The sequence below is a fragment of the Cannabis sativa genome, chromosome 6, assembly GCF_029168945.1.
Source record: "Cannabis sativa cultivar Pink pepper isolate KNU-18-1 chromosome 6, ASM2916894v1, whole genome shotgun sequence".
NCBI lineage: Eukaryota > Viridiplantae > Streptophyta > Magnoliopsida > Rosales > Cannabaceae > Cannabis > Cannabis sativa.
In genome coordinates, this window is record NC_083606.1 from 18,404,899 (window position 1) to 18,476,987 (window position 72,089).

Genomic DNA, 72,089 nt, shown 5'->3' on the forward strand with positions numbered 1-72,089 from the left:
GAGTATGACTAGAAGCTGGAGTATGACCAGTGAACCGAGTATAGGCTGATACTGTAACACATCAGTTAGGCTAGAGTATGACTAGCAGCTGGAGTATGACCAGTGAACCGAGTATAGGCTATTACTTTGTCAATAGTACCGTCGTACGAACGTTCGGGACTCAGTATCGTGTGGGACACGGCAGTTAGGGTTATGGTCAGGGGTATGGGCGTCTGATGATAACCCGGGATTTATGTATGATTATGATTTATGCTTTTCTTACTGAGTCTGTTGACTCACAGTGCTACGTTCATGTGTAGGTAAGGGCAAGGCCAAGGCTGAGGAACCGTGAGAGCGAGCCGATGAGGATTGTACATGTCGGGGCGGTTAGGCCTGGAGCGTACGATCCTCGGGACAACAGTGCTTTTTGTAATTAGTTGTTAGGCGACAAGTATTTTGTATTAGACAATAAACTTTTGTAATGTGTTTTGTAATCGGGATCCCGAGTATTTTTGTATAAAATATTTTATAAGTTTAATTAAAAAACAAAAATTTTAATTAATCACGATTTCCATAAACCTCGGTGATTAGCATCGAGCTGCACAGCACGTTTAAAAATCACGTAATACGCCTATGCTAGTTAGAGTGTTACATATAGGTAGCTAAGTGTTTTAAGGATAAAATATATTGAAGGGTAACTGTAAATTTGTCCCTACTCAATGTAGATTATTTATAGAGGATCATTGATTATTAGGATTATAACAATGGATAATTTCATAGCGTATCTATATCATGGAACATATAGAGCACTCTATATAATTGAGAGTGCAATTCTAAATCTATAGTAGTCCAAGAAAGAATTAATAAGTTAGAGAATTTACTTGGTAGACTCTAGATCTACTTGTTGGAAGCTCAGTTATATAGGCCCATGGTCCCCATACTAGTTGAGACAATACTACTTGTAAGACTCAGTTAATTGATTTTGATTAATCAATTATAATTCTAAAATTAAATTATGTCTTATTTATGAATTTTCACTAAGTTATGGCTTAATTGTGAAAAAAAAGAGATTTTAGAATTTATTTGTTAATTAAGAAACTTTGCGGAGTCTAATTAATAAATAATATAAATGATGATTTTATTTGATAATTAATTATAATTATTAAATAAATAGTTTTGGCATTTATAGGATTGAAATTAGAAAATATGACATTTGTGAAATAATAGATAAATGATTAAAAAAATAGCAAAAATATAATTAGTGGGGCACACATATGGCCGACCACTTAACCCTTATTTTTGCTATTATTGTATCATTTTTTATTCCATATAATTCAATCATAAACCTAAGTGAATTAGATAAAAAGAAAAGGATGGTCTCATAATCCAATTAATGACTTTTAACCTAATTTACAACTTGTTAGACAACTAGAGAGTTCTTGAGACTTCTTCCTCTTCTTTCTTCTAATTTTTGAAATTCTTATAGTGTTCTTCATAAAATTTTCGAGCCTTAGTGAGTGAGTACATGCCCACCCATAGCAAGTCTAGTACTCAATCATAGTGTGTAAGACTATGAAGAATCCAAACACCTGAAGGAGAATCGGGCTCAGATCTTGATAATACTCTACGATAGAAAGGAACAAGGGTTAGAGATCTGAGTGGGAGTAGGAGTCATTATATTCCGCTGCAATCAATGTAATGTTACTCAAACTTTATATTTATTTAAACTCCATTGTTTTAGAAATTCATATTTAGGATGTTAATAGACATACTTGTTAGTAAAGCTAGATCTGTTGGAATTATTTTACCACGATCTAGATTTACTAACAAGTATGTTATTAACATCCTAAATATGAACTTCTAAAACGATATGAAATAAACACATATAAAGTATCAGGAACCTTACAGTCGTTGCAGCAAAATATAATGTCTCCTTCCACTCAGATCTCTAACTCTTGTATCTTTTATGTAGCAGAGTATCACCAAGATCTGAATCCGAATCTCCTTCTCTTGAAACTGGATTCTTCATAGCCTTACACACCATGATTGAGTACCACTTGATGTGTGTGGGCACTCACTCTTTCACTATAGGCTTCGGTTTTGAAGAGAGGAAGAGAGAGAGAGGTTTCGGCTAGGTATAGGAAGAGAGGCTCAAAATTTATACTGAAGGAATGAGATGCATCATCTTTTCCCTTTAGCCATCACTGCCTATTTATAGGAAACCACTTAGGGTTAGGTTAGATTTATTTGGCATTAAAATAATGAAAAAATTAAATGGTAAATTGCTATAGAGTGGCCGACCATGGATAGTGGGGCCCACTTTGCAATTTTGCCATTTTTCTCATTTTTCATCTTATTTTCTCAAAAATGCCATTTTTCTAATTTAACCACTTAAATGCCACTTCTAATAATTTAATAACTAAAAATTAATTATTAAATAATATTGTCATTTAATATATTTATTAATTAGACTTAACAAAGTCTCTTAATTAACAAATAAACCCTAGAATCTCTTTTCTTCACAATTAAGCCCTTGCTTAGTGAAAATTCATAAACTAGACATAGTCTAATTTTAGAATTATAATTGATTAATTAAAATCAATTAACTGAGTCTTACAAGTAGTATTGTCTCAACTAGTATGGGGACCATGGGCCTATATATCTGAGCTTCCAATAAGCAGATCTAGAATTTACCAAGTAAATTCACTAACTTATTAATTCCTCGTTGCATCCACCATAGAACTTGGAATTGCACTATCAGTTATATAGAACGCTCTCTATGTTCCACGATATAGATACGCTATTAGTTATCCATTGTTATAATCCCAATAATCAATGATCCTCTATAGATGATTTACATTGTATAGGAGTTAATTTACCGTTACACCCTTCAATGTATTTTATCCTTAAAACACTTAGCCACCTATAAATGATATTTCAGTGAACTAACATAATCACTGAAATGAGTACTCAACTATTTATCTCTATTTAGCCAAGCTCGAAGGAAACCATCATTTCACTTCTATGTCTTGATAGAAGCTATAGATTCTATATCTATGACTAGCGCTCCCACTCAATTGTACTACCATGTTCTCAAAATGTACGTATCACCCTGACTAAAAAGTAGGCTTAACTAACAAATCAATGAGCATGTATAATACTCTTGAGATCGAACCTAACCATGTCAGGATTAAGATCATTTGATCTAGGATCAACTAGGTGATATTGAATTGAATAGATATTACGGTAAATTTATCATATTCCAAGATGATATAGAGAAATGAAAATCAAGCAAGGGAGGCCCTCTATATATAATGGGCACATCCTCAAAAAACGTGAAAAGGATAAGGCTCGCACTTCAACAAGGCAAGAGCCCAATTTATTCAACTGACAAGAACACTTAAAAGAATTCTTGTAAGCTGGGGGGCAAGTGTTAACTCCAAAAATTGGCGCTCACAAATATTGGGGATTATTTGAAACACTATAAAGATTGACCCCATGATGTTGCCTAAATAGGGGACGATAGTAGAGAAGGTAGCAGGTTAATGGTGTGGGAGTGGCTCAAGTGCGAGCCTAAAGAGAGTGAGGGGCTCACATGCGAGCCTATAGAGAGTGAGGGGCTCACATGCGAGCCCGTGAGTATGTGTGTGTGTGTGCGAATGGCTCGCATGCAAGCTTGTTGTGAGTTAGGGGCTTGTATGCAAGCCCGTGACTGTGTGTGAGTGGCTCGCGTGAGAGCCTGTGGAGAATGAGGGGCTCGCATGCGAGCCCGTGATTGTGTGTGTGAGTGGCTCGCGTGCGAGCCCGTGCTGAGTGAGGGGCTCGCATGCGAGCCCGTGAGTGTGTGTGAGTGGCTCGTGTGCAAGCACATGAAGAGCGAGGGGCTCGCTTGTGAGCCCGTGAGTGTGTGTGGCTCGCATGCGAGCTAGTGGTGAGTGAGGCGCTCGCATGCGTGCCCGTGAGTGTGTGGGAGTGGCTTGCGTGCGAACCTGTGGTGAGTGAGGGGCTTGCATGAGAGCCTGTGAATGTGTGTGAGTGGCTCGCATGCGAGTCCATGGAGAGTGAGGGGCTCACATGTGAGCCCATGTGTGTGTATATGGTGTGAGCAATGTGAAGTGAGGGAAAAATTTGAATACATGTTGAAAAGAATGCCATTGGGATAGAAATCAAAGGACAAGGCGTGCATGGGAAAAACATGCGACCACACCTCCTGCAAGCTCTAAAGCAAGGAGGTACGAGTAGTGGAGGCATGACATCTACAAGGTCTAAGGACTTGATCCAGTGTACACTACAACCACTACCCCTGCGACCCGGGACCACCTGACACCAAACAAGGGAACAAGGCGCAAGACCACCTCCTGCACCTGCGGTTTTCCACCCGAAAGCGACACCTTGTCTTTTTGGGATCACCATGTATATCAGGCCATTAGAGCTTATAAATACCCTATTCTCAAGTGTGAAAGGGGGTTAGAAAATTAATCTTGTAATCCATATACTGAATGCAATAGAAAGAAACTTCTCTTATTGCATTTTCTGAGTTTTAAGTTTAGATTTCCATTTGCTGGCCACAATATTAATTGACGAATTCTTACCGTTAATATACACGTAGCTTATTATATATTCAAAGAAACTTATATAAAAAATTAGTAAGGTTAGAATTTGATACAATTTTATTATTTAGTTATTATTATTAAAAAATATTATTTAATATATATAAATTTAAAAATTTTAAACATCGGTCGTGTGAGTTATTTTATTTTCATTTTTTTTATATGGGGGAGAGAGAGATTCCAACTTAAGACCTCTTGTGAGAAGTGTATAACCTCTAAACTATACCTATGGCCCGAAGCGTGAGTTATGTACTAATTGTAATATATCCCCCCCAAATGTAATATAGTGTGTTTTATAGGCACAGTAATTATTAGAGTTAGTCTCACATTGTTAATGTGTGGAAATAATTTGTTATATATACAATGAATGTGCTACTCCTCCCATTGCTAATTGATTTTGAGATGAAACTCCATTCATTTTATCCCTAAATTTTAACATGGTATCAGAGCCACTTGTGATCTGTTGTGAGCCCAAAGTGCTACCGGTCCAAAAAACCGTTTGTGAGGCCCAAATATGAAGAGAGTGTATTGGAGTTAGTCTTACATTACTAATGTATAAAAATAAGATGGAAACCTATTCATTTTATCCCCAATTTCTAACCGTAACACCGGAAATTAAAATAAATGAATCACAAGAAGATTAGTAATTCGTAAAGCAAGCAAAGCATAATGAAAATGGAACGATAGTTATACTAATGATAATCAAGCAATTAAACAGCACGGCCATTCCTCTGTTGGATCTAATTTTAGGTTTCTTTCTCTCAGATCTCTCTCTCTTTTTTTTTTTTTTATCAAAACATCTGTGTTTTGGAGCAAAAGCTCCCTCGATAAGACAAGAACATGGCGGCGATCGCGGTCCACCAGTTCGCTCAGAGCATCACTTGCCATGCTTGGAGTCCCGAACAGTCCAGTAATACTTCTATCACTTGCTACAATTTTAATTCTAATTTATACTGCTCTCTTTAATTGTTGTTTTTTTTTTCTTAATCTTGGAAAAATTGACTATTATAATGCTGATTATTCATCCATAGACATTCGGAAAACAATTTGGGAAGCTCCATTGTGGCCAAATTATATGTTGAGTTTTGGGTTTCATCAGCAGAGTCATAGGATGTATAGTTTACATCTTTATTCAATGTTTTTCTTTTCTGCACCAGAATTAGCATTGCAATTTGAGTTCATCTTATTAAGTCTTCGATTTTTCATTTTTTTTGGGGTTATAATCTTAGCGTTATTATCAGCGCTCCATTATAACTTTACCGTTTTATTTTGTTTATTTATTTTAGAATTGAACTACGTGGATGTGTTCTAGTATTTTTTAAGGGCTTTTTCATTTTTACACTTCAAATCAATTTTTTTTTTTTTTTTTTTTGTATTTTTACGGAATTCTAAGTAGAAACTCCTATTGCAACTAGTGCTGTAACCTAAATTGCAACAAAAAAATCGTATAGAAACCCTATTGCAACTAACGTTGCAACCACTTTAGAAACTCAAATCGTAAATTTGAAAAAAAAGTTAAAAAAAAAGTATATGGGTAATTCCCCTATCTTTTATTTATCTGCTGCTCACACAGTTAGGCGAATTTTGAAGTTTCCACCCGTATAAGGTATTCATGTTTATGAGACATTAGGGGAATTGTATTCTATTTTGAAGCATAGCTTTATGTTTTTTTGTAACCTACTAGTTTAATCATTTTCTTACTTAAGGTGTTTCTTTGTAGTCTATTAGTTTTATCATTTTCTTATTTAAGTCATATTTAAGTTATTTATATTATTCTAACTGTCATTTCTTTTCCCTACCATTTTGATGGCCTTAGCTGCAACAATGTATGTCTTATTAAAAACTTGCATTATGTTTGAGCTGTTGTTAAATTGTTTTTTTTTTCTTTCTTATGCAGTGATTGCTTTATGTCCCAACAATAATGAAGTGCATATCTATAGACTGGTGGACGATAAATGGGAGAGGTTGCATGTCCTTCAGAAGGTATTTAGTTTGGATTAGTTTCTCAAAAGTAAAAAAAAAAAATCTTTGATCTTCTAATTATTGAGGAAAGTTGTTGGATTCTGACCCTTTTATATACTGTTTTATTTCTTCGATATGGACTCAATGGGAAGAAAGTTAATAATTGGTCCACAAGTTTAATTTTCTGAAATGACATTTTCTTTTCCAATTTATTTGTAAGTTTTTTATTCAGCTAATGTTGAAGAGAGGAAGAAATTGTTGAAGCATGTCATGTCACCGCTATGCAATAGCTTGGAATTATTTAAAAAATGTTTATTGTTTTGGCTTAAAATTATATGACTAGGAATGTAGACCTCTGTAGTTTTTTATTGCATTATAGACATTCATAGCATTTTATGGTAATAAGAAATTTGGAATATATACCATTCATAACTTTCTATCTAAAGAAACATAATTAAACGCTAATAAATCTTTATAAGAAATAGATTTTGTTTGAAAAAAAAAAAGAACAATAACGAGAGGATAATGTATCCTCCGGATTCTGTAAACAAAAGCTAACAAAGAATAAACAAAAGAAGATTAGCTGGAATCAGGCCTTCCATCTAATAACCAAATGATAATTTTGAAACTTTTTAGCCAGCGAAACCTTCATAATTATGATGATAAAACTTTTTTTTTTCTCTTAAAACATAGTAAAACTAAGATGCACTTAATCTCAATGGAAGGTACTTCGTATTTTGTTTGTGTGCAACCAGTATTCTGATAGTTTTTACTTTCATAGCCCAAACGAATTTTATTCTGAACATATCATGTGGCAAGGATAACGTTAAAAAAAAAGACACTGAGAAATAATGTTAGCAGTTTTTCCCTTGATTTGTCACAGCATGATCAAATTGTTTCTGGGATAGACTGGAGTGCAAGGTCAAACAGAATTGTTACTGCATCTCATGATCGAAATTCGTAAGTACCTAGCGATTTGATATATTAAAGTGACCTGGAAAATACCTTCACTTTACTCATTGAACAGAATTACATATTGCTTCAATGTTGGAATTACTTGGGTTTTCTCTCATTATATATAAATCTTATTCAATACATATGTATATATCTATATTAGGAAAGCGCATAGATGTTACACCTCTTATATTTTTTAATGTGTGTTAATTTTGCTTTTTTTTTTTTCTTACACTTTTCTTTGCTAGGTATGTATGGAATTTTGAAGGAGCAGAGTGGGTACCCACCCTTGTTATTCTTAGGCTAAATCGTGCTGCACTTTGTGTTCGGTGGAGTCCAAGAGGTAATTAATATTTTTCTTTTTGATGTGATGTAGATGCATCTTCTGTTTTTTTTTTTTAATCTTTCTGATTTCCCAATCTTTTGAACTGGGTCTGTAGTGCCTAGTACTGAAAATTTGCTGTGAAATGTTGCAATGTCATGCAACTTTAACAAATTCAATATTTTTGTACTTCAGAAAACAAGTTTGCTGTTGGAAGTGGGGCTAAAACTGTCTGTATATGCTATTATGAGCAAGAGAACAATTGGTAAGTACTTGCAGCTTATACTTGTAGGAAAAAGGCATGTTTCTTTTCATCTGCTTTAGTATTTGAGTAAATAATTTTAATTTGTTTTTTTTTTATTCTGTATGTTTCTACAGGTGGGTTAGTAAACTTATCAGGAAAAAACATGATTCTTCTGTGACAGGCATTGCTTGGCATCCAAATAATGTTAGTATCTTCCTATTCGGTTGCTTATTCTGTGTTTTCCTATGTTTATAGTGTAGTTACACGGACCTGTGCATTTTATATTTTGTGACTTACCAAATATAATGTGTCTGTTTTGTTTTGTACATGCACTCAATGTCTTTGAACTGACCATTACTGTGTAATTGATTGTATGATTACCAGATACTTCTTGCAACGACATCTACGGATGGAAAATGCAGAGTATTTTCCACTTTCATTAAAGGTGTTGATGCAAAGTATGTTTAAAGCATTATATTATTAATATTTTCAGCTAAGTACTTTCTTCATTTTAGACCTCTCTTCTTTATGCTATTTGTCCCATATCTTAAGATTGCTCAATGTAATTGTGCCAGGGATTCAAGAACGGGCCCTTCTTCAGATTCGAAATTTGGAGAGGTTCATTATCTTTCCTTGATTATTGGTAGCAAGCATACTTTTACTTTCCTGTCATATCAATATTTTATGGGAGCGGGTGACACATTTTTCTTTCATCTTCACATTTTACTGGTTGAGTTTATATGATCTCATGTTTCTCTCTTTTCATGAGACAGCAAATCATTCAGCTTGATCTCTCAATTTCTTGGGCTTTCGGTGTGAAATGGTCACCAAGTGGCAATACTTTAGCGTACGCAGGTCAGAAATATGTCCTTTGCATGTCATATACCGTGCTTTTTCATATTATTTCCTCTGCATGCCATGATTTCCCCATCTACCGTAGTTGATTATTCTTCATTTAGTGGAGAACTTCTCATTTTTTTTAATTTGCGCACAAGTATTTTGCTGTCTGGCTTAATGTTTTAATTGACACTTGATCCAGGTGGTGTTAGTCACACTCACTATGTTTTCCGCTAATGTGAACTTTGAGAGGATGCACGTTTTGACCATTCATTTATTAGAATTGATCAATTTAATTTCTTATGTATGTATGTTTTCTGCTAATGTGCAGGCCATAATTCCATGATTTACTTCGTTGATGATGTTGGACCATCTCCATCGGCCCAAAATGTTGCATTTCGTGATTTGCCTCTCCGTGATGTGGGTCAGCATCCACTCTTGCTTACATTTAGACTCTTAATATTTTTCACATGTTCAACTGATTTGTTTTTCTGTTACAATTGGTGAACATGTATTTTCAGGTTATATTTGTATCTGAAAGATTGGTTATAGGGGTTGGATTTGACTGTAATCCAATGGTATTTGCAGCTGATGATAGTGGATTTTGGTGTGTAAATGTTACTCTCTTGTTTCTTTTTCGTTCTCTGTTTTTATATGGTGGGGATGGGGACGGGACCAAAAGACTACTCTCTAGTGATTTGCTTAAATACTTAGTTTCACACTTTTGTTTTTTGTTAATACCAAAACACTCGCCTGTTTTACTAATCAACATAAAATTATCCATTAATTCTCGATTTTGACCAAAACACTTTCCTAATTGGTAAGGGATCAGTTTATACTAAGCTGTAGACCATAAGGGTGTTCTGATATTAATTAAAACACACAGGTGTAACTATGTATTTACGCAAATCAGAGTAAAATGATATATTCCGTTTTTTTTTCTAATACCAAAATTGTTGTGTATTAGAAGTTGATGTGTACACAAATATTGATTTCTTTTATCCCATCATCTTTTGCCCCCACTCCATCCCCAACTGTACAAAATATTTTTATATATTTTGGCTCCTATTCTTCCAAAGGAAACAATTATATAATTGTCTGTTCTTTTCTTTGTAGGAGTTTTGTCAGATTCTTGGGTGAAAGGAAAGCATCTTCAGGTCCAAAATATGGTTCTCAGGTAAATAAATGGTTATTTCAGTAATAGCAGTATTTATTTGTATTAAATCTTGTTGCAGCATTGCTCGTTTATATGATCAGGATGAAACCTTTTACCTATTTATAATATAGGATCATCATTCACTTCTGTAGAAAATAGTGATTCGAATTGTGTGTTGATTTCATAGAATAATACATATTTATATACAGAGTTAGGAGACTAAATATCTACTAAATATCTACTAAATATCTAACTCTCTTACAGCTAATATACACCTAATATCTAACACTCCCCCTCAAGCTGGAGCATAGATGTTAATCATGCCCAGCTTGTTACAAAGATAATCAACCCGCACCCCATTCAAAGCCTTTGTAAAAATATCTCCTAGTTGTTCTCCGGTCTTCACATATCCTGTGGAGATCAGACCTTGTTGAATTTTCTCACGAACAAAATGACAATTAATCTCAATGTGCTTAGTTCGCTCGTGGAATACGGGATTCGAGGCAATATGAAGAGCAGCTTGATTATCACACCATAATTTTGCTGGAATAGAAGTCTTAAACCCAAATTCAGTCAAAAGCTGATAAATCCATATTACCTCACACACAGACTGGGCCATAGCTCTATATTCTGATTCAGCACTGGATCTAGATACAACATTTTGTTTCTTACTCTTCCAAGAGACCAGATTGCCCCCAACAAATACACAATATCCTGAAGTGGATCGTCTATCTACCTTGGAGCACACTTGATACGCATCGAAAAACACTCAATCTGGGTATGTCCATGATCCTTGTAAACTATACCTCGTCCTGGTGCTCCTTTTAAATAACATAAAATTTGTTCTAATGCTGCCCAATGATGAATTGTTGGAGAAGACATGAACTGACTGATAACACTAACCGGGAATGCAATATCTGGACGAGTCACAGTTAAATAATTCAACTTTCCAACTAACCTGCGATATTTCTCAGGATCTTCAAATGGTTTCCCATCACGTGTAAGATGCACAGCTGGATTCATTGGAGCATTGCAGGGTTTTGATCCCAATTTCCCTGTCTCAGTTAGCAAATCAAGTACATACTTTCTTTGAGACAGAAAAATACCTTGTTTACTCCGAGTAACTTCAATCCCCAAGAAATACTTGAGCTCCCCTAAATCTTTCGTGTTAAACTGGGTGTGAATGAAAGACTTAAGGGATGAGATGCCTTCAGTATCACTTCCAGTAATAACGATGTCATCAACATACACCACTAACAAAATGATACCAACAGTTGATCTTTTATAAAACACAGAATGATCTGACTTACTTTTCAACAAACCAAACTTCTCAACAGCCTGACTAAATTTACCAAACCAAGCACGAGGGCTTTGTTTCAATCCATATAAAGATTTGCGAAGATGACAAACTCGCCCTAACTCCCCCGAGCAACAAACCCGTGAGGTTGCTCCATATATACTTCTTCCTCAAGATCTCCATGAAGAAAAGCATTTTTAATATCAAGCCGATGCAAAGGCCAATGATGAGTACCGCCATGGAAATGAACGGTCGAACGTATGTGAGTTTAGCAACAGGAGAAAAAGTATCACAATAGTCCACTCCATAGGTTCGAGCATAACCCTTGGCAACAAGACGGGCCCGTAAGCGAGCAACCGTGCCGTCCGGATTGAATTTAACCGTGAACACCCATTTACACCCGATGGCCTCGTTTTCCGAAGGTAAATCAACCAAGACCCAAGTACCATTCGCAACCAAAGCATTCATCTCTTCTATCATTGCGGCAAGCCAACCAGATGAGACATCGCTTCTCGAACGTTTTAGGAATAGTGATAGAATCAAGAGAAGCAATAAAAGAACAAGAAGAAGATGAGAGATGATTATAAGACACAAAAGAAGTAATAGGAAAAGTACATTGGCGTTTACCTTTACGTAGTGCAATGGGAAGATCATCTGAGATTTCCGGATCTGATGACGAAGATGCAGTGCGGGACATGAAACAGAGGTGGAGGAGGGGGCGCCTGGTGTACACTATAGGAGGCCGAGGGAGTGGTGGAGGTGGTAGAGGTGGTGGAGGTGGTGGAGGTGTAGACACTGTGGGGGTGACGACCGAGGCAGGTGAAGGAACTAGAGACCCGCCAGAACATGTAGCAGGCGCATAGGATGTGACGAATAAACCAACAAATCATCATCCTCCCCCGACTAGTAGAAGTAGTGGAAGATGAAAAATAAGGTGTATTTTCTACAAAAGTAACATCAATAGAAACAAGATATTTGTTGAGATCGGGACAATAACACCTATACCCTTTCTGAAGACGAGAATAACCAAGAAAGACACACTTTAGTGCCTTAGGGTCTAATTTGGTGACAGATGGACGGACATCGCGAGCAAAACAAACACTACCAAACACTCGCGGAGCAACTGGAAATAATGACTTATGAGGAAAAAGAGTTTTAAATGGAATTGCACCATTAAGAACAGAGGATGGCATGCGATTAATAAGAAAGCATGCCGTGGAAACTGCATCGGCCCAAAAAGGTTTAGGGACTTTCATTTGAAACAAGAGAGCACGTGCAGTTTCAAGAAGATGTCTGTTTTTACGTTCTGCAACACCATTCTGAGGTGCCGTATCAACACAAGAAGTTTCATGAAGCATGCCATTAGAGGTCATATAAGATTGAAATTGAGCGGACATGTACTCTTTGGCATTATCACTTCTCAAAGTACGAATAGATACATTAAATTGAGTTTGAATCTCAAAGACAAAAAGCACGAATGTAGAAAACAACTCAGAACGATTTTTCATTAAATATAACCAAGTTACACGAGAATAATCATCCACAAAAGTAACAAAATACCTGAATCCAGGTTGAGACAAAATAGGAGAAGGACCCCAAACATCAGAATGAACTAACTCAAAAGGAACACTAGCACGTTTATTGACACGTGGACTCAAACTAACACGATGATGTTTGGCAAACTGACATGACTCACAATCTAACGAAGATAAACTACTATATTGGGGACACGGCTTGAGCAAAGGAAGGGATGGATGACCTAAACGACAATGAGCCTCAAAAGCGGAAGCAACACTCGAACAAGCAATAGAGGTTGGCGGAAGTGGGTCAAGAACATACAAGCCACCAGATTCATGTCCTTTACCAATAATCTTCTTCGTCACAAGATCCTGAAACAAACAATGATCAGGAAAGAATGAGATGCAACAATTTAGATTACGAGTGAGTTGACTAACGTAAAGCAAATTAAAGGACAAATCGTGTAAATGTAAGATCGATGACAAAGATAGCATAGGTGTAGGAACAATAGTGCCGGATCCAAGAACGTAAGCCGTTGACCCATCGGCTAAGGTGACAACGAAGTGGGACTATGAGACCGAAAAGTGGAAAAGAGACGGGAATTACTCGTCATATGATCCGTGGCACCGTAATCAATGACCCATTTTGAGGATTTGGAAAGAAGGCATGCATTAGAGTTACCTCGATTCGGCAATCGCAATGATGTAAGAAGATGAAGACTTAAGTGTTTCCCGATACCTTGAGAACTTGGCAAATTCATCGGCGAAATAAGGACCGATTTGTCGGATGCATCACTAGTGCTTGCAATATTGCGCAGTGTTGTTGTCGATTCTTAAATTGTAACTTCCTACACTCAAACTTGGTGTGGCTCGGTTTCTTACAATAATTGCACATGATGCTCCCGTAATTTGGTGTGCGGTTATCGTGTCCTCGTGAATTACCTCCTTTAAATCCACTTGGAGTAGAGTTTCTTTCCTGCGGTAATTATTACGACTCACCAAGTGCGCTATTCGGAGGAGTTGAAGAGGTAGTCTCGTGCGAAGAACACGAGTAAACACATCTTGTAAAGAGGAGACATCGTAACCAGTAGAGAACTTGTGACTTTGCGAGTCAAATTCGGATGAGAGTCCCGCAAGGAAACTCATAATAGCCATCTGTTCTCGTTGGCGCTGTTGAACTTTTACATCAGGACTAAACGGTAATAGCACATTAAGTTCTTCATATGTTTTCTTGAAAGCCATAAAATAATTCATAAGAGACTTATCTTGTTTCTCCGCGCGATAAAAAGCTTTGCAAACATCATATATGCGAGATATGTTGTCTTTGCCAGAATACAAAAACTCCAAGTAACCCATTAGTTCTTTAACCAATTCACAATGATTAATCAAACTAATTACCTCATTATCGATAGAATTTCGAATTTGAAGGAACAAGCGAGCATCCTCACGGAGCCATATTTTCCTTGAATCGTTTGTTTCTTCAGGAGGATCGTCAGTCAAGTGATCATCTTTGTCAATACTCCTCAAATACAGTCGAATCGTCTTACTCCATTCCAAATAATTCGAACCAATCAACTTATGATCCGTGATTTTAGACATCACGGGAACAACATCAGAAACAACAACTGATTTTGAATCTAATCTTATCTCTGCCATAATCTCAAAAACAAACACAAAGGACAGAGAAAAAGAACAAAAGAACACCAAGGAATGAACACCCAAACACGAAGAAGACAAACAAACACCGAATTACAACCTAGAACAGATGCGAGTGGGCTTAGAAGAACCCAGTGAAGAATCGGCAACAGACCGCCGTCGAAGGCGCCGTCACACGCGCCTCCACGCGCCGGCGCGTGAGCCCCACGCGCAGAAGCTTCAGGCGGCGCGTGAGCCCCACGCGCGAGGAATCCGGCGACCGGACTTCGGGGGTTTGTAGATCGGCGGCCGGCGGTCCTCCTATGTGGGCGGTGAGAAAAGATGTTCACTCCAAATAGGATTTTCGAAAACAACCCTAAACTCAAACCCTAATTTTTTTAATTTTTTTTTTTTTTCAGAACCCTAATTTCGAATTTCGAATTTTGAATCACAATGCTCTGATACCATGTAGAAAATAGTGATTCGAATTGTGTGTTGATTTCATAGAATAATACATATTTATATACAGAGTTAGGAGACTAAATATCTACTAAATATCTACTAAATATCTAACTCTCTTACAGCTAATATACACCTAATATCTAACAACTTCACTAAATGTTTATAGAGTGGGTAACCTTTTGTGAGCTGGATCAGAATAATAGGCTGCCTCATGAGCTACAATAGATTTTGAAGTTTTGAATATGGGAACACGGGTCTTTCATTTAATTGAATGAAATACTAACTAATCATGACTTTTTGTGTCATAATGTGCTATTGCTACTAAATATATTTTTTATTTTGTATTTCTTTGATCTTCAACTATTCAGCCTTTTTCTACTTGTGCTAGCCTGATAGGCCTCTTTTACATTTATTCCTCCCCTCTTGTAGTTTTCTGAAGCATTTGGTAAGCTCTATGGACAACCCAAGCACAATATAAACAACGACGGAGTTGAACAGTCACGATCACGTGGTGGCGGCGTTCACGAGAACTGCATAAAGTAAGCTTTTATTTCTTACTATCTTTAAGCTTCCTTTGCCGTAATCTGTTACCAGTTTATTTGACATCTCTTTACATGCTCCTTAATGGGCGGTTCCTGTTCTGCTATACATTGTTTATTTATTATACTACCTTTCATGCCACATGCATATCAAATGGTTAGGGTGATCTTCATCTACCTCTAACTGGTGTGAATTGAAAACTAATGATACTGTGTTCTGGTTACTATAGTTGTATCGTGTCTCTTGGACAGCCGGGGATATCTTCAACGAAGCGCTTCAGCACCTCAGGTAAGTAAAATGAAAAAAAGAGAAAAAAGAAAAAGATTCAAAATTTATTTTTTCGTACTCCTCTAATGCCATGATATCACAGGAATGGATGGCAGAGTGGTTATTTGGGATTTGGAAAACCAAGCAGATCTGTCGGAATATTTGTGAACCCTCGAATCATGAAGAACACCTTCGTGCAGTGGTGGCGGGAAATTGGCATTGTGTATTAAATTCTATTGTTGGCAATTAGTTATCTTTCTACAAAAGCCTTCTGTCTACTACATGTTGTGATTTTACTTTTGTACTAATATATGAAACTTGGGTACCCGCCTACAAATTCTGGCTTAATGTCACCATTTCTGCTCTGTCCCCTTTATTTAGTGTGAATAAGAAAAAAATTCTAGTTTTATTTATTTACTTTACTACTAGTTATGGCTGGATGCACCTTCCTATATCTATGAAAGCTTTTACTCGCATATCTGTATGCTGACCAATTTTGTAAATTGAATAATGTATGCAATAATCGGAGAATGAGAAGCCACGATGCTTAAGGGCGCGTAGAATCATGTTATTGAGTACTAGTTTAGTGGTGGTGTTTAACTTTTTTTTTTTGGTATGTTACTTTGCAATTAGTTAGTGATATTTTTTAAAAGTTATTATATTAAATTATATAAGACTTGATATTTAATTATACTAATAGCGATATTAACACATAAGAGAAAATTAGATATCACGGATGTCTTTTAGTATTTTTATAATAATAATAATAATAATAATAATAATAATAAATAGCAACATAAGTACTTAAAATTTTATGTTTGTAAGCAGCATAAATTCAATGTTTATTTTTAGCGGCATAAGTACTCAATGTTTGTAAAACTGTAATTTTCTTCCAATTTTGTCAGTACAGATTCTGTTTTGAATTTATTAAAAGAACATTTGGAAGTAACCGATATTATATATTTCTATCTAGACTCGATGATAAAAAATTTAGGCCTTATATGTGCCTTGTTTAAGACAATATTAGAGTTTTTACTGACAAAATTAGAGAAACATTACAGTTTTACAAACATTGGGTACTTATGCCGCTAAAAATAAACATTGGGTTTATGCCGCTTACAAACATAAAATTTTAGGTACTTATGCCACTATTTACTCTAATAATAATAATAATAATAATAATAATAATAATAATAATAGGATAGGCAATGGGGGAGGTGCGGTGGTGGAAGTTTATAAGAAGATACTTGGCCAAAACCTTCCAAACATTATAATTCCACATAATCATTGGAATTTTCGACGGATTGATAAGCGTTTTAACAACTCAATTCTCATCTCATCAACTAAAAAAAAACTTCCTTTCGGGTGGAAACAGGTTTTAGACTTTTTAATGGCGTGGTGTTATAATGCAAAAAATTCTTGTAGATACATGGTATCACTATTGCAAACTAGATGATACTCTTGGCAGTTGCTTTATGAATATCACAGAAGTTACATTTGGTTCGAGCTATTCGAGAGGCTACTTGTCTACACTTTTTTTTTGAATAAAAACCTGAATATATTAAAGATAGAAAAAGTCAGACCTCGTGGTCGTTACATAATAAGTTTCCTGATCATATAAAGGATGGATCGACCATACTAGTTACATTACAGGTAAACGCTCACTTAGTCACATTATGAACTGCGAAATTACAAAGTCTAGCAATAAAAAAAATTACAACTAAGCAAAAAGTGTGAGAGATGTTTACATTGAAGCAAATAGTTTTCAATACCCCAAACGGAACTAGTCCCCATGAGCGTGTTGATCACCATCACAGAGTCACTCTCGATAATCACGAACGAATGCTTCCAATTGATCGCTGATTCCAGGGCTAGCAAACAAGCTCAGCTTCTCCAATGAGGGGGTTAGAGAAGTTGAGAATTTTACTAGCCACCCACAAAACTGACTCCTTATGATCTCTAGCCAAAGCCACCACGCACATCGAGTCACTACCAAATTTAACGTCCTAGTTGATCTTGATCCAATCGTCCAGAGGTGGGGATCAAATAGGAGGTGCAGTCATCATCGGCACTGGAAGCAAACAAGGGTCATAATCTGTGTAACATATATAAATAGAGTCAATATAGTGTTTAAAGTTACAGATAAAATAATTATGAACCTTATCGTTTCAGAATGTTCAAATCGTATCCACCACAATTGAAGCATACAGAAACAATTTGTGTACGTCTACTCTTTTGTCCTTCAGGCTCCATAAGAATTTTACCCAATCCCACACCCGAGCCCAAGAGCCCATCACCGACATCACACCCCAGGGGGAGGACCTCCATAGGTGAAACTCAAAATTACAATAGAGAAAAAGATATTTTATTGTTTCCTCTCCCTCACCACAAATAGGGCAAGAAACATCCTCAACATGCATTCTCTTCGCAATAGTAGCCCTAATAGGTAAGGAATTTGAGAATATACTCCACCAAAGAACTTTATGACGCTCCAAGATTCTAAAGTTAGTTTATTCCATAAAGCAGGCATTACGTTGGTATAGGGAGCTCGTGCCAAGGCTTGTGCTAGGTAGGCAGATTTTGAAGAGAAACGCCCATTTGGTTCCTTCGTCCACATCCACTATTAGTTGTTTCCCTATCAAATAGGAAATTGAGTTTGGGGATATCCCAATTCCCATCGTCTGTCAGAAGATTTGCCACTTTCTCAAGGCCTTTCGGGCGACCGTTTAAAGGATAGGGATAAAAGTTCCCACCATGAATCACCCACGGATCATTACAAATGTCTGTGTCCTTCCCATTAGATATGAGTTTACAAGAACCTTTCATAAGGATTTCTTTTGACTTCAAAACATTCTTCTAGAACCAAGAGTTTGAATTCTTGGCTGAACACTTCAAGAATGGTCTACCTTTTAGGTACTTGGCTCTTATAACCTTGCAAAATAAAGATTGATCCTCGGTAAGGAGAGCCCACTCCCATTTTGCAAGGAAAGCCTGGTTCATTTATAAAGTCTTCCAGAAACCAAGGCCACCTCTAGACTTAGGGAGGCACAACTGATCCTATGCCTTTAGATAAATACCTTTGTTGCCTTGATCGCATCCCCACCAAAAATCTCTAACCATACCATCTATTTTGGCTGCAAGTTTTTTAGACAACTTTGTAGTTTGCATAACATAAATTGGTAAAGGAAGCCCCACTGATTTGATCAGAGTAGCTCGACCAGCTTTAGATTAAAGACTTCAACTTCCACCCATGGAGCTTTGAGACAAGATTGTCTAGAATGAAGTTGAAATCTGCATATAAGGGGAGCCCCATGTAATTGATGTTACTTCTTACTGTGCTGATCCTAAGAGTTTATTTAAAGCCGCGCTTCATCCCATCACTGGTATTCTTGCTAAAAAAGATGGAGGTTTTTTGTCTATTAATGTGCTGGCCCGACCACTCATAGAATTTCTCCAGACATTGCCAAATCCCGGTAGCTTCCTCCAAAGTGGCCCTACCCACCAAGATTAGGTCATCTCCAAAGAACAAATGGGAAAGACGAGGGCCATTCCAACTCAACTTAACTCCTTTAATTTTATTTCGGTTGCTAAACCTTTCCAAACCTCAATTTTCTAGTCGGAAGAGTGGGATCAATCTCCAGTTCCTTTAGTTCTTCCACAGGTCGAGAGCTGTCTGTAGGATCCCTTAAGCGAGGATCTATGTCTGCTTCCCCGCTTTGGGCTAGGTTTCATTGCCTTTTGCCAAGCTTTTGGTCAGAGCTCTTGGCGGGCATCTTCTCATTCTTTGCTTTAGATGAATTCAGGTTGTAACAGTGTCGGCCAGACTGTTGGTCTCCCCTCAGACATCCTATCCCATGCCTTGTAGGGAACTTTAGGCATAGGTGGTAGATAAATGTTATCATCTTTAGCTTGTATAAGGCTGGTCGACCTATCATCGCATTGAAGGCTGATGGCACGTCGATTATTACAAATTGTGCCATCAATGTTCTTATTGTAGGGTTCTCTTTGACTATCAAGGGCAGCCAAATGTATCACATGGGTGCAATGCCTTGGCTAGAGAAGTCGTACATTACTTTGGTGCAAGGTGCTAGGTCTGTTAGTTGGAGCCTCATATTTTCATAGGTTCATTTGAAAAGAATGTTAGAGGAGACTCCGTTATCCACCATTCAATTGGAGACTGTTATGTTCTAAATCTGTGCAGTAATTACCAGGGGCATTGTGTGGGAAACTGACCTGTGCAACATCTCCCTCTGTAAAGGAGGTGGTAGGCTCTCCAAGCTTGAGTTTCTTAGAGCTTCTTTTTTTGACGATCAGTATGTTGATTTTAGGCTTGTGACGGAGAGTCCAAGCATAGTGCTCCCTAGCCTTGCTTCTCTCGCCTGCATTATGGGGTTCGCCAATTATGACCCCTAAATGACCCGCCGCTGGTGGTGGCATAGGGTCTCCATTCTGGAAAACTTATGCCTGAGCTTGGTTGTTTTGCACATAACAACAAAAGTGGGAATTAATTTTCCTTATGAAGAATTCAATCTCCCTCTTCATGTATTGACACTCGTTGGTGTCGTGGCCAAAATCATTATAAAATCAGAAGAACTTTGATATGTTCCTCTTGCTCGTCTCCTTTTTAATAGGAGGGGGCTTCTTGTATGGGACACTAGCCTGAGTGTCCATGTAAATGGTCTTAGGTTTCTTAGTTAGGAGGGTGAAGCACGTACATCTTCTCCTTCTCCTTTTGGTTTCGTGGCATAAGAGAAGTGTTATACTTCCCTTTTTTGCCACTGTTTTGGCCAGAATTGTTGTTTTTGCACTTGCCCATAATATTCTTGCTGGTGGAGGGCTGGATAGCACTACTTGTATTAGCCTGCATGTTTGGTAGGTCTTGGGATTGCATAGCACCCTGAGACCACCTGTTGCTAACTTGCCCTCTTGTCTGGGCTTGTCTAACGGATTCCTCCAGTTTTATGAAGTCATCTGCTTGTTCGAGGAACTCCTTCATGTTGTTGGTTGAGATCCTCCAGATATCTTTCTAGAACTCACATAATAGAAGGATGCCCCCAAGTATGGCTGGATAACGACCTTCTTCTGCTAGGCCTCTAACCTTAGTTGCCTCAGCCATAAACCTTTGGATAGAATCCTTCAAAGGTTCACCTGGTCTCTATTTAACTTTGACAAGTTCTTCTAGATGAGATGGTATATGTCTCGAGGACGAGAATTATGTGTAAAATTCTCGTGAAAATTCATTTCAAGAATTGAATCTTCTTGGACCCAGCTTGAAGTACCATTGCTGGACTGTTTCTGATAGAGTCGATGGACATATCCGACACCGCACACTACGAGTGAATTTTGGAAGATCTTTTTGCATCTCGAAGTACTTGATGTGTGTGTGGGAGGATCTTCTCTTCCGCTATACATTTTCCATACTGGCATATTAAACTTAGGCAAGGACAAGGCATTAATGTATGGCAAGAATGGAGAGCCCTTTGACCTATCTAATTCAAGGTCTTATTATTTTGGTCGGCTAAGCCTTTTATCATGTCTCTTATTTGGTTTAACTATGCTTGCACAGAAGGATCTGATGCTGTAGGAGCCTGGTTGAATGGCCTAGGTTGGCGAGAACCTGGCCGGACATTCCCTGGGAGAGGGTATGTCAATGACCGGCATGGCCAAGGCTGGAGTTCTCCTTGTTACAACCATGGTGATTGATCGAATTGATAGACAACACTCTTAGTGAAAGCACCAAAATGTTGACTTCAAATTTTGTCAACTAGCAGTGGAGCCTTCTTTAAGATTGAGATCACCATGTGTAAACAATTAGAACAAGTAAATAAAATTGATACTATAATTTTATAGAGGTTTGACCCCCTTAGTTAACAGGTAATGACCTACTCCCCTTTAAGTTGTATTGATATGAGAGATAATACCATTCAGATCATAAGCTTTGTGGTTTCTAGAGTCGCTCTCTTTGAATTACAATAGTGAGAATGTAGTGCAGATTTTAAGTAGTGAGATGAGAAAGACTGAGTCTCTCATACACTACAAGTGGTGTGTATGAGAGAGAGGGAGAGATAGGGTTTCGAGAGCTAGAACTTAAGAGCTCAGGAATGAGAACTTAGAACTTTTTGTTTAACCTGGTGCTATTTATATAGGAGAGAGCTTACATAATATATATAAGCCAAAGTAGGTTGATATCCCTTAAAATGAGAAGATATCACCTCTTTTTTACATATTAAATATATAAATAATAACTTAATAATTATTCCTAAAGAATAGGTAAATATCTGAAGTTGAACCCCTACTTTTGTGGGTTGTTAGAGTAAATTCGTGTAGTTGAGAGTAAACCATTGTCTGTCCAGGATCAAAGCTGTAAAGACACCAATTGTGTCTGCTAGGAAGGAAGCTGATCGGCCTACCATTTGCTGGAGGCTAGCCGGTCCATGCTTCACTATAGCGGGCCAGGGGTGCTCCGGCCAAACCCTCCTGGTTGGCCATTTTGTTGTCCCTTTGTCTTGCTTGATTATTTGGACTCTTCGTCAACTGGTACGTTTTGCATGGTGACTTGGTCATCTTACTGACAGGCTGTACTCCATGTGGCATCAATCTTGCGTATGTGGACATGCCACGTCCGTGAGCAAAAATTAGAATAACAACATGCATACTACACAACACACTTGGCACAATACTGTTATATTATTTATAATAATATAATATATATATTAAATATGTGTAATAAACTAATAATATGTAACATATGACAATATATATTAGTTGTCATCTTTTTGTAACATTTGTGGAGTTGTTACTATGAGTAACCTCTACCATTATCACCAACATTAAGAATGTAAAAAGATGTTACACATCTTAATTTGAAATTCTTAATGCTATAGGAGTTATGGTATGTGTAGGAGTTACATTTGAGTCCATAACATCTATGGGAGTTATAAGTTATAATTTTAAATGGTGATATCCTAAACACTATATAAAGAGGTCTAAGTTGCTCATTTTGAAGATCAATTTTTCTATCAAGAAAGTACTTTGCTAGAAAATCTTAAAAGGCTTGATAATTCCCAAAGCTAATTCCAGAAGAGTTCCCTTAGTTTAGTGCTTAGAGATAGGGGAAATAAGCTTTTGGACAAATGTGTAATACCTTGTTCAAGTCATGGTGATCTCCACTAATCTACACTCAAGGTTGAGAGTGAGTGTATACATATATATTATTCTCTTGTTATATATATAAATATATTATATAACATGTGTCATATCTTCTTCTTCTACCTTTCACATATATATATACAATATATATAGTGTATATATGCATATGTGTAACATATATTTAATCAATCTCTTATTTTAGTCTTTGTATTATTTTTACAATTGAGTTGTATACATTTTGATTAATATCTATAACAAATACAACAAACTTATACGCTCATGGGCTCACATGCGAGCCCTTATACACACCCACACCATGACACTTACACAAAGGGCATGACTCACATGCGACTCCCCAACCCACGCACACACGCACACAACTGATGCATGGCTCGCATGCGAGCCCCCGACTCGTACACACGCACGCGGACACGAACACACATACAACTCACGCACAGCTCGCATGTGAGCCCCGACTTGCACACACACATAGACACAAACACACACACAACTCTCGCACGACTTGCATGCGAGCCCCCAACTCGCACACACACATGCACATTCACATGAACACAACTCATGGGGTTGGCCTTTGATCCGCTTGGACATATCCCCAGGCACGTAAATATCGATGGCGACTTTGAGAAATGCAGAGCGCAAGTAGGCTAATCGAATGCGCCTGTTAATTCTTTGGTTATTAGGCGACTGAGTTAATGCAAATTTTCATAATTAACAAAAGTAAATGTGCTTTATATATACCACAATAATATTATCGTTGATTACAAATACGTCCATTCAAAATATTAAAAAAAGACAATATCGTCTACTCCAACTCCATTAATTATATTGAATTATTTTGCGACATAAATACCATATGTTTTTGGTTTTATACACTTAAATACTATATGTTTTTTTTCGACGGATTAAATACCTTAAGTTGCATTTTCGTTACTTCTGTCACTACTTTTCTATTAAATCCTATTCAAACATAGGAGTATTTGCGGTATAAATACATGATGTTTTAGATTTTATCCATTTATATACCACATGTTTTTTCTTTTAGCGAATTAAATACCTAAAGTTACATTTATGCTACTTTTGTCATTATCAATTCGTTAAATTCTATTAAAATAGACTAAGTTAACACCTGTCAACATATTAGTGGTCCACTAATATATTCTCAATAAAAAATTATTAAATAATTTTAAAATTTGTTAAACTGTAAATAAAACATAAAAAAAATGTATTTTTTTGCTAAGTATTATTCAATAAAAAAATTATTAAATAACTAGGTAACGTAACCGCGCGTTGCGCGGTCTTTTTAATAATTAACAAAAAAAAATATATAATTTTATTAATTTATAATTAATTTTATATAATTAAAGTTAAAAACTTATACCATAAATAGCAAGATAAAATATAAATTATAATCTTCTATTATTTGACAATTTTTTTAAATAAAGTTTTATTTTCATTTTTAAAAATAATTAAAGATTAATTTAAATTTTAAAGTTTTGACAAAATATTAAAAAAATTCAAGAATTTTTCTTGCATTCATCCAAAAATGTACAATTAATTAAGCAATACTAAGTTAATTATATTTTGCGGCATAAACCGCTAATTATTTACATTGATGCCGATAGTCTAATAAATACCCTTAAATAAAAATTTGCGACATAAAAAGTTCTCAATTTTTGAAATTATATTAGTATTGTTTCTAATTGATATGCCAATTCATTCTAAAAATAATCCCATGTGATGATGCTTTAGTGTTCAAACCATGACTTTAGACTTCGATGATAGAATCTAACTCAATATCCAACAATGGGTCCCTCCGATTTCATCAGATAATTGTTGTAGAAGGCTCTCGTCATCGATGAGGAAAACCAACCTTAGAAACACAAAGACCTCCCAACAACCTCTTGATGACAGGCCTCGCTTCGCGTAACATATATATGATATTTTTAAAATTATATATATTTTAAGAAATAATATTTTTATTTAATAATGCGTTTGAGATAAAAAAAATAGTAAATACAGTTATAGAAAAATGATTACAATTATCATTATTTTTTATGTGCATTTGATTAGCTAATATTACTCTATTTTTTGGTTTGGGTTGCGATGTTTTTTAAGTTCTGCAAGCTCTGGCGATAACTATTAATATTGGAAATAGTTTTTCAATGTGATGGGGTGCTGTTTGAAGAAGTTATAGTTTTATTGTCTAAATTCCTAAAGGCAGTTTTGTCCCATGTGGCTCACAATAAGAATTCTACAGCTCGTGGTTTGGTAGAATATGCCATTCGGTTAGACGATGAGCTATCCTGGTTCGAGAAGATTCCACTGCCGATTGTGATTTGCTACTTTATTAATCATGTGTGACTTTGTTCACTACATCAAAAAAATAAATAAATCTATAAATCTGTTTTTTGTTTTTCATTTATTCTTTTAATATAAATTAAGATGATAAAAATATTGTTATACAATAAAAATTAATAAAAAAATTATATAACAATCATTTTAATACACTAAGACACATTAATATTATATTAATTTATTAACAATTAATTAATACATATCAATGTTACATACATTTTAAAATTTAACATCATGAATTTTATTTTCTGTAACTCATTGGCTATGCAATTTTTTTTTTTAATTTTATTAATTAAATTTGTAATTCACTAAATAATAAACTTCTTAATGTATTTATATTTTAAATTAATTAATTAAAAAATAATTACATACGCTACACATTTTAAAATAAATCAACTTTAAGAATTAACTTTGTGTAACTTATAATTTTCAAAAAAAAAAAAAAAAAAAAACTTTGTGTAACTTATATATCTCTTATAAATATTCATTTCTCTAACTCACTTACTAAACAACTCAACATATTTGCTTTAAATTAAAAATTATATTTAATAAAATACAACAAAAGTTGGCACAACATATTTACTTTAAAGTGGGGAAAATAATATTATTATTTTTTTAAAAAAAATGAAGTTTGAAGAAATAATAAAATACACATGTCTTCTTATTGAAGATAATTAAGTGAGAAAAATAAATAAAAAATTAACTAATTAATTAGAAAAAAATAAGAGGATAAAGATTAGGAGATAAAAGTTTGTATAGTAATACCGCAACACATTACTACAATATGTATTTTACAGGAAAAATTCCTAGCAATTGTCATACACAACACAAACTTAACAAATCAATAAGCACAAATTTTAAAAAATAAATAAAAATGAAGAAATTCTATTGAACACTTGTAAAATCAACAAATTTAAGGAAAATATTAAGTATAGTATTAGTATGATATATATATATATATATATATATATATATGATTTTTGGTCTACATATAGAGGGTTACAAAATTAGTAAAAAAATTTAAAAAAAAAATAAGTATTAGAAATAATAAGAATCTTAAGCATGCTACATCAACTCTTTAAAATCTTCCTTTATATATATTAAGTGATTATATTATATATAAAGTTACAATATATGTAAGTATTTTTTCTCTACATACTTTTCTAATAAAACAATAAAAGTAAATATTAAATTTAGAAGTTATATTACAATTTATTTTATTTTATGTCTCTCTAACCACTAAAGAAAAATATGGATTTGTTGTGTTATGAAATTACAATTTAATTTGTATTTATGTTTTATGTACTATTTTATAAGATTTGTTTGGTTATGATAATAATTTTGTGCACTCTAATATAGCATCTTTTCTTTTTTTAGCCTTCTAATATAAAATTTGAAGAATTTTTTATGGATAGCAATAAAATAAAATCAATATAACATAAATAAATTAATTAAAAATATTTATTATTTTGAATTAATATTATTGAAAGGAAGTAATTTTTTTTTACTTGAATAATTATGTTAAGAGTAAAAAAATGATATAAATTTACAAGCAATATGTTTTGTATGTAATTATTAATAATATATGAATTTTGTTACAAATGAATGATTGGAGCATACAAAATTTATATATAGTACTAAAATTATATATAACTTATTCCATAAAATTAATTATAAAAAAAATTGATGTATCCATGGTTTCTAAATAAAAGAGAGAAAAATAAAATAAAAGAGACCACATAAAATTAGAACTTTATTTGAATATAAATGTCCAAATATTCAGTAGCACAATATGGGAGTGATTTTAAAAAGAAATCTAAACATAATAATACACAATGTTGGATAAGAATTTTTTATCGTCTCTAATAGCTAATATAAACTTCATCATTGTTCTCTTGTGTATTGGCAAATAAGGAGACATTACCATCCCATTTTGTATGATCTTAGAGTCCTTCAAGTAGAGTTTCATCCTGTTTCTTCATACTCTTGTCGTCTTTTCTTAATTTCTTTGTGAGCCAAAGCCTTATACACATTGATTTTACTCAATAATCTAGTGATCACTTATTTTAAGACAATTAAACCTCATGAGACATATATAGAGATTATAAGGAATATAAATAATATATATAATTTTAACTTATATAATTATAAGTGTTGGACATTTATAAAAAATATTAAGTAAATTAGAACACCTTCACCCATAATCATAAGACATATATATATATATATATAAAGATAAAATATTAAGTAAAATAAAAGATTTTCACTCATAATTTTAGAAGTCTATTTTTAAAGTAATAGAAAAAAAAAAAACACACGAAACTTGAAAAAAGATAAAATGATAATGATCACGATGGATACCTTCAATGTTCAAACCACAAATGTTGCATGAAATTTTTGCTTTGTTCATCTTTTCAGACCAACCATTATAATCAAATAAACCTAAACATTTGGAAAAGAGTAAAATCAGCAGCACCTGTTAATAATATAAGTTTAGCTCTCAAAATAAGCCCTTCATTTCTACCTCCATAATTGGATCAGAGTACATATTTTTTATTGAATATAATTTTATGGGCAATATGTATAATTGAATGTTTTACTGTATATTATTTATAGTAAAATATATTAAGGATAGAAGAAAGAATAAAAAAAGCATTTATATATTACTGTAGGGCGTTACTAATTCTTTTATTGTATTAATGATATTTTTAGTCATAAATAATAATGACCAAATCTTTAATAACATGTGACTTTTGAATTTTGTATTAGAATTAAAATATGGTATATAATGAATTAATTAATGTTTATACGTTTATCATATATTAGTTTAAAATAGGGTATATAATGAATTAATTAATGCTTATACGCTTATCATAAATCAATATATTACATTAATATAGTGAGTACTATAAATTAACCAAAATTTTAAAATTAAGAAAAATGAGAGAGCAAAGAATAGGGAAAGAAAATTATTGGTACTGCCACCTCACATACCTTAACAACAGCATTATATAATGAATTAAAATATGGTATATAATGAATTAATAATGTTTATACGTTTATCATACATCAGTTTAAAATAGGGTATATAATGAATTAATTAATGCTTATACGCTTATCATAAATCAATATATTACATTAATATAGTGAGTACTATAAATTAACCAAAATTTTAAAATTAAGAAAAATGAGAGAGCAAAGAATAGGGAAAGAAAATTATTGGTACTGCCACCTCACATACCTTAACAACAGCATTATATAAGTATATAGATAAATAGATAGATAGATAGATTTTAAAGTTAAAAAAAATAATTAAATAATATTTATTTAATTAATAAAAATATAAAAAATTATATTTTCATTGGCCACTTTCATTCCATAAACAGTAAAGTAGTAGGTTTAATATTAAAAAAATAACTCTTTCTCCTTTTTGTTTTTTAAAAGAAGTTAATTTTTTTTTTGTTACATCGGTAATTATTTGAGTTTAAAAATTATATCACTGCAATCTAATTTTTAAAAGAATCGTTTTAACATATGGGAAGCATATGTGTTTTTTACCATGGTCAGAAAAAATAATTAAAATCAATAGTAATCTTTTAGTTTCTTTACTAAAAAATCGAATTTTCAAATATCAACTAATTTATAAAATAACTTATAAGAAACTAATTTTTTAAAAATGACATCTTCTCTGCTGTATAGGATGTGTTGATGTTACTTATTTAAAGTAAATTTACTTAGATACTAGAAATTTTTTAAATATGCAATTTTATAATATTTATTGTAGTAACCAATAAAATTAGATGACGTGACACGTCAGTATTTGTGCAAATAAATTTGTTAAAGGTATTTTTGTAAATGAAATCTACTTTAGGTATAATATTGAAAAAATCCCTTATAATAGGATTTAAGAGACTTGTAGTGATGAAGGTAATGTAAAGTAAAAATTACCCAAAATATGGGAAAATTTTAAGAGTTTACTTTTTTATGGCATAAATAAATAAAGCTAAGTGGTTATGGGTTTTTTTTTTTTTTTTTTGTTTTTTTTTTACATTTATATGGGTTTTTTTTATCCCATATTTTTGTAAAAAAAATAAAAATCCCATATTTGTAAACAATAATAAGTTTTTCTGGAAAAGTCACCGGCGTCGGAGAAGTTTCCGAAAAAGTCACCGACACCGGAGAACTCGTCAGAAAAACTATCAGCGTCGGAAAAGTCATCGAAAAAATCACAGTCGCCAGATTAGTCGCCGGAAAAGTCACCGTCGCTGGAAAAGTCATCTTCGTCGGCAAAAGTCACAAGAAGTAGATGTCTCAAATATAAATAAAAATAGAACCGATTATAATTGAAATGTAACTGGTTCTGTAATACAAGGAATAAAAACAAATAAAATAAAATAACTCAAACTAATTATAATTAAATTATAACCGGTTATAACTAAAATAGAACCAGTTATATAATATAATGAATACAAACAACTAACACACAATAATTCAAACCAATTACAATTAAAAAATAAAGGGGGAATCAGTTCCTAAAACATTGAAACATAAATTAAAAACAAAACTAGTTCTACAATAAAAAATCTCATCACACATAATACCTCATAAAACCGATTATAATTTTTTTTTTTTTTAAAAATAGAGATCAATTTCAAAAAATATTGAGGCATAAATATAGAAAGAACCAGATCCATAACAAAATAAATAAATACAAATAATAACACACAATAACTCAAATATAATATAAAGAAACCGTATATTTATCAACTAGCTAAAAATTTAAGACACAAAAATTAGTTCCGTAAAGCAACTAAGATTAAAACTCACACACAAAAACCAATTAAATAAAATAGCTTAAACAAAAATATCCATTCAACATGCTCCAACCCACCAAATAATTACACCCATACCATATCTACCTCAAAAATACTCATTCATTATATCTACATAACCAGTTCTATTTTAGTTACAATCGGTTTGAGTTATTTTGTGTTATTTATTTTTATTAATTATATCATTATTATAAAACTGGTTCATTATAACACTGTTATAGAACCGGTTCTATTTTAATTATAAGTGGTTTAAGTTATTTTGTGTTATTTGTTTTTATTCACTATGCCACAGAACCAGTTATATTTTAATTATAACCGGTTTGCATTATTTTGTGTTAATAATTTTTATTCATTATGTTATAAAATAAGTTCTATTTTTAAATTATAACCGGTTTCTGAGTTATTGTGTGTTATTTATTTTTCGTCATTTTGTTATGGAACCGAGTCTATTTTAATTTATGTCATCTGGTTTTTTATTTAATCAATTCAAAAATTAATTCTTGAATTATTTATTTTAGAAACTATTTTTTTAATTTAGTTATTTCGAGAATTGATTTTTTATTTAGTTAATTTAAGGAACCAATTTTTTGTTGATTTGTTTTATGTAACTGGTTTTTGTGTGTGAGTTTTTATCTTAGTTGCTTTACGAAGCTAGTTTTTTTTTTCTTCAAATTTTTAACTAGTTGATAAATATAACCAGTTTTTTTATATTATATTTTAAGTTATTGTGTGTTATTATTTGTGTTATTTATTTTGTTACGGAGCTGGTTCTTTTCATATTTATGCTTTAGTATTTTTTCAAATTGATCCTCACCTTTTTAAAAAAATTATAATCAGTTTTATGAGGTATTACGTGTTAAGATGTAGAGCTAGTTTTGTTTTTAATGTATGTTTCAGTGTTTTAGGAACTGATTTCCCCTTTATTTTTAAATTGTAATCGGTTTAAATTATTGTGTGTTACTTGTTTATATTCATTATGTTATATAATCGGTTCAATTTTAGTTATAATCAGTTTTGAGTTATTTCGTGTTATTGATTTTTATTCATTATACTGTTATAGAACCGATTCTATTTTAATTATAACTGGTTTAAATTATTTTGTGTTATTTATTTTTATTCATTATGTTACAGAACCGGTTATATTTGAATTATAATCGGTTTGAGTTATTTTGTGTTATTTATTTTTATTCATTATGTTATAGAACCGGTTCTATTTTTATTATATCCGAGACATTTGATCCCCACTTTTTTTTTTTTTAAAAAAAAAAAAAAATTATAACCGGTTTTATGAGGTATTATGTGTTATGAAGTATTTTATTGTGAAACTAGTTTTGTCTTTAATTTATATTTCAGTGTTTTAGGAATTGATTTCTTCTTTGTTTTTAATTGTAATCGGTTTGAGTTATTGCGTGTTACTTGTTTGTATTTATTATGTTATATAACCGGTTTTATTTTAGTTATAACCAGTTTGAGTTCTTTCGTGTTATTTGTTTTTATTTATTATAACACTGTTATAGAACTGGTTTGAGTTATTTTATGTTATTTATATTTATTTATTATGTTACAAAACCGGTTATATTTCAATTATAACCGGTTTGAGTTATTAGTTTTTATTCATATAACCGATTATATTTTTAGTTATATATGAGACATTTACTTTGGTGACTTTTCCAGCAACATTGACTTTTCCGGCGATATGGACTTTTTTATTGACTTTTCCAGTAACTTTTTCGGCAACTTCCCGACGACTTTTTCAACGACCGTGATTTTTCCGGTGCTGGTGACTTTTTTGGTACCGACGACTTTTTCGGCAAAACTTATTGTTGTTTTACAAATATAGGATTTCTACTTTTTTTAACAAAAATATGGCATAAAAAAAATTCATATAAATGTAAAAAAATATAAAAATCCATAACCCTATAGTGTTATTTATTTATGCCATAAAAAAGTAAATTATACCCTCAATTCCCATATTAATGAAAATTTCCCTATTGTAAATGTAACTTTAAGTATTTAATCCGCCAGAAGAAAAAACATGTAGTATATAAGTGTATGAAATTTTAAACATCAAGTATTTATGCCGCAAATACTCTATGTTTGATAGGATTTAACATAAAAGTAGTGACGGAAGTAATGAAAATATAACTTAAGGTATTTAATCCGTCGAAAACAAACCTGTGGTATTTAAGTGTATAAAACCAAAATCTTATTATATTTATGCCGCAAATATTCCTACTCACAATAATATCATTGTTGATTACAAATACTACCATTCAAAAAAAAAAAAGACCATGTAGTCTACTCCAACTCCATTAATTATCATTTTTTAATAGTAGTTGCACAACTTACAATTTTAAAACTCTATTGCCAATATAAAATAAATTAATAATCATAATAAAAACAATGTATCTAAAAGAGATGAATTTATTATATATATACCCCAATACCTCATGATATGTGCCAAAACCAAGAGTCATTTTATAATGAGAAATTTCCGCATAAGCATTAATACATAAAGTGATGGATCAAAAGTTTTGTATGCCTATTGATGTACGTACGTAAAGAAACTAGAATAGGAAATGGCAGAGACTTTCTTGACCCCTGTTATTGAAAAATTACTTGATCTACTAATTACTCAACCAATGATTTTGTTGAAAGGAGTGCGCAAAGAAGTGAAGAGCTTAAAAGATGAGCTGAAGATCATTCAGCCTTTCCTAATTGATGCAGAAAAGAAACTTTCCAAAGGAGAACTTGGCGATGCTGCAAAAGAATGGCTCAAACAGCTGAAGGAGGTGGCTGAACGCGTAGAAGATGTTGTTGACGAGTACCTTTACCATTTTGCCAAACATGATCATCACTACAGTGACCGAGGTTTCCTCACTTCCATCCGAAGAGCTGGTGGGTATGTTAGATCCCTCAAACTACGCCACGACTTAGCTTCTCAGATCCAAGACATTAACAAGTCTTTGCAAAAAGTCAAGGAGAGAGGTCAAAGTTATGGTTTGAGGTCCTCCGATGAAGGATCAAGTAGTAGTAGGAGCATAAATACTAATGCATCTGTCATTGACCCTCGATTGGGTTCTCTGTTCGTTAACAAAAATGAGCTTGTGGGAATGGATTCAATCTCCACCGAACTTGTAAAGAGTTTGATTGATGGCCCGTCGACCCGTTCGGTGATTTCACTTGTAGGAGAAGGTGGAATTGGTAAGACTACTCTTGCTAGAAATGTTTACAATGCTGAGTACGTGAGACAACACTTTGAATGCTTTGCTTGGATAACCGTGTCTCAATCGTACGACTTGGAGAAGGTCCTATACACCATGAAAAATCAGATATGTCCAATGAAAGAAGAGCATATAGGGAGTATGGAAGGAGTAATGGATCTTTTGCGAAAACATTTGCAAACAATGAGGTATGTGATTGTTTTTGATGATGTATGGGATTCAGAGTTTTGGAGCTGTATTAAACATGCTCTACCTAGTTATAACAATAAGGGTGATAGGGTCATTATAACAACTCGTAATACTAGAATTGCGAATGATGCTAATGATACTCCTTTTGATCAAGTTCAATTCCTCAAAACCTGGCCTCCTGAGTTGGCTTGGGAGTTATTTTGTAGAAAAGCGTTCCGTTTTGAGTTTGAAGCAAGCTGTCCACAAGAGTTAGAGCAATTGTCTCGTGAGATTATAAGCAAATGCCATGGTTTGCCACTTGTCATTGCGGCTGTAGCAGGTTTATTTTCCAAAAAGCAAAAGTCAAAATTGGAATGGGAAAGAGTGCTTGATAATCTCAATTATGAGTTCGAAAAAAATCCCAAGCTTACAAATGTGTCAAAGATTCTATCGTTTAGTTATGATGATCTACCGTATCACCTTAAATCTTGTTTTTTATACTTTGGTATTTTTCCACAAGATAGTATTATTTTCGAGAATAAATTATATAGGCTTTGGATTGCTGAAGATTTTATTAAATCAAGGAGAGACAAGACAGAAGAACAAGTTGCTGAAGAATACTTAACTGAGCTAATCCATAGAAATTTGGTTTCCTTTGTGGTTGAAAATGGGATTAAAAGGCGTTGTCGAGTTCACGATTTGATACATGATGTTATCTTAACCAAATACGAAGAGTTGTGTTTCTGCCAAATAATCAATCAAAGCAAGTTAAGATTCAAAGGAGATTGTCTTCGCCTAGCAATCAATAACACGACGAAAGGTGTTCTAAATCTTATTGGAGATTATTCCAAGACTCGTTCCATTTTCTTTTTCGACATCGATGATGAATTGACGGAATCATTCATAATTACCTTGTTTCGAAAGTGTAAATTTTTGAAGGTATTGGATTTTGAAGATGCTCCTCTTGATAAGCTTCCTAAAGAAGTTGGGAATTTGTTCAATTTGAAGTACTTAAATTTGAGAATGACAAATGTGAAGCTTATTCCAAAATCCATTGGTAATTTACAAAATCTACAAACCTTGAATGTCACAAAGTCTTTTGTACAAGACCTTCCAATTGAGATTAACAAGCTTCGAAATCTGCGCCACCTTCTAGGTCGCACTATAATTAGTTATGAAATTGATTACAGATTTGATTTAGATATTGGTGTGAAAATACACAAAGGGATTGGATGTTTAGAGGAGTTACAAACACTTTCATCCGTGAGAGTATCTTCTAGCAGAGTTGATTTAGTGAAAGAGCTGGAGAAATTGAGAAAATTGAAGATTTTAGGCATGAAGCATGTGACTGCAGGAATTGCTGAAACCCTTTGTGTATCCCTTGAGAAAATGAGCCAACTAGAAACCTTATACTTACAGACCATTAATGAGGATGAAATTTTAGATTTGAAATCTCTTTCATCTCCTCCACCTTTCCTACGTTATCTTGCATTGATGTGTCAACTACAACAACTGCCTCATTGGATTTCAAAGCTTCAACACTTACAAGGATTGGAATTATGGTCTTCAAGGTTAACCAATGACCCTTTAAAACACCTCAAACATTTGCCCAATTTAGCTTTCTTGAAGATGGTTGAGGCATACATTGGAGATGGATTGCATTTTGAGGAAGGTGGTTTTAAAAGACTAAAGGAGCTTATATTGCATAACATGGAAGATATAAATGTGATGAAAATTGAGACGGGTGCACTACCTTTGCTTGAGAAGTTAGCTTTTGGACCCTTTCCATTAATGAGAGAGATGCCTTCAGATATTAAGCTCCTAACAAACCTGAAATCTCTTGAAATTAGGGACATGTCAAGGGAATTTGTGGTTGATCTACAACCAAATTGCCCTGGTTATTGGAAAATTGATCATGTTCCTTCTGTCATCTTTTGGTATAAATTCAAGGGGAATATTTATGAAACTTATAAGTTGGGTAAATCAAATTTGTTGGAACGTCTTCAAGCTAGCTAATCGATTAATAGTAATTTTGTCTATAGCCACTAGCCAGGTACAACTTAATTTCTCAAGTTAAAAAATTATCAAGAAATATATTTTATATAGGACACGATTTTGTCCCGTAATAGTAATTAAGGGTATACAATCCGTAATTGTACTGTAGTCATTGGATTGGGAAGTTGCATGATCTGAGGGTTGGGGCTAACATAGGGGTAGTTAGGCTTAAAAAACTTGGTAATTGTTTGATTTTGTATTAAAATATTAATATTTTTAAAAAGTGAATAGTGATTGATGTACTGACAATTTATTTTTTCAATCATCATTTCACTTTCCTTCTCCTTCGTCGTTTTACTTTCAGAGTCGTGGTGGTTCGTTTATTTTAGGGCAAGTGACGATTTTTCTATTATAGGGGATAAAGTCATTTCAAGATTGAGGGAGAAAACTCAAGTAGTTAAAGAATATTTGGTGTACTTCGTCTTTTGTGTCTCCAGCTCTGTCTCCGACCGTCATCGTTGGTTTGTACAAGTAAGTGTCTATGTTCATTCAAAAATTCTTATTCTTTTACATGTTATTCGTTCTTCACTCTGGGTATGAGAAAATTTGTCTACCATGGTTAAAAAAGAGTAAAATTTTGGTAAAAAAAAGTGATGTTATTCAATCTGGGTATGTGCATTACTACTATTTTTTTGTTCCATTTTTTATTTATTAAGTAGTTTTATTCTTTTTTACATGCCTTAAATCTTCTTTGTCATCAAGTTTTCATTTACAGATTGCTATAAATCGAAGGTACATTTACTATTCTCCATTTACATGTACGGAGTACTATGAAATACTAGTTTATAAATATCACTATTTTGTGTCAAAAGCTTCATTTGATCCATGTGTTTAGCCGTTTTGTGTTTTTTTTTTTTTTTATTATTTAAGTGTTTTGCTTTCGAATTTAATACCCTTGCTTTGAAACATGTTTAACAATAATAATAATAATAATAATAATAATAATAATAATAATGAAGGAAAGAAAAACAATGCAAGGGTCATGACTGTTATGGCTTGAGTTTGCTAAAAATACTATGGTTATAAATTTTTTGATTTGGTTGTTAGTTTAAATATGATGTGTTTTCTGTTTATTATTTATTTTTGGTAGTGATTGTTGTACTTTATTGACAATATTTGGTTTGGACTTTTCTGTTTTTATATTTTGGTTTTGAATAATTTCAAGGTTTAAGACTGGACATAAAATTACCAAATTTATAAGTAACAAAATTGATAAAACTATGGTAGTTTTGATGCTGTGCTACGAATAAATCATAGTGAAGTTAGTTGTAATGTATGTTGATTTGATTATTGTTCTTTGATTTACTTCAAAATAGCTTTTGTAATTTGGTAATTGATTTCATCACACAAAATTGTAAGAACTTTTATCTTAGCTAAATCTCAAAAGAACAAGGGATATATAATATGTTTCATCTTAGCTAAATACAACATGTTTATATTACTTGACATATAGATTTTTGCTCTTATTTTGGTTCATAAGTTTTGTGTTTTTCTCTCAACTGAACTTAACCACTAGTTATTGACTTTGGTATTGATTCTCTCGTCCTGTTCATAAAGTACAAATTAACTGAATGTCTTCATTCGACTTCTGTTCATAACTTAAAAATCTTATAGAGCTTCTGTCTATGTTTTGTTGTTGACCAAGAGTAAGAATGCAACTGTCATGGTTGATTAAGTTCTTTCTTGTAGTTGATTAATCCATCAAGTAATTATATTTAAAATGTTTAAAAAACATCTATTCTTAACTTATTAAAACAGAATTTGTTTTATCATACCTCAAAGGGAGCAGAATTTAACTATTCTATTTTATTATTATTTGATTTCGTTGACAATACAAAATGACTTAAGCCCATCTAATTCTCTTCTAATTGACATTGTTTTGTCTTATATTTTATTGTCCTTTTGATTTCCAACAATAGTTGGGGGCAACTGTTTTTCCCCAACAATAACTTACATTTAGTGTTTACATTGTAATTCATTGATTTACTTACTTAGGCTACTTTGTAGTAGAGTGCTAATAGATCCTATTTCATTGACCTCTTTTGTTTGTTTTTGTTTTGATTCTTTGGAGTAGTTGATTAATGTGTAAAAATATACATTTATTGTGTAAAAAATGTTAGAATATCTTAAGTCATAATTAGTATTTTCATTATTTTAGTTGGATATATTTTTAAGATTGAAAATATTTAATTGTGACTTAATTTATTTTATTGTGTAGAAAGTAAGCTTGATTTAAAGAAGAATTGGAAGGCACGTTACTTTTCTCAAGTTTACTACCCAAAGTTTTATATACTATTTTGAATTTGTCAATATTTCCATTGGGCCAAGTTTAATTTTCACACTTTGCAAGCTCAATAATTAATTGTCCATGTAATTGGTTACTGTCCAAGAATGAAGAGGAAAGCCAACGTGAAAGTTTTTCCAGTGCACAACAAAGGTGGAACACGGTCCCCTTCAATAGCCAAAGAGGAAATTACACATACTATGAGATTTTAAAAGTTTTTATGATAAATATGGGACATTTAAGTTTGACCAATTTATATGGTATTTTTTTTTTGTTTTTAGGTCTTTTTATGGTATTTGATATGCCATATATATGTAATTAGGTTTTCAAATCCCATATTTAACGTTTTTATTTGTTTAGGAAGTTTTATTTGTTATTGATGCCGGAAAAGTCACCGGAGTTTGCTGCCGGTGCCGAAAAAGTCACTCGAAAAGCGATCGGTGCCGGAAATTCGCCGGAGTTGCTGCCGGCGCCGGAAAATTCGTCGGAATTGGCATTGTCGCCGGAAAAATCACCAAGAAACCGGTTTCTTTTGAGAAATCGATTTCTTGGTGATTTTTCCGTTGACAATGCCAATTCTGACGACTTTTCTGATGCTAGCAGCTACTCCGGCGACTTTTCCGGCACCGACAGCAAACTTCGAAAAAGTCATTAGATTGGCATAGTCGCCGAAAAAATTATCAAGAAACTAGTTTTTGATTTCTTGATGAAGAAACCAGTTTTTTGGTGATTTTTTCAGTGATTTCTCTGACGACAATGACAATTCTGACGACTTTTCTAGCATTGGTAGCAACTCTGAAGACTAATACACCGACAGCTACTCCGGTGACTTTTTCAGTACCGACAGCAAACTCTGGGAAATTCGTCGGAATTGGCATTGTTGCCGGAAAAATTACCGAAAAAATCACCAAGAAACTGTTTTTTTTCTTCATCAAGAAACCAATTTCTTGATGAAGAAACCAGTTTCTTGGTAATTTTTTTGTATTTTTTTTCTCTATTTGGTTGATTGATGAAACTAGTTTCAATTATTTTCAGTGTATATCATTTTTATTTTATTTTCATAATCTTTATTATTGTTGTGTAAGAAAATTAATTCCTTGATGAAGAAACTACATTTTTGGTGAAGAAACCGGTTTCTTGATAAAAAACCAATTTCTTGGTGATTTTTCTAGTGATTTTGCTGGCGACAATACCAATTTAGACGACTTTTTTGACGCCGGCAATAACTCCGGCAATATTTCCGACACCGACAGCTACTTCGACGACTTTTCCGGCACCGACATCATGTTGGCTTTTATGCCCTAAATAAAACTCATTTCAATATAATCAGATTTACTTATTAATATAGATCAGAAATAACATTTAATGTTGCATGGTTCACATGATTTATTTCATGATTATATGTACATAATGTATAAATTCATCTGAAACCCTTTTCACATACTTGATCCTGTTTATTGTGCCGTCAACACATTGGAAAGTAAACATGACTATGTGAATAAAGTTTCCTAGATTTATCAGACACAGGGTTTTACTGATATGATAATCTACAACAAGAGTTTACTTGTATTTGGAGAAATACTATGTTCTTTCCAGAACATTGGTTAAAGTAAAGCTCAGGTTGGATGCATGGAGTATGCATCGGAAGGGACCGATATTGAACTTTGACTTAGATTTAATTAAACTTACCGTAAAATCTATTCAAGTCAATATCGCCTAGTTGATCCTAGATCAAATGATCTTAATCCTGTTATGATTAGGCTCAATCTTGAAAGGCTATTCGTGTTCCTTGAATTGTTAGTTAAGCCTACTTTTAGGTCAGGGTGATACGTACATTTTGGGAACACGGTAGTGCAATTGAGTGGGAGCGCTAGCATAAACATGGAATCTATAGCTTCTATCTGGCGAATAGTAAGCAAAGGATGATCTCCTTCGAGCTTGACCAAACGAAAATAAATGGTGGAGATCTCATTTCACATAAGCTGAAATATCATTTATACGGGGTCAAGTGTTTTAACGATAAAATACATAGTAGGGTGTTACGGTAATCTAATCCCTTTACTGTGTAGATCATTCATATAGAGGATCATTGATCACATTAGGATTATAACAATGGATAACTAATGATGTGTCTATATGGTGGAACATATAGAGCATTCTATATACTGAGAGTGCAATTCTATGTTCTATGCATGGATTCAACGAAGAATTAATAAGTTAGTGAATTTTAGTGCTAAATTCTTGATCTACTTATTGGAAGCTCGGTTATATAGACCCATGGTCCCCCCACTAGTTGAGATAATATTACTTGTAAGACTCATGTAATTGATTTTGATTAATCAATTATAATTCACAAATTAGACTATGTCTATTTGTGAAATTTTCACTAAGTAAGGGCGAAATTGTAAAGAAAGAGTTAATTTGGGCATATTTGTTAATTATGATACTTTGTATGGTTCAATTAATAAATATGATAAATGACAATATTATTTAATAATTATTTGTAGTTATTAAATAGTTAGAATTGGCATTTAAATGGTTGAATTAGAAAATTGGCGTTTTTGAGAAAATCAGATGCAGAAAAGATAAAACTGCAAAATTGCAAAAAGTGAGGCCCAAATCCACTTGTATAGGGCCAGCCACTTTTGTAGGAAATTTAAACTGATTTTTTCATTATTTTAATGCCAAATAATTCAAACCTAACCCTAGTGAAATGCTATAAATAGATAGTGAAGGCTTTAGGAAATTTACACTTAAATTTTCTATTTTTCCTTCAGAGAAAAACCTGAGCCTTTCTCTCTCCCTATCTTTAGCTGCCACTTCTTCTTTCTCTTCCCTCTTGAATTTCGAAATCCTTAGTGTATGAGTAGTGCCCACACACATCAAGTGATACCTCAATCATAGTGAGGAAGATTGTGAAGAAAGACTTTCAGCAAGAAGGAGGTTTCAGCATCAAAGATTGTGAACTTAATTTGGATTTTATTTGAATTAGTTATGATTTTTTGAAGATTTGAAAAAAATCGGGGCTGTGCTGATATTTTCCTGCGATCGCAAATCTGTCCGTACAGTTCACATTTTTTTTTTTGTTTTTCTTCGATTTTTCATGCTTTTTCATGGAATTAACTTCTGATTTTTGGTATAGTTTTGTATTTATACTATTACTATTCCTAATTCAATTCTAATTATCATTTTGAATTAATTTAATATTTTTCAAATTTAATTCAAGATATTAGTGTAATTTGAATTTGAATAGAATTAGTATCTATCTTCTTGCTTAAAAAATCTATCTTATTTTAAAATTTGATTATATCTTATCTTATTTTAAATTTAAAAATAAGATATTTATAATCATATAATTTTTAAATGATATAAGATATTTTGCTAATTTTTAAAATTTTGTTATTTTATTTATTTAAATTACATTTAAAATTTGAAAAAGATATTTATTTGTCTTTTCTAATTTTTTATTTAATTTTTATTTATAAAATAACATTTAAAATTTAAAAGTAGTTAGCAAATTTTTGAAATGATATTTAGGTTGGTTGAAACCTAATTTTTCAAAAATTGTAGTTTTAATTTTAAATTTAAATTTTTTTTAAAAATTTCGAATTTTTTTTAATTTTTTTTAATTTTCGAAAATTAATAATTTAATTTAAAATTAAATAAATCCTACATCCAACTATCCAGCTAACCTTGTTGCAGAAGTATGTGTTTTAGCTTGTTTGTAAGTTTTCAAAACCTATTATTACTTGATTGCAAATAGCCATGGTTACTTTTGGCCAGATCTAATGATCTGATGGCTCCCTTGGTCAAGTTAATAATTTGTAACAGGTATATTTACAATCTTCTTTCATCTGTGTATGACCTAGCAACATGATAGGACCCATCCAAAGTGTGCCTGTGTGAGCCTATGTGTTTAATTTGATTATAGATACATATAGGTTGTTGTTGCTAAAATAAATTATCATAGTTCTTGATAGAATTTATTTAGGCCCATTTAGTTTTTGGGCCTATTCAATTAATAACAGTTGTTCTTATTAAGGTTAAATTCCTCTCTTTTGGGCCTTGTGTGAGAGTTGGGAGCCATAGAAGTGGGTACGACATACTGAACCCAGCACCCCCTCACATGAACCACCCCAATTGTGAAGGCCCATTTGCCTGATTTGAACAACTGTACTAGGTTAATTACACTAGTTTAACCTAATAAAATTGATTAGCAACATAATTAATTTCATTTATTTTGAAATTAATTTAAGAAAATTATAGTTTAAAGAATTCTTTATTCTAAGCTAAACTATATGTATTTTCTTGTATTTAATTAAATATAGAATTATAACCATCTAGATTCTTTCTGGAACTTAATTTAAATTTTTCATTAAATATTCTTATTTAAGTTGATATTTAGTTATCTACAACTAACCACCTTAAATCTGAATATCTTTTGAATTTCAAATTTCAAAATTAAGTTGAGGAATTTTAGGCATTGGTTATTAAGATTCTTTAGATATTTTTTAAGTTAATATCTTTTCGAATATTAACTTAAAATGAAATATTTTCAAATTAAGTGGTTACAACTTAATTTTTGATATTAAATTAAATTTAAATTTGAAAAATATTTAAGTTCTAGATTTTTTCTAATACAACTTAAATTAGATATTTTTTTCAAATTTTGTGGAAAAGATACTTAGTCAAATAAGATATTTTCTAGATAGTTATTTCTAGACTAGTTATTATTTCTAATATTAAATAAGAAAATATTATACATTGTGAAATTAATTATTTATATAATTAATTTTGGTACAATTTATTTTAAGTATATTTTTCCTAGTATTAAACTAGAGACTAATAATTAAGCCTTCTCTACACTTAATTATTTATTTCTTGAATTTAATACATTTAATTAATTTGAAAATTGAATATCTAAGTTGATTTTTATCATCATACTTAAATATTTCTTTTTCATGACATTTAATTAAATAGAAAATTATTTTTAGTTGAAATTTATTATTTCAACTAAATTTAAATAATTTTCAAAATATATTTTTTCTTTATTTTATTAATCAATTTTCGAAATTGCATTTCTTAAATGCTAGAATTTCGAATTTTATCTTGAAAAATAGATTAAGTTGTAAATTAATTATTTATTTTAATTAATTCTTGGATCAACTTAAATCAATGATTTTTTCATTTATTGATTAATTTAAAATAAATTGAATTAAAGTATATTATTAGAAATTGAATTAATTAGTCAAAGGAAAATCTAGATAGATGATATTTTTGCTTGAAGTATTTTTCTAGTGTATTTAATTAAATGGAAAATTAATATTTAAGTTGATTTTCATCATCATACTTAAATATTTGAAATTTTTTTATATATTTAATTAAATAGGAAAATTATATTTTTTGTTGTAAATTAATTTTATTAATTAATTTTGGGCCAACATTAAATTAGAATAATTTTTCCAGGATTAATTTTTTATTTTAACATGCATTTTCGAAAATTGTATTCTTAAATACTTTAATTTTTCGAAATGCAATATATATTTATAGAAAATTAAATTTGAGTTGTAAATTGATTTATATTAATTTTGTAACAACTTAAATTGAATATTTTTCTAAATATTTATTGGAAATTATTACTAAGATGGAAATAATTCATGTTATTTTCATATCCATCTAAGTAAAATTTATAAATATTAAATTAAAATTTATATTTAGAATTTTTCATTCTAAATTGGAAATTTTAAATAAATATATATTTAAAATAAATAAATTAAATAAAGAGAATCAAAGAAAATACAACTCACTTTAAATAATGAGCTTGATTATTATTAAGATATTCGATCTCCATTGTTGGTCTTACAAAAGTTAAATGTTTTCAATATAACCTCGAGACGCTAGACTTCGTCCCCTTATGGATGGTTATTCGTTGAACGCATTTAACACCGTAAGATTTCATTTGATAAGTGTTTTGTGAGTTTTCGTCTCTATTTAGACTCTCCCCTACGGTGACTACTTAGAGATAAACTCATAAAACATGAAACAATGGTGGAAGCTCATAAAATGAGAATAACCTTGACTCTCGCCTACCGGGACAACGTTGGATTCTTGTTTTGATCGAATAAAAGGTTGCTAGAATGGTTTCTATTTTAGATGAGCTGACAACTCTATTCAATAAATGATGCTTTGACTCTCGCCTACCGGACACCGTATCGCCTTTGTTGAAAACCTTGGAAATTATTTAGGATTGTATGTTTTAGTATTTTCACTAGTCATTCCTACTTGCTATATGTTTATAATTTCTGAATTGTGTATGAATTTATATTGAACCATGTTATTTTCTATTATTAAGTTGTAGTTTAATTTCGAATATTCATTGTTGGTCTAACATGTTTGTTTTTCTAATGAGATAAATCCCTAATGGATTTTCACCATTAGACATACATAATAGTGTAAGATCTCGAAAGATAAATATTGTATATGCAACATCTAGCTGTTCATCAATTGATGACACCTTAGACTAGTATTTTTACAATATGAAACAAGAAGATTACATAAATAAGATTACTTTGTCTTTCGCTAATCGAAGCATCGTTGGATTCTTATTTATAAACGAAATTATCCTAATTCCTCTTAGCTTATTCATTTCGAATTAGCTCAATAATATATCATTGGATGAATGGTCTATAAATCATTTCATGTCATTCTATATTTTCTCTTAAGAAAATTAAATAACGCTTATGATTATAATCCCGAAATTCTATTCCCAATTGATATAAATCTTCAATCTTAGAAATCTCCTACTTGTATGGGCAAATCTGACTTAGAGTTAAATTAATAGTGGTGGTCCAAGATAGAATTACTCATAATATTTGGTTAAATTTAAGTCTTTGACTTTAATTTTAAAATCCAAACAGAAATTTTCTTATATTTCTATTTCCAGAATACAATACAGTTACACTTTCTCAAGTGTTTAATATCCATCTTCTATTAATGGATTAAAACTGTATGGAATATGAGTTAGGTATTCTGTGACCAGGATCCACTTGCAGTATTCTAAGAACTCTTTGATGTAACTAAACCTATGTCATCATAGACACTACCACATTTTTTTTAATCTATGGCATTTGTATCTTGTTCATAGTGGATCTGACAAGATCAATCTCTGCAAAGAGTTAATATGCCTATATCCACTGAAAGTAGTTCATCTCATTCGCAGATGGATGTACATTCAGGGGTGGATATGAGTTTTTCGTTGTATTCTTAAAACGATCACTCTAGATTATACCTTATGCAAAGAAATTTGAAATGTTTGAAAAATTTCATTAATTTCTAGCAATGGTTAAAACCATTAAGGTAAGTGGTTAAAGTTCTTGCGAACTGATAGGGGTGGAGAAATAGTTAGTAGATATGCAGTTCAAAGATCATTAAATTGATTTTTGAATTATATCCAAACTTACCTCCCCAGAAATTTCGAGTTGCATGTTGATGATTAGTTACTAGTCGTTGCCTAATTCCTTCTATGGTAATACAATTTCAGAATGATGTAATGGTTGTATACTTAATGTAAATCATTACTAGATTCATGAATGACCTAATCAAAATCTTAAGAAAAGCTAGAACTGTTAACCATGGTTTGTGAGCTATTCTAAGTGATTAGGGGTGGACCATCCCATTGTCAATAGATAAGAAAGTGTTTGTTCAAACAAATACTACTTTTCTAAGATAATGACTAAGTCTGAAAACAAGTAGCAAATAAAGGAGATATTTAATTCTTGATTCCAAAAGTGTTCTATCATCTTATATAACATATGATGATCCCACTGCCTCTGTTGTATTGTCACAACCGAAGAGATCAATACCATTTAGTTTTCTTAGACATAATTCACGGTGCCTTGTCGTAGTGGGAGAGTTTCTAGGAACTCACCTTCTTATGACTTGGGAGACACTAGTGATTAAAATCCATTGTGAGTTTAAACAAGTAATGGATTGTCAAGATAAGAAACTAAGAAGAAAGCCAATAGAACTATGGTTTAATCCATTCACATGGAATAACCAAAAGTTTTCTATTACAAGGACATAAAAGGAAATTTTAGTTAATAAGTCTATTCTATGGACTTAACAAACTTCCTGTTCCTAGTATTATAGGTTTGAGTTTATCTAAACCTATGGCTCGTGGTATACCTGGTAATTACTTACTCTAATGCAAGCAACTTACTTTAGTAAGATGCTGAAGCATTTTCTTTCTAATGGCAATCTATAGAAGCTTCACAACTTCTTAGGTATAGATTTTATTTATCTAAGGAAAAGTCTCAACTATTCCAGAAAAGATAAAGCCATGAAAGAATTTCTTAAATCAACAGTGAGAGGTCTTAGATATGCTTTTGTATGCCTTAGACCAGACACCTGCTGTTGAGTGGGAGTAATGAGTAGGTATCAGATTAATCCAGGAGAAGAACATTGGAAGACAATCAAGTAAATCATAAGATTAAGAAGAGGAACTATATGTTAGTCTATAAGAGTGTGTTTAAAACTCATAGACTACACCACATCAGATTTCGAAATTTGCCTTTGTGCTAGAAAATCTTTCTGATAAGATGGTGGTTACTCTGGGGGTGGAATAGTGATTTTGGAGAAGTGTAAAAACCTATCTGAAGTCTCTAGGTCTACCAGGAAGGGACTGAATGTTAAAGTTGCAGGAAAGGTACTTATTCAGTCTAAGGAAAGTTCTATACATTTTTGGCATCATTCCAAATTGCCTTAAACTACTAGTGTTAATTTCCTGATTAACCAAAAGTAGTTGCCAAAGGTATAGAATCCAGTATCCCAAGAGAGTAGACATATAGAGAGCAATTTCACATTATCAATGATTTTGTGATTAAAGGAAGAGTAATAGTGGAGAAAAGGTTGTGGTTAATTCAACCTTTCAGATCCTATTACGAGGAGTTTACTACTACTACACTTGATTTGTATATCAAGGTGTTGAGATTATTTGAAACACACTTTTTGTTTTATATTAGTGCAAGTGGGAGTTTGTTGGGTTTTATGCCATAAATAAAACTCATTTCAATATAATCAGATTTACTTATTAATATAGATCAGAAATAACATTTAATGTTGCATGGTTCACATGATTTATTTCATGATTATATGTACATAATGTATAAATTCATCTGAAACCCTTTTCACATACTTGATCCTGTTTATTGTGCCGTCAACACATTGGAAAGTAAACATGAATATGTGAATAAAGTTTCCTAGATTTATCAGACACAGGGTTTTACTGATATGATAATCTACAACAAGAGTTTACTTGTATTTGGAGAAATACTATGTTCTTTCCAGAACATTGGTCAAAGTAAAGCTCAGGTTGGATGCATGGAGTATGCATCGGAAGGGACCGATATTGAACTTTGACTTAGATTTAATTAAACTTACCGTAAAATCTATTCAAGTCAATATCGCCTAGTTGATCCTAGATCAAATGATCTTAATCCTGTTATGATTAGGCTCAATCTTGAAAGGCTATTCGTGTTCCTTGAATTGTTAGTTAAGCCTACTTTTAGGTCAGGGTGATACGTACATTTTGGGAACACGGTAGTGCAATTGAGTGGGAGCGCTAGCATAAACATGGAATCTATAGCTTCTATCTGGCGAATAGTAAGCAAAGGATGATCTCCTTCGAGCTTGACCAAACGAAAATAAATGGTGGAGATCTCATTTCACATAAGCTGAAATATCATTTGTACGGGGTCAAGTGTTTTAAGGATAAAATACATAGTAGGGTGTTACGGTAATCTAATCCCTTTACTGTGTAGATCATTCATATAGAGGATCATTGATCACATTAGGATTATAACAATGGATAACTAATGATGTGTCTATATGGTGGAACATATAGAGCATTCTATATACTGAGAGTGCAATTCTAAGTTCTATGCGTGGATTCAACGAAGAATTAATAAGTTAGTGAATTTTAGTGCTAAATTCTTGATCTACTTATTGGAAGCTCGGTTATATAGACCCATGGTCCCCCCACTAGTTGAGATAATATTACTTGTAAGACTCATGTAATTGATTTTGATTAATCAATTATAATTCACAAATTAGACTATGTCTATTTGTGAAATTTTCACTAAGTAAGGGCGAAATTGTAAAGAAAGAGTTAATATGGGCATATTTGTTAATTATGATACTTTGTATGGTTCAATTAATAAATATGATAAATGACAATATTATTTAATAATTATTTATAGTTATTAAATAGTTAGAATTGGCATTTAAATGGTTGAATTAGAAAATTGGCGTTTTTGAGAAAATCAGATGCAGAAAAGATAAAACTGCAAAATTGCAAAAAGTGAGGCCCAAATCCACTTGTATAGGGCCAGCCACTTTTGTAGGAAATTTAAACTGATTTTTTCATTATTTTAATGCCAAATAATTCAAACCTAACCCTAGTGGAATGCTATAAATAGATAGTGAAGGCTTTAGGAAATTTACACTTAAATTTTCGATTTTTCCTTCAGAGAAAAACCTGAGCCTTTCTCTCTCCCTATCTTTAGCTGCCACTTCTTCTTTCTCTTCCCTCTTGAATTTCGAAATCCTTAGTGTATGAGTAGTGCCCACACACATCAAGTGATACCTTAATCATAGTGAGGAAGATTGTGAAGAAAGACTTTCAGCAAGAAGGAGGTTTCAGCATCAAAGATTCAGAGAAAGAGATCCAGGTTCAGATATTGATAATGCTCTGCTACAGAAAGGAATCAAGGGTTAGATATCTGAACGGAAGGAGTCATTATATTCCGCTGCACCCAATGTAAGGTTTCTTAAACTTTATATGTGTTTAATTTATCGTTTTAGAAAGTTCTTATTTAGGATGTTAATAAACATACTTGTGAGTAGATCTAAGATCCTGGTAAAATAATTTCCAACACATCAAACTCCAGAATAGTCGTCGGACTTGGCATTGTCACCGGTAAAATTACCGAAAAAATCACAAAGAAACCGGTTTCCAAGAAACCAGTTTCTTCATCAAGAAACCAGTTTCTTCATCAAGAAACCAGTTTCTTGGTGATTTTTCCAAGGACAATGCTAATTCTGACAACTTTTTCGGCGCCGGCAGAAACTCTGACGACTTTTCCGACACCGGCGACTACTCCGACGACTTTTTCGGTGCCAACAGTAAACTCCGGTGACCTTTCCAACACGAGTGACAACTTCGGCGATCACTATAGTTTTATTTGTTTTTATTTTTTTTTAAAAAAATAAATATGAAGGAAATTTTAATATTTTTTATGGTAATTTAATTAAGTTTTTACTTTTTATGAATTTTAAATTCAGATTTTCTTTTTTAATGTTTTACATGGTTTTTTTTTTTAAAAAAAAAATCATATTTTTAGTTTGATTGGTTAAATAATGCCATATTTAGTGACATTTACTTTTTATGCCATATTTATCATAACCTTAATAATTTTTCCCATATTTTTGAAAATAGCCCATAGCCAAACTAGTCATCGTGGCCCACGTACCTGACGCTGGCAACAGATGCACGACACATGTCCTACTTGTCCCTCTTTCCCATTTCGCCTGACGTAAATGGGACATTTTGTCCCCCACTTTTCTCAGCTTTTTGTGCCATTTATTCCACTAAATGGTACACGAAAATACCATATTTGAGGAGTAAATTTGCACTATAAATAGGACTCAATTCAATGTAGATGCATCAGATTTTAATAGTGTTATTATACCAAAATTTTATCTTTTTCTTTCCTTCTTCTTTATTTTACTTTATTAATTTTGGTGTAAAGACAATGCTTTTTCTAGGCTAATTTCTTTGGCAAGACTCAAGTGTAAGTTCATGCAATTTTTATTCTTCTAATATATTGATTCTCTTTAATCTTCATTTTCACATTTGTTATATTAAATTTCTCTTCTTCTTAATTGCACTTTAAATTTAATAATACATTTTATATAAGTTCAGTCATGCTTTTCTTATGTAAGTTAGGCTATTAATTATTAAGGTGTTTATTATATTATATGATTTTTACTGCATTCTGCCGGTGATATTTTGTCGATTTAAATTATATAATATGATAGTAATTTTAGAAGTAGTATTAATTTAATTAGAGAACATATTTTTCTAGTGGGCTTAATTATACACATTTTCTAACTATAATTAATGGTGTAGAATTATAGTTGAGGTTAAAGAATCAATTTTATTAGGAAAATATAATTGCATGTACAAGGCTTGTGTCTTCCATAATCATTTTCTGATCACTTCTCATTTTAATTACTTGTTTGATTTTTAAAAATCATTTTCTCAATATTCTCACATCACATTCAAAGTTCTTATTTTATTCTCGTAAAATTACTAACTGTCCTTTTGAGTGTATTTTTCCTCCCTGTGGATACGACATATAGCCCGTTTACTACCGCGACCGCAATGTAACTAATTGGGCGACATCAATTTTTGGCTCCGTTGTCGGGGAGGTTTCTGCGCTACATGAGATTAGTATAGTAGTTTATTTATTTTATTTTTTTTTAGTATCTATTTAATTCATTTTTTTGTCTCTCTCTATTTTTTTTATATATATAAAAAAATTGTTTAGTTAATATAGTATAATTTAATTTTTCTTTCAAAAAAAAAATATCACTATAGATCATTATTATTTTTCTTCTTTACTCTTTTAGAAAAAAAAAATAGTTTAATTTTTTTTTTAAGTTTATTTGTTAGTTGTATTCATTATTTTGCTACTATAATAGGGCGTTAGTTTTTTTTTTTTTTTTTTACATTAATTTATTTTGTACACTTTTTTTTTTTCTTTTAGGATTAGACACTTATTTTTTTAGGTTAGCAGGAGACTTTTATCCTTTAGGCTATTATTTTTTATTTTTTTTTTGCATAGAATTTTAGTTCATAAAATATTTTCCAAAAAAAAAAAAAATCTTTAGTGTGAAGAATAATTGTGTAATAATAAAGTGGTAAAAATTGAGATTATTCTGTCTAAGAAAGATTGGCTTTAAAGGTTTGTGGTAGAGTACCCTCTACACTTTCTAGCAACCTCAGAGAGTTCTAGTAAAGTGTGGGACGAAGCGGTACCTTGGCAACCTTCCCAATCGGCATGGGAATATCTCATGTATATACCATTAAATTATTATATAGTTAAACTTTATACTAATTAAAAAAAAAAATATGAATGAAGAAGATCTTCGTCGATTTGAATATTTGTATCCATTATATCTTGCTTCATTAAATGAAAATTCTAGTGCTACTGCAGGTACTAGTAATTTTATCGAACCAGAATTTAATGATGGGGAGGAAGCTTTCCAATACTATTCTTTTTACAAGAGTGAGAGTTCATGGAATTGGGAAGAGGAAGATCCATGGTATAATCACAACAGCTCTGATGATTATAGTTGGAAGCCTGAGTATAACTATAATCCATTATATGAGTGGAGTTGTGAAGAGGAAGATGCTTGGTTTTCTCATAACTCTCAACATCTATACAATCGTTTCCTAAATGACACTATTGTTGAGTTACAAGCATCTATGGTAAAAAATTGTGAGATGATGAAAGACTTACTTGCTGAGTTTAAACAAATAAAGCAGGAATTGAGCAAGTTATCTGGTCACCTGGTACGTGTCACCTCTACCACTAGTGGTGAAAATTTTGAAGAATCTACTCTACCAAGTATAAATGAGGGTTATCATACTGATGTGGTATCCACATTATTCATGGAGGAAAATGATACCACCACTATTCAGAAAGAAACTCTTTCTCATTCTACCATTTTTCCCCTAATTCTGGATGAAAAGAAATGCTATCATACTGATGTGATAGATAAAGTCGTTGAGGAAATTAGAAAATTATTTTCACCTAGTCATTTACACTATTTCCTCTATGACTTAGACAATGACCATTTTCTTTTTCCTGAAAATGTAACTAATGCTTCTATTTTTGAGACACAGGATAAAAGAAAGTTCATTTTTGATACTGGATAGTCAAGAATATTGAGTTGGTAAGCCCACCTGAGGAGACTTGTCTCTGGTTTGCCAAGACTAATCAGGTTCTATCTTTCCTTGCTTTCTTTTATTTTCGGTATGTTTTAACTTTAGTTTTGTTTGTTTATTTTTTCCTTTAGTTTTCTTTTTCTAAGAATCAATATCATGTCATTTTGCATTGGCTCACTCTCTAAGTGTTCTCATTTCATGCATTCATGTATATATTTTTAAACAATGAGGACATTGTCTGATTTTGGTTGGGGGTGGTGATCATATTCAAGCGTTTTGCTTAATTTTTTGTCATATTAATATTTTCATGGTCAAATTTTTCAAAAATTACTCATTTATTCTTGTAAAATATTATTTTCAAGCCAATTTTTACTATCTTTATTGCTTAGAATTTTTCTAGAGTTATACAAAGCACATGCCAAACTTTGTGGTAAGATGGTTGTTAGCACATATTTGCTTAGAAATTTTGCCAAGTTTAAGTGTTTATATTTTTGTGAGTGGCGAGATTTGAGAAAACAAATTTTGAATTTTCATTGATTCTTAGAAATGGTTATAATTATTTTGGACATGGTACTAGGGTTTGATTGGTTGTTGCTTTAAGGGATGAGTTTTCTATAGACAAATCTTATTAGGGAGCCTTTTTGTAATTATTTTCTTGTTGAAAGAAACAAAAAGATACAAGAGCAACATTTCCATCATTATATCCAACATGTTGCCTCTTGTTCAAAAACAAAAAAAAAAAAAAAAAGAAAAAAAAGAAAAGAAAAAAAAAAGAAAGTTTGTTGTATTTCATTTGTTTTGGCTCCTAGAATAAATGTAAATGATTGTCTATTTTCGTTCAAAAATCCCGAAAAGCTGGTTTGTGGTACTCTTATGGTGGTCTGTCCAAATTATTTTATAACTTATCTTTGTTTCAATGTTTATTCAAATGTTTGTCCTAAATTAATCAATCCATTCTGAGTGCTCACTTTTCAATTTCTAACTCCACGAGTGAATACCTTAGCCATATATAAATATTTTCAATGACCTGTGAGGCTAATGGAGTTGAGACTTCCACTTGGTACATTTTTCGAAAGCTTTTATGTGCTATGGTTTGCGGTAAGAAGGTTCAAGTTTGGTTCACACACTCACAACTCTAGATTTATTCAAGGTAATTTTGTATAGTTCTTATTGACTTGTCACTAATATATTGCTTGAATATTTGTGTCACTTTTAATATTTTTGATCCTGAAAATATTATGTTGATATTATTATTTTATTGCTTGAATTGCTAGAGACTAGCAATAAGTTAGTTGGAGGTTGTGATTAAGGCTCAAAGTTGTATATCTTAAGCCTTTAATTGTGGATATAAAATTAATAAATTAATTATTTTCATAGTTTTCATTGTAAAATTATTTTAATTGGAAATATCTCATTTAATTTAATTATTTGTGTTATTTTTCAAATTTAAATGGAGTCTCAAGCCCAATTTAAAAGTTTAGGAAGCCCAACAAAACTATTTTACATGAGTGTTGTCCATCTCATCAAAAGAGTCCAAACCATCCATATATTTTGTCATGGCCTATTACTACACAATAGGAAACCATCTGTATTGGGCCACGTCAATAACTGAAGCTAAAGTAAATTAGGCAAATTTAAATGTCAAGAGCAAGAGATAAATGAAATGATAATCAACAAATCAAACATCCACTCCGCAAGTAATCTTCAGCTGCCACATATCTCTTCAACAGTTGATGACCGCATGTCTCCCACTTCTCCACTCCATTTTACACAAGCAGTCCCCTCCATTTGACGTGAGTATCTCTCCAGCTGCCATATGTCTCAGCTGATGCTTTCTCTCCAACCAAACTGGCGTAAATATACAAGAAGTGTTTCACTTTTCTCAGCCTTTTGAGCCACTTCCCCTACTGAATAGTACACGAATTTTACCAGTTTGGAGAGCAAGTATGCACTATAAATAGGAGCCAAATACAATGAAAATAACATCAGATTTTAGAGTAGAGAAATACACTTTCTCATCTTGTTCTCTCTTATTTTCTATTTTGTTTTACTTATTTTAGTGACAAAAATGAGTGAACTATTTTAGAAATATTGGTGAGGTTAGAGTGTAGCTTTTGTATTCCTTATTTCTATTGTTGATATTGATTCTCCATATCTCATTTATTAACTTGTTCTTCATCTTCTAATTTTTCTTTCAAAGTTAATAGTATCTTTTATATAAGTTCAGTCATGTTTTTCTTATGTAAGTTAGGCTATTAATATTTTGGTATATTAATTATATTTTATGTCGTTTACTGCATTCTGCCAATAATGGTATTTTGTCGATTTATGATATAAAATATGATATGCTGTTAAGTTAGAGGTGAGATTCAATTTATTTAATATTATTTAATTTGTGCTCATAATATATATATCTTCCGTGTGACAGTCAGTAGTCTTGGGATCCGTAAGGGGAAACACTGGGTAAACTGTGCAATCCCACACCGCCTGGGGAAGGTCAAGTGGGATGATTCTGAGACTGTGTAGGTATGGGACTACATAGTTGAAGAGAGCTTAAATGGATTGATTGGTACTACCTATATCAACAAGGTGCATCTTGTTTTTCGGTAGCCCATCTCGAAAGAACTCCACAGTTAAGCGTGCTTGGCCGGGAGCAATTTCAAGGATGGGTGACCTCCTGGGAAGTTTTCCCAGGATGCGTGTGAGTGAGGACAAAGCACGCTGAAAACACTCGTGTTGGTCTGTAGGGCCAGTCGTCAGTCCATGAAGCAGCCAGAGTGGCGTACCCGTGTATAAGAGCCATTAGTCCGTGGGTGTAAGGGCCAAATGGAGGCTTGAAGCGGGGACGTTACAAATGGTATCAGAGCCATGACCCAGCCGAAAGTGTGGTCGACGAGGACGTCGGACCCCGTAAGGGGGGGTGATTGTGACAGTCAGTAGTCCTGGGATCCGTAAGGGGAAACACTGGGTAAACTGTGCAATCCCACACCGCCTGGGGAAGGTCAAGTGGGATGATTCTGAGACTGTGTAGGTATGGGACTACATAGTTGAAGAAAGCTTAAATGGATTGATTGGTACTACCTATATCAACAAGGTGCATCTTGTTTTTCGGTAGCCCATCACGAAAGAACTCCACAGTTAAGCGTGCTTGGCCTGGAGAAATTTCAAGGATGGGTGACCTCCTGGGAAGTTTTCCCAGGATGCGTGTGAGTGAGGACAAAGCACGCTGAAAACACTCGTGTTGGTCTGTAGGGCCAGTCACCAGTCCATGAAGCAGCCAGAGTGGCGTACTCGTGTATAAGAGCCATTAGTCCGTGGGTGTAAGGGCCCAATGGAGGCTTGAAGCGGGGACGTTACATTCCGGTTGTAATTAAGGGTGTAGAATTGCGATTGTGTTTTGAATTAATATCGGTATTAGAATAAGATTTGCATAACTACATTTCTACCTTACCAAACTCTTTATCTAATCAACTTTCTCATCTCATCATTTTTCTTATTTTTTATTCATTCACATTTTTATCATTTTCTATTTACTTAACTAATCTTTAGTGGTAATTTGCCTCCCTGTGGATACGACAAAGCCCGTTTACTACCGCGACCGCAGTGTAACTAATTGGGCGACATCAGTAGTTCAACAAAGCAAAGTTTTTTGTGTGTTAATCATCTTATGTTTTTATTTGTTGTCTATGTTGTGTTTCAAGTCTAAATTCGTGGGAAGCTTTTTGTTTTGTTTAATTTTAAAGTTTTGGAATTATTTAATTAAAATGACTTTCACATCATTTTAATGTACTTGAATGTGTAACATGTAATAAGCATTAAAACTAAATATATGAGTTTTACACTCTCTCTTAATCTGTTATAGGGTGTGTTGTTTAAGTAATATAATTTATTTCAAAAAGTATTCTTGTTGTAAATATTATTTGAATTAAGTTGTTTTTAGTGACTTTAGGTAATGATAATATATGATTTTAAATGTGTAGTAGAATTTCTATTGCTCTATTATTTTTCTATAGTTTATTTGCGTGAAAATTACATAAAATATGAGATTTCATAAAAAAGTTAGAAAAATATGGTATTTATAAGTTTGCCACTCTTGTATGACATTTTTTCACATTTAAAATTTTTTATGGTATTTGATATGCCATATTTTTATAAACCTATTATCTAAACCCTTATTTTATATTTTTGTTTTTAGCTTAATTAGTTCTATTTTTTTTTAATTTATTTTACATTTACATTTTAGGGTTTCTTTCTATTTAGGAAATTTGCACCAAATACTACCTTTGTTTCAAACATTACATTTTTAATTTGACAAGGAAATTTTACTTTTATACTTTTTTTAATTTTTTTTTTCTTTTTTACTGTTTTTTACTTATTGAAGCTTCATTTTTTTTTTAATCTTTTTTATATATTTTATAGTCAATTTTGGCTCTCTTTTTTCTTTTCATTTTTTAAGTGAGTTGCTACTTTTTTTTTTCTTTCTTTCTCTTCTCTCTCTCTCTCTCTCTCTCTCTCTCTCTCTCTATTTTTTTTTTTGAATTTCTCTTTGCGTTTCTCTTTTTTTTTTTTTAATTTTTTTTTCTCAAACTAATTTTTTTCTCTTAATATATATAATAAGTATACATTTTTATATTTTATTTTTTGTAAAACTTGTTTTTTTTATTTAAACTACTATTTATTTTTTTTTGTCAAAAACTAATTATTTCATTAAAAATAGCAGAAAAAAAAACCAGTTTTATCAACATTATCCTGAAAAAAAAACAATATAAAAAATCATAATCTAAAAAGAATCCAAACTTTAAAAACTAGTTTCATCAACATTGAAAGAAACTAATAATTTTATTTGAAGAATAAAAAAATAGTTTCATCAACAAGATAATGAAAAAAAATTACAATTTAAAAACAATACTAACTTTTAAAACCAGTTTCGTTAATATTAATAGAAACTAATTATTTCATTAAAAAAGGCAAAAAAAAAAAAATAATAGTTTCATCAATAACATAATGAAAAATACACAATGTCTAATAACTAAACTTTTACAAACGATACTAAATTTAAAAACCAGTTTCGAACATATAAATTTTATATCAATACCTAATAACCAATTAAACTTCTAACTTCATTCTTTATTTTGGCATTTAATTTTTTATTTGCTTGCTAAAAAATTAGAGTTAATTTAAACATACAATGTGCAGCAAATATAACAAAGAGAATCATAAATTGAAATCAAAGAGAAAAAAAAGAAACAAAGAAGATTAAAGAGACAAAAATACAATAAAAACCATAAAAGAATAATAAAAAAAAAAACAGTGGAATGTGAGAAACCACTTAATAAAACAACCAAAATATAAACAAACAAATAAAAACCAGTTTCTTGAAATAATTTAATAAAAAATTGAAAAAAACTCAATTATGAACAACAATAAAAAAAAATGAGTTATAAAAACTAGTTACTTAAAAAAACCAGTTATGAAAATAATAAAATAATATGTGTGTCAGAAACTGATTATTTAAAATAAAATAAAAATTGTTATTCAAATATCATACAATAATAAAACTGGTTTTATACAAACTGAAAAATATAAAATAATATCATAAAAATAGAGCAATCCCATTACAGAACAGTTTAAACCTGTGAAACCAGTTTCGACATGTGAAACCAGTTTTGATGCTATAAAAAATCATAACAAAATATAAATTTTAATAATAAAGTTAACTGAAACCAGTTTCATCAGACAATCAAATAGAAAAACACACACACAAATACAAAAAAAAAAAAAAAAAAAAACATACTAATCACAAATATAATTCAAACAACACATAATGCATACCAATAATTTAAAAACAAAATATAAGTGTAAATTTCAAACCTAGAAACAAAATAATAAAAAAGTAACTCAAAAAAAAAGTTCTAATAACATACTAAAACTATTTTTTTATTCTTTTAATGAAATTATTAGTTTCTTTCAATGTTGATGAAACTGATTTTTAAAGTTTGTATTATTTTTAGATTATAATTTTTTAAATTATTTTTTTTTTCAGGATAATGTTGATGAAAATGGTTTTTTTTTTTCTGCTGCTTTTACTGAAATAATTAGTTTTTAACAAAAAAATAAAGAAAAAAAATAGTAGTTTAAAAAAAAAAAAATAAGTTTAATTTCCGTAAAAAAAAATAATATCTATAGTAGAGATCATTTTTTATTTATTTTAGTGTTTTATTTTTTTTAAAAGATAAAATAAATAAAAAAGAAACACAAATTTAAAGTTTTTTATGGCATTCCTCATGACTTTTTCCCATATTTGTAAGTTTTTTTGAAAAATATCATATTTAGTGTAATTAAGTTTTTATGCCATATATATCAAAACTTATCTTTATTTTCCCATATTTATTTGCTGAAATATGTAGTCATTAACAAATTAATTTTGTTTTGTTTTAATTTGTTTAGGTTTATCAACCATGGTTGGCAAAAGAAGGAGGAAAGTGATAACAGAACCAGCAAAGAAGATGTTTCCCCTGACCCCAAGGATAATGCTTAAGCTTGGAGACATTTCTTGTAAGTTATGTAATTTGGAGATTTGCTTACTCATGTTTCACTTGTTTAACATTTATTGTATTATGTATTTGATTGTAATTTATCTCCATATGTAGCAATGCAAACTATAATGCCCTAAGAGCAACTGAGAAGGAATTGAGTGAAAAGGAGGTTTGATCTTCACTATTATTCCTTTTTTTTTTTTTTATTAATTGTCGTTAATTAATTGTACTTGTTTAACATGCTTTCCATGTACTCTAGAATTGATGTAATTTTGCCCCATATTTCAGGTTACTGATAAATTGAAAATTAAAGTTAAAAGTTTTAGCAATGATGAAAAGACTGAGTGGAGAAAATATGACCCTAACCCAACTCCCACGAAGAAGCAAGTTCAAACAAGATGGAGGAAACCAAAGGTAGTGGAGGGTAAGGGGAAGAAGATGGAGGTGGAAGAGGAAGAGGTTTCCGTCAAAATTGAAGAAGTGTCAGTTTACGGTCGATGCTCCTTCAACTGTTTAATTTTTATTTGCAAAAACCTGAACTTAGAGCAAAAAGATGTGATCCTCAATGCTAGATTTGCATCATTCATTAAAGAGGATGGCCCATACATTGACACCTGACTAGCGAGTTGGTTAATCAAACATGTTGACCCAACCACTAGCATACTGTATTTGTATGGTAGAAAGATTGAATTGTCTGTCGCCATGTTTTGAGATGTTATGGGTGTGGAGGATGGAGGTGATCCTGTAATCATCACAAAGGGTGATAGTGACATTCGGTATCTGGAGGAGATTTTGAACGTTGTGGACTACACCGTGTCCTTGACAGCATTGGAGAAATCATTGTTAGAATGTGTTGAAGCAGATAGCCTATTTTTGATTAAGTTTTATTTGGTTGTGATAGGGACAGTCCCAGTGCCTAAAACTTACTGTGATGTGGTTTCAGGGTACCTACATTCCCTATTAATTACAAGGGAGATTCGCCATAAGAATTGAACAACCGTCGGATTCAGGTATTTGATGAACTCCATTTTTAGATTTCAAAATAAGCATACTAAGAATGTGTCTGGCTGCACCATCTTCTTGCAGGTACTTTGATTTTTTTTTTCTCTTGAATTTATGTAAATATGTTTATTAACTTGATATTTTATTTTTTTAATTTATTATTTGAATCTCTTACGGAATACATTGTGTGTTTGTCATAGTTGCTTTACTTGCTTCACGTTGAGTGGAACATTGGTTATGTTGACCGAATTGTGCTCCCCGTTGATTTTTGGTGTAATAAAAAATGTAAGTCTGCTTACAAATAGATCAAAGGCAATGGGAGTCCCAACAATGAGAAGGTACATCAACATTTGGTTATATTGAATTCATTTGATTTTCTTATATATATTATTTCGACATTCAATATTCATTTTTTTAAACTTGTTCAGTTTAATAGATAAAGCTGATTTCAACTACTGTAATACTGCCCAACTACTATTCTGACTCGGAAGAGAGAAAGAGTACTGAACACTTTTTCAGTGCAATCATTGAGTTGAAGGAGTACTTTTCGAAGGAGTTAAAATCTCTATTTAGAACATTTTCTTTGAAACATTTGGAGGAATGAGAAGGTGAAGGACGTAGTCAGAAAGATTTGGAGGAGGATATTGTAGATGAAGTGGGGAAGAAGCCAGAGTGCAACTGCGCAGTAGATGATTCTGTTGGGTTTTATGCCCTAAATAAAACTCTTTACAATCTGATTAGTTATCAATATAAGAAATTTGAATTGATAGATGTTTGCGTGAATTCTACATGCTAATGGTTTAATATGTTTAATATGTTTATTACATTCATACACACAAAATCAGTTAAATCCAGATCATATGTTAATTCACAATTACAAGATTTGCCAAAGACAAAGGAATGTGATTGTGATCATATGAATCAAAAGTATTGGTCCCTCGTTTCATCGTTGTTATTGGATTTACACTAATGTGATAATCAGCGATGATGTGTACTTACACTTGGAGTAAGTGTTATGTTCTTTCCAGGACATTAGTAAAGTATACTAGTTTCGAATGTATGGAGTATACATTGGACTGGACCGATATTGCAACTAAGTTAAGATATTACAAACTTACCGTTATACATATCTTTCCAAGTCAATATCAGTAGTTGATCTTAAGATTAAAAGAATCTAAATCCTGATATGCTTAGGCTCAACTGAGGAGTGCTATTCATGTTCTTAGATTTATTAGTTAAGCCTACTTTTGGGTCAGGGTGATACGTATATTTTGGGAACATGAAATTATGATTGAGTGGGAGTGCTGAACATAAATATGGAATCTATAGCTTCTACTGGTGTATAGAAGTCAAGTGATGATTCCCTTCGAGCTTAGCAAATAGAAGTAAATGGATGAGCTCTTGTTTAACTGACTAATTATTAGATCACTAAACACCATTTACAGGTAGCTAAGTGTTTTAAGGGGCAAAATACATTGAGGGGTGAGAACGGTAAAGAAATCCCATCTCGATGTAGATCATCTATATAGAGGATCTTTAAATCACAATAAGATTATAACAATGGTTAAATGAGATAGTATATTGATATCGTGGAACATACAATATGCTCTATATAAGTCTGAGAGTGCAATTCTAAGTTCTAAGAGTGGATTCAACGAAGAATTAATAAGTAGGAATTTACTTGGTAAATTTGGTTCACTTATTGGAAGCTCAGCATATAGATCCATGGTCCCCATTCTAGTTGAGAACATTCTGCTTGTAAGACTCATTAATTGATTCGTGATTGGTCAATTATAATTCTAAAGTTAGACTATGTCTAATTTTATGAATTTTCACTAAGCAGGGGTGAAATTGTAAAGAAAAGAGTTTCTAGGTTTATTTATTTATTAATGGACTTTATATGTCTAATTAATAATTAAATTAAATGACAATATTATTTAATAATGTATTTTAGTTATTAAATAATTAGTTTTGGCATTTAAAAGGTTAGAATTGGAAAATTGGCGTTTTTGAGAAAATAGAGATAAAATTTGATAAAACTGCAAAATCAAGTGGGGCCCACTAACACACCATGGTCGGCCACTTAATGTGGGATTTCAAATTAATATTTTCATTATTTTAATGCCAAATAATTCCTAACCTAAACCTAGTAGTTGCCTATAAATAGAAAGTGATGGCTCAGTCAAATCATAAGTTTTCAATAAGCCTTTCTGACAGAAATTTCTCTCTTCAAAAAAACTGAGCCTTCCCCACTTTCTATACCTGGCCAAAATCATCCTTCTCTTTTCCCTTCATCAATTTCGTGATCCTAGTGAAAGAGTGAGTGCCCACACACAACAAGCAGTAACTCAATCATAGATTGGAAGACTGTGAAGGATCAAACTTGAAGAAGAAGGACATTCGGGCTCAGATCTTAATTATACTCTGTAACAGAAAGGATACAAGGGTTAGAGATCTGAGTGGAAGGAGACATTAATTCCGCTGCATCAATGTAAGGTTTTCTTAACTTTATATGTGTTTAATTTATCGTTTTAGAAAGTTCATATTTAGGGTGTTTAAACAACATGCTTGTGAGTAGATCTAAGATCCTGGTAAAATAAATATTCCAACAACTGGCCTCAGAGCCATGGTAATTGATTTACTTGCAAGAAATTTGGACTTTAAACGATTGTCTGTTTGTTTTTGGATGGTATCATGTTGTATTGAGTGTTATTTGACGAATGATTGATGTTTGTGAATTTTCGTGAAAAATAATTACGATTCTGTTTTTGGAATTATTTTTATTGGATAGTATGGAAAAAATTAAGCAAGTTACCTTTTTACAGAACTCAATCTCGATTTAATTTGAATTAGATATGATTTTTTGAAGATTCGAAAAAATCGGAGCTGTGCTGAAATTTTCCTGCGATCGCGAAAACTGTCCGTACAACTCACAATTTTTTCGTTTTTCTTCGTTTTTTCATGCTTTTTCATGGAATTAACTTCCGATTTTTTTGTGTAGTTTTGTATTTATATATTTACTATTCCTAATTCAATTCTAATTATCATTATGAATTAATTTAATATTTTTAAATTTAATTCAAGATATTAGTGTAATTTGAATTTTAAAATAGTAAATATCTATCTTATTGCTTAATTATCTATCTTATTTTTAAATTTGATTATATCTTATCTTATTTTTAAATTTAAGGTCAGATTTTAAATATTTTTAAATTAAATCTTTTTAAGATATTTTGACCTTATTTAAATTTAAAATAAGATAATTATAATCATGTAATTTTAAATAGATGTAAGATATTTTGCTAATTTTTAAATTTTGTTATTTTATTTATTTAAATTAAATTTAAAATCTGAAAAGATATTTCATTTATCTTTTCTAATTTTTATTTAATTTTTATTTTTAAAATAACATTTAATTTTTAAAAGTAGTTAGCAAATTTTTGAAATGATATTTAGGTTGGTTGAAACCTAATTTTTCAAAATTGTAGGTTTAATTTTAAATATTTTTTTTAAAATAATTTCGAAATTTAAATTAATTATTTTTTTTAATTTCGAAAATAAATATTTTTTTTATTTTCGAAAATTAATTTTTTTTAATTAAATATTTTTTTATTAATTTCGAAATCTATTTATTTAAAATTAAATAAATCCTACTTCCAACTATCCAGCTAACCTTGTTGCAGGAGTATGTGGTTTTTGCTTGTGTGTAAGTTTTTCAAAACCTATTATTACTTGATTGCAAATAGCCATGGTTACTTTTTGCCAGATCTAATGATCTGATGGCTCTCTTGGTCAAGTTAATAATTTGTAACAGGTATATTTTACAATCTTCTTTCATCTGTGTATGACCTAGCAACTGTTGGAAATTATTTTACCAGGATCTTAGATCTACTCACAAGTATGTTTACTAACATCCTAAATAAGAACTTTCTAAAACGATAAATTAAACACATAAAAAGTTTAAGAAACCTTACATTGGGTGCAGCGGAATAATATGACTCCTTCCGTTCAGATATCTAGCCCTTGATTCCTTTCTGTAGTAGAGCATTATCAATATCTGAACCTGGATCTCTTTCTCTGAATCTTTGATGCTGAAACTCCTTTGCTGATGATCTTTCTTCACGATCTTCCTCACTATGATTGAGGTATCACTTGATGTGTGTGGGCACTACTCATACACTAAGGTAGTTCGAAATTCAAAGGAAGAGAAAGAAGAAGTGGTAGCTAAAGATAGGGAGAGAGAGAGGCTCAGTTTTTCTGAATCAGAAGAAGTGTTTTTCCTGAAGCCTTCACTATCTATTTATAGCATTCCACTAGGGTTAGATTTGAACTATATGGCATTAAAATAATGAAAAAATCAACTTAAAAACCTACAATAGGTGGCCGGCCAAGCATTAGTGGATTGGGCCTTGGGTTTTGCAATTTTGCAATTTTAACACCTTTTGTATCTGATTTTCTCAAAAATGCCAATTTCCTAATTCAACCATTTAAATGCCAATTCTAACTATTTAATAACTATAAATAATTATTAAATAATATTGTCATTTATCATATTTATTAATTGAACCATACAAAGTATCATAATTAACAAATATGCCCCTATAAACTCTTTCTTTACAATTTCGCCCTTACTTAGTGAAAATTTCACAAATAGACATAGTCTAATTTGAGAATTATAATTGATTAATCAAAATCAATTACATGAGCCTTACAAGCAATATTATATCAACTAGTGGGGGGACCATGGGTCTATATAACCGAGCTTCCAATAAGTAGATCAAGAATTTAGCACTAAAATTCACTAACTTATTAATTCTTCGTTGAATCCACGCATAGAACTTAGAATTGCACTCTCAGTATATAGAATGCTCTATATGTTCCACCATATAGACACATCATTAGTTATCCATTGTTATAATCCTAATTTGATCAATTATCCTCTATATGAATGATCTACACAGTAAAGGGATTAAATTACCGTAACACCCTACTATGTATTTTATCCTTAAAACACTTGACCCCGTATAAATGATATTTCAGCTTATGTGAAATGAGATCTCCACCATTTATTTTCGTTTGGTCAAGCTCGAAGGAGATCATCCTTTGCTTACTATTCGCCAGATAGAAGCTATAGATTCCATGTTTATGCTAGCGCTCCCACTCAATTGCTGGAAATTATTTTACCAGGATCTTAGATCTACTCACAAGTATGTTTATTAACACCCTAAATATGAACTTTCTAAAACGATAAAGTAAACACATATAAAGTTTAGAAAACCTTACATTGGGTGCAGCGGAATAATATGACTCCTTCCGTTCAGATATCTAGCCCTTGATTCCTTTCTGTAGCAGAGCATTATCAATATCTGAACCTGGATCTCTTTCTCTGAATCTTTGATGCTGAAAGTCCTTTGCTGATGATCTTTCTTCACGATCTTCCTCACTATGATTGAGGTATCACTTGATGTGTGTGGGCACTACTCTAATCACTAAGGATTTCGAAATTCTAAGGAAGAAGAGAGAGAGTGGTCAGCTAAAGATAGGGAGAGAGAAGGCTCAGTTTTTTCTGATTCAGAAACTCTGAAGAAAAGTGTAGAAATTTTAGTGTAAATTTTTTGAAGCCTTCACTATCTATTTATAGCATTCCACTAGGGTTAGGTTTGAATTATTTGGCATTAAAATAATGAAAATATCAGTTTAAATTTCCTACAAAAGTGGCAGGCCCTATACTAGTGGATTTGGGCCTCACTTTTTGCAATTTTGCAGTTTTACCTTTTCTGCATCTGATTTTCTCAAAAACGCCAATTTTCTAATTCAACCATTTAAATGCCAATTCTAACTATTTAATAACTATAAATAATTATTAAATAATATTGTCATTTATCATATTTATTAATTGAACAATACAAAGTATCATAATTAACAAATATGCCCCTATAAACTCTTTCTTTACAATTTCGCCCTTACTTAGTGAAAATTTCACAAATAGACATAGTCTAACTTGTGAATTATAATTGATTAATCAAAACCAATTACATGAGTCTAACAAGCAATATTATCTCAACTAGTGGGGGGACCATGGGTCTATATAACCGAACTTCCAATAAGTAGATCAAGAATTTAGCACTAAAATTCACTAACTTATTAAATCTTCGTTGAATCCACGCATAGAACTTAGAATTGCACTCTCAGTATATAGAATGCTCTATATTTTCCACCATATAGACACATCATTAGTTATCCATTGTTATAATCCTAATGTGATCAATGATCCTCTATATGAATGATCTACACTGTAAAGGGATTAAATTACCGTTACACCCTACAATGTATTTATTCCTTAAAACACTTGACCCCGTATAAATGATATTTCAGCTTATGTGAAATGAGTACTCCACCATTTATGTTCGTTTGGTCAAGCTCGAAGGAGATCATCCTTTGCTTACTATTCGCCAGATAGAAGCTATAGATTCCATGTTTATGCTAGCGCTCCCACTCAATTGCACTACCGTGTTCCCAAAATGTACGTATCACCCTGACCTAAAAGTAGGCTTAACTAACAAATCAAAGAACACGAATAGCCTTTCAAGATTGAGCCTAATCATAACAGGATTAAGATCATTTGATCTAGGATCAACTAGGCGATATTGACTTGAATAGATTTTACGGTAAGTTTAATTAAATTTAAGTCAAAGTTCAATATCGGTCCCTTCCGATGCATACTCCATGCATCCAACCTGAGCTTTACTTTAACCAATGCTCTGGAAAGAACATAGCACTTCTCCAAATGCAAGTAAACTCTGTTGTAGATTATCATATCAGTAAAACCCTATGTCTGATAAATCTAGGAAACTTTATTCACATAGTCATGTTTACTTTCCAATGTGTTGACGGCACAATAAACAGGATCAAGTATGTGAAAAGGGTTTCAGATGAATTTATACAATATGTACATATAATCATGAAATAAATCATGTGAACCATGCAACATTAAATGTTATTTCTGTTCTATATTAATAAGTAAATCTGATTATATTGAAATGAGTTTTATTTAGGGCATAAAACCCAACATCAATTGCACTACCGTGTTCCCAAAAAGTACGTATCACCCTGGCCTAAAAGTAAGCTTAACTAACAATTCAAAGAACACGAATAGCCTTTCAAGATTGAGCCTAATCATAACAGGATTAAGATCATTTGATCTAGGATCAACTAGGCGATATTGACTTGAATAGATTTTACGGTAAGTTTAATTAAATCTAAATCAAAGTTCAATATCGGTCCCTTCCGATGCATACTCCATGCATCCAACCTGAGCTTTACTTTAACCAATGTTCTGGAAAGAACATAATATTTCTCCAAATACAAGTAAACTCTTGTTGTAGATTATCATATCAGTAAAACCCTGTGTCTGATAAATCTAGGAAGCTTTATTCACATAGTCATGTTTACTTTCCAATGTGTTGACGGCACAATAAACAGGATCAAGTATGTGAAAAGGATTTCAGATGAATTTATACATTATGTACATATAATCATGAAATAAATCATGTGAACCATGCAACATTAAATGTTATTTCTGATCTATATTAATAAGTAAATCTGATTATATTGAAATGAGTTTTATTTAGGGCATAAAACCCAACAAACTCCCACTTGCACTAATATAAAACAAAAAGTGCGTTTCAAATAATCTCAACACCTTGATATACAAATCAAGTGTAGTAGTAGTAAAACTCCTCGTAATAGGATCTGAAAGGTTGAATTAACCACAACCTTTTCTCCACTATTACTCTTCCTTTAATCACAAAATCATTGATAATGTGAAATTCCTCTCTATATGTCTACTCTCTTGGGATACTGGATTCTATATCTTTGGCAACTACTTTTGGTTAATCAGGAAATTAACACTAGTAGTTTAAGGCAATTTGGAATGGTGCCAAAAATGTATAGAACTTTCCTTAGACTGAATAAGTACCTTTCCTGCAACCTTAACATTCAGTCCCTCTCTGGTAGACCTAGAGACTTCAGATAGGTTTTTACACTTCTCCAAAATCACTATTCCACCCCCAGAGTAACCACCATCTTATCAGAAATATTTACTAGCACAAAGGCAAATTTTGAAATCTGATATGGTGTAGTCTAAGAGTTTTAAACACACTCTTATAGACTAACATATAGGTCCTCTTCTTAATCTTAGGATTTACTTGATTGTCTTCCAATGTTCTTCTCCTAGATTAATCTGATACCTACTCATTACTCCCACTCAACAGCAGGTGTCTGGTCTAAGGCATACAAAAGCATATCTAAGACCTCTCACTGTTGATTTAAGAAATTCTTTCATGGCTTTATCTTTTCTGGAATAGTTGAAACTTTTCCTTAGATAAATAAAATCTATACCTTAGAAGTTGTGAAGCTTCTATAGATTCCCATTAGAAAGAAAATGCTTCAGCATCTTACTAAAGTAAGTTGCTTGCATTAGAGTAAGTAATTCCCAAGTATACCACAAGCCATAGGTTTAGATAAACTCAAACCTATAATACTAGGAACAGGAAGTTTTGTTAAGTCCATTGAATGGACTTATAAACGAAAATTTCCTTTTATGTCCTTGTAATAGAAAACTTTAGGTTACTCCATGTGAATGGATTAAACCATAGTTCTATTGGCTTTCTTCTTAGTTTCTTATCTTGACAATCCATTACTTGTTTAAACTCATTGAATTTTAATCACTAGTGTCTCCCAAGTCATAAGAAGGTGAGTTCCTAGAAACTCTCCCACTACGACAAGGCACCGTGAATTATGTCTAAGAAAACTAAATGGTATTGATCTCTTCGGTTGTGACAAGACAACAGAGGCAGTGGGATCATCATATGTTATATAAGATGATAGAACACTTTTGGAATCAAGAATTAAATATCTCCTTTATTTGCTACTTGTTTTTCAGACTTAGTCATTTTCTTAGAAAAGTAGTATTTGTTTGAACAAACACTTTCTTATCTATTGACAATGGGATGGTCCACCCCTAATCACTTAGAATAGCTAACAAACCATGGTTAATGGTTCTAGCTTTTCTTAAGATTTTGATTAGGTCATCCATGAATCTAGTAATGATTTACATTAAGTATACAACCATTACATCATTCTGAAATTGTATTACCATAGAAGGAATTAGGCAACGACTAGTAACTAATCATCAACATGCAACTCGAAATTTCTGGGGAGGTAAGTTTGGATATAATTCAAAAATCAATTTAATGATCTTTGAACTGCATATCTACTAACTATTTCTCCACCCCTATCAGTTCGCAAGATCTTTAACCACTTACCTTAATGGTTTTAACCATTGCTAGAAATTAATGAAATTTTTCAAACATTTCAAATTTCTTTGCTAAAAGGTATAATCTAGAGTTATCGTTTTAAGAATACAACGAAAAACTCATATCCACCCCTGAATGTACATCCATCTGCGAATGAGATGAACTACTTTCAGTGGATATAGGCATTTTAACTCTTTGCAGAGATTGATCTTGTCAAATCCACTATGAACAAGGTACAAATGCCATAGATTAAAAAAAATGGTAGTGTCTATTGATGACATAGGTTTAGTTACATGAAAGAGTTCTTAGAATACTTCAAGTGGATCCTGGTCACAGAATACCTAACTCATATTCCATACAGTTTTTATCGATTAATAGAAGATGGATATTAAACACTTGAGAAAGTGTAACTGTATTGTATTCTGGAATTAGAAATATAAGAAAATTTCTATTTGGATTCTAAAATTAAAGTCAAAGACTTAAATTTATACCAAATATTATGAGTAATTCTATCTTGGACCACCACTACTAATTTAACTCTAAGTCAGATTTGCCCATAAAAGTAGGAGATTTCTAAGATTGAGGATTTATATCAATTGGGAATAGAATTTCGGGATTATAATCATATGCGTCATTTAATTTCTTAAGAGAAAATATAATGACATGAAATGATTTATAGACCATTCATCCAATGATATATTATTGAGCTAATTCGAAATGAATAAGCTAAGAGGAATTAGGATAATTTCGTTTACAATAAGAATCCAACGATGCTTCGATTAGCGAAAGACAAAGGAATCTTATTTATGTAATCTTCTTGTTTCATATTGTAAAAATACTAGTCTAAGGTGTCATCAATTGATGAACAGTTAGATGTCGCATATACAATACTTATCTTTTGAGATCTTACACTATTATGTATGTCTAATGGTGAAAATCCATTAGGGATTTATCTCATTAGAAAAACAAACATGTTAGACCAACAATGAAGATTCGAAATTAAACTACAACTTAATAACAGAAAATAACATGGTTCAATATAAATTCATACACAATTCAGATATTATAAACATATAGCAAGTAGGAATGACTAGTGAAAATACTAAAACATACAATCCTAAATAATTTCCAAGGTTTTCAACAAACTGATACAAAGGTCCCTAAGAGGCGAGAGTCAAAGCATCATTTATTGAATAGAGTTGTCACCTCATCTAAAATAGAAACCATTCTAGCAACCTTTTATTCGATCAAAATAAGAATCCAACGTTATCCCGTTAGGCGAGAGTCAAGGTTATTCTCATTTTATGAGTGTTGACTGGATTTTTAGCCAACCGACGCGGAGTCGTAATAAATGAGATTTTAACCAAAATCACAATAATAAATGCAATTAATAACGCCGGAATTCGTAATAAATGTAAATAAAAGACACCGGAATTTAAAGAGGTTCGGCCCCGGATGTCGGTAATAGCCTACTCCCCTTGAGTTTTATTGATCTGAGTTGCAATAGTCAAGAACAGGCTCTTGATTGCAAAGAATGAGAAATCTTTAATTTTCTAAGTGTTTCAGATTGCGGATCCCCCTCCCAGGTCATGGGTGACCCCTTATATAGGGGAGGGGGGTCGGTGCTTCTCGCTTCAGGAGACGCGACCAACGCGGAACCGTCTCCTTGATTTTCGGAGGCGGTTGGAGTCTGATATTTAGGAAAATATCCCGCTATTTTCGTGGGTTGACAACTGTCTTTGAGCCTTTCGTGGGATTTTAACATTTGAAGGAGTCACTGATGACAAGGGTCCCTTAGGGGTGTGACATGGTTGTCAACCACCTTTGAGGATTAAGCCCATACTTTGGGGTAACACCCTCGAGACTCTCGCTGAGGGGGGATGACCACTATCATAGTTAGGTGACTCCCCCATGGTCCAACTTGAGAGAGAGGGGGGGTCCCCCCCCCCCCTTAAACCAGTTGGGGGGGGTCCCCCCCCTTAAACCCAAGTTGGGGGGGTCCCCCCCCTTAAATAAGTTGGGGGGGGTCCCCCCCTTAAACCAAAGTTAGGGGGGGTCCCCCCCTTAAACCCAAGTTTTCTTTTGGGGGGAGAAGAACAAACACCCATATTAAGGGGGCATCTCAACAGTCATGACTTGGCTCCTTCTTCATTAATTTAGTCCCAGTATTTTTGTGCCACGTGGTATTATTCTTGACACGTCATCATCGTCAAAATTTGGGTAAAAAATTTTTTTTTTTCTTAAAAAAAATCAAATAAATAATTCCCACTCACTAATTTTCACATTTTTACAATATAGCCCAATAATAATTTCCCAAGAAAAATAAATTACAAGAGAATAAATAAATTTCAAAGAAATATAACCATTTACAAAGAAATGACTAACAAAAATATAAAAATTGCTCATTAGCCCTCAATGGTAGTGGAGGGTTATAATAGCAATTTTGGGTTAAAAGGCCCTCTTTTTGCAAAAATAAAATTCCCTATGTAAGAGAAAAAGATGACAAACCTTCACATTTCAAAAAAAACCATCTTTTTCATTTTTTGCTCTTCATTTTTGGGGTTGGGCATCTTCTCACCATTGGAGGAGATTTTGAAGCTTTGAAGTGATTCTTGGACACTTGGTGAGATATTTCTTCACTATGGGTAAGTTTCTAACTCCTCTATAGTCATTTTTCTCATTGAAATCATGTTTTTGGTGGAATTTTTGAAACTTTTTCTTGGTTTTCTTGCTATGGCCGAATTTGACATGCTTGATTGGGATTCTTGGATTTTTTGATATAATGTGATTGTTTGAGGCTTGGGTTTTGTAGTATAGGTGATGGGCAATGTGTTTTTGGCTTTGATTTGGTTCAATTTGATGAAAAAATAAGGAAATTTGAAACTTTTGGGTTGGTGGTGTTCTTGAATGTTGAAGAACACTATGAACATGAAAAGTTTCAATTTCCCTCCATTTTTTCATCTTTGATTTTCATCAAATTGATAGAAATGTGTTTGTGGTGGTGAGCATTGATCTTGGACCCCTCTTTTTTTTTTTTTTTTTTTTTTCTTGGCCCCCCCCCCCCAAGATACCCCTTTGGGGGGTTGGGGGTACCCCGAGCCACCCTTCTTAGAGGTAGGGGCGGCTAATAGCTATGGCTTTCTTGGATGTCGGGGTGACATCCCGAGACTAGATGTTATCGCCGAGGTAGGGGTTTCCTTGGATATGTTTGCTTTAAATATTTAGAGGTTATAGTTCACCCCTTTGTGAGTCAAAGGGGGGGGGGGGTCCCCCCCTTACACCCCGAAGCCGGGGGGTCCCCCCCTTACGCCCCGAAGCCGGGGGGTCCCCCCTTACGCCCCTTTGAGAGTCGA

General features: G+C 32.2%; 2 protein-coding genes across 2 annotated transcripts; both read left to right on the plus strand.

Annotated features, from left to right (window-relative positions):
- The first annotated feature begins 5,192 nt into the window (after positions 1–5,192).
- Positions 5,193–16,305, plus strand: LOC115694845 (actin-related protein 2/3 complex subunit 1A). The gene is made up of 15 exons (XM_030621946.2): positions 5,193–5,499; positions 6,487–6,572; positions 7,435–7,511; positions 7,754–7,848; positions 8,023–8,092; positions 8,206–8,275; positions 8,456–8,529; positions 8,647–8,689; positions 8,845–8,926; positions 9,240–9,328; positions 9,430–9,515; positions 10,025–10,085; positions 15,405–15,514; positions 15,745–15,803; positions 15,886–16,305. The coding sequence occupies exons 1-15, from the start codon at positions 5,430–5,432 to the stop codon at positions 15,948–15,950; spliced, it is 1,137 nt and encodes a 378-aa protein (XP_030477806.1). The 5' UTR covers positions 5,193–5,429; the 3' UTR covers positions 15,951–16,305.
- A 16,413-nt stretch (positions 16,306–32,718) lies between these two features.
- Positions 32,719–35,547, plus strand: LOC115695015 (disease resistance protein RPM1). Its single transcript, XM_030622114.2, has one exon. It carries the CDS (start codon positions 32,719–32,721, stop codon positions 35,545–35,547), a length of 2,829 nt encoding a protein of 942 aa, XP_030477974.1.
- The last annotated feature ends 36,542 nt before the right edge of the window (positions 35,548–72,089 follow it).

What these genes read in the sequence shown, in the direction of transcription:
- LOC115694845 (XM_030621946.2), top strand. Translation starts at nt 5,430, where the DNA reads ATGGCGGCGATCGCGGTCCACCAGTTCGCTCAGAGCATCACTTGCCAT. An exon ending in CAGATTCGAAATTTGGAGAG is followed by an intron (nt 8,690 to 8,844) that starts GTTCATTATCTT and finishes TTCATGAGACAG; the next exon opens with CAAATCATTCAGCTTGATCT. An exon ending in GCTGATGATAGTGGATTTTG is followed by an intron (nt 9,516 to 10,024) that starts GTGTGTAAATGT and finishes TTTTCTTTGTAG; the next exon opens with GAGTTTTGTCAGATTCTTGG.
- LOC115695015 (XM_030622114.2), top strand. Translation starts at nt 32,719, where the DNA reads ATGGCAGAGACTTTCTTGACCCCTGTTATTGAAAAATTACTTGATCTA.